The sequence below is a fragment of the Acomys russatus genome, chromosome 7 (genome assembly GCF_903995435.1).
Source record: "Acomys russatus chromosome 7, mAcoRus1.1, whole genome shotgun sequence".
Lineage (NCBI taxonomy): Eukaryota > Metazoa > Chordata > Mammalia > Rodentia > Muridae > Acomys > Acomys russatus.
In genome coordinates, this window is record NC_067143.1 from 28,836,144 (window position 1) to 28,907,834 (window position 71,691).

Consider the following 71,691-nt stretch of genomic DNA (forward strand, 5'->3'; position numbering starts at 1 on the left):
CAGAGTCTTCACCCCTACAGACTAATGTTTTTGGTATTGGAAGCCATTCTGTATCCTACTGAAGGAGAAAGGTAAACACCAACCCAGCTGTAAACTCTTCAATCTACAATGGTGTCCTGGTATAATATACACAAGTGCAGTGGTGGCGCAAACCTTTTGGAAGTAAGCAATCAATATCTGATTTGATTTAAGACACATCCCATAAGATGGAACACATATCTGATGCTGCTTGTGTGACCAAGAACCTGGGACTAGAAAGCCGAGGGACCTAGGGGAAAACCAAATGCTACTGTTCTACTAAAGGAACATTGCAATAAAATGACTCCTAATGACACTCTGTTATACTTGTAGATTAGTGCCTTGCTTAGCCATCATCAAAGAAGCTTCCTCCTGCAGCAAATGGGAACAAATAAAAAAGACCCACTCAGCTAGATAATATGCAGAGAGCGAAAGACCCCAGGACACTCAGCCCTTAATGGGATGACCCAGTCAAATACCTCTCCTCAGGGCTTAGGGAACTAAGGTTGTAAGAGCCAGAGCAGGGGAGAGGGATGGAGAACACCAAGGAAACAAAGCTTTGTAAACACAGAATAACTGGACCATTGTACGTATTACCTCACAGAGGCTGTGGCAGCATGCACAGGGCCTACTAGGGTCTGCATCAGATGGGGTCCTAGAACTGAAAGGAGAAGTGGATACATGCCCCCATTCCTACCCCAGACTTTATCTCCAACTGATAACCACTTGCAAATGAAAATTTAGTTTTCTCCAAGGGAGTCTGATGGGGGAAAGAAACTACTATTAGGTGTGGGCTGCCTGCCCAGCAGCAGATGGCCAAAACGAACCCAGTGGCATCTTTGGAGGTTTCTTCTCTTATAATATCGTGCCAGGGCCAGTTTTTACTTTTATTTCTATTTTTACCATATAGGTCCTCTGTGTATATATTATGGCATCTTGTTTTGTGTTTTTATGGGGTTCCTGTGTGTGTGAACAAATAACTCTGCATTTATATCTGTTTCTTGTGCTATTTCTTGGGCTCTTTTTTTCCTGTTTTGTTTGTTTGTTTGTTTGTTTGTTTTTTGGTTTGGTTTTTTTGGTCCTATTCTGATTAGTTAGTTTTTGTTTTGTATTATGATATGATATTATACTATATTATATTATTATGTTATAGGCCTGTTTGTTTTTTAATCAGAAACAGACACTCTGCCTCTTTCTAAGGAGAGGCAGAAAGGAGGTGGGTCGGGAGGAGGTGAGGTCGGGAGGAACTGAGAGGAGTAGAGCAAGGACAAACCATCATCAGAATATATTATATGGAAAAATATATCTTCTTTAAAATTAAAAATTTAAATTTTCTTTTCGTTTCTTTCCCATAAAGGCAGTGTTTTTATTTATACAGAGTCCTAACCACTTACATGGCAGGCATGGGAGAAGTTCCATCTTCAATCCAGGGGCCTCTATGATGTTATTTTGTTGTTACAAAACACACAGGCAAGTGGCATCATGGCCTTGGTAAACTGAGGACAACGTTCAGTCTCTCTCTGCTAGAGCAATAAGGTGAGCGTCAATATCAGCTTCTGTAAGAATCCTGAATTTAGGATTTTCAACTATAACTACTCCAACTTCTATTTCTGAAGGTTTGAAATCAATCGACAGAATAGTAGACAGGCATGTAATTGCAGTTTCCAGTGTTTGTTCAAATGTCCAATCAAATTGCTTCTTCATTTTTTTTCCCCCAAGGAAGTTGGTTGACTCTGTTTGCTTAACTCCTGCTGCTGTGGCTTATCCATATCACCTCCTCCAAGGCTCGTGGAACTGTGAGAAGATTGTGTGGAATAGAAGAGCCAGGAGAAAGGGAGGAGTGGTGTGTGGCTGTACCTTCTGAGTTGAAGTATTTTCTCTTCAAGGAGGGAGGCTCAGAAGCCTTAGGAAGCTCATGAAACTTAGGAACCACAGAAAGCCCAGGTTGCAAGACTCTCCCACAGCTCGCCGCAGCTATAAAAGCAACAAGCAGCTTCCTGGAGAGAAGACCCTTATGAGAACCTGCTTACAAACTGGGCTGGGAACACCAAGGATGCAACTTTTCTGAGTTATTGCCCATGCTGCTGTAGACCATTCAGCCGCCTTTACCTGTGCTCCAAGAAACTGATGTGCTCCGAAAGTACGGTGAGTCTATCAATTATCAACTTCACAGGATGTAGAATCACCTAGGGAGCCAGCTTCTGAGGTATCCATGAGGAGTTTCTAGATAGGACTAAATGAGGTGGGAACACTGATCCTAAATGTGGGTGGCCCCGTTCAACTGCTTTGGTGAAAGTGTGCAGAGGACCAGAAGTCATGGCTCTGTTCTCTGACTAGATGCAATGTAGCCAGCTTCCTTAGACTCCTGCCACCATGCTTTCCCCAATACAACCAAAGGGTAACTCTGGGCTCTGAGCCAAAGGAAACTCCCCCTCCCTTAAGCTGTCAGGTATCTAGACACACTGACTCAAAAGTAACTGATGCTCAGGTTTGGCAATAGGGGTGGGAGGGGCTCCACATAACAGCACAGCTGAGAGATCAAGCCCCGACTGTGAGCAGTGGGGGATGGTTGGAACCAGCTTATCACCATCGACTCATCCAGGTGTCAGGGTAGCAGTGAGCTCTTGACTGAGAGAGACATAGGAGAACCCTAGCTAGATAGGAACACATGAAGAGCTGCAAGTGCAACTGGGGTTGCTAACAGGCTTCGGTCCAGGACAAAGATCAAAGATCTGATTGTCTTATCAATAGCTGACGCTCGCTCGTCCATAGAAGCTGGCCATGAGAGCAGCAGGAAGAGCTCCAGACAGGGATCACGGCAGGAGCTTTGGGTACAAGGGTGATTGGAAATGTCACCGAAGCAGCCAGGTTCAGACTGTCCTGCGGAGCTCTTTTGGCAGCTGAGTGAGCACCTCATTCCTTACCACCTCTGAGTTGGGAAGGGAAGACCCACTGGCCCGATGGGGTGCCATTTTGGCAAGCTCAGCTTTCTTCTTCTCCACCTCCAGGTTTCATAGCTCTTTCCAGACTGGTCCCTTTTTACATCTCATTTGCATGCACATGCATTCAGTAATTAGGATCCACATGGCTTTGTATAGCAGGGCGTGAAGGCTCTGCCAAAGAGACTCGTTAGGTAGATAGTTCATCAGAAGGAAATGAGAAGGCAGGCTGCCCTCGAGACTGGTGGGAATCGGACTCACTGAGCTTCTCTCATGTGGGGAGCATACAGAGCTCCCACTAATGCAGCCTCTAAGACTCAACCTGCAACCAAAGACAGGGGACTCATTCCCTCCTTAGCCTCCAAGACTCTATGTTTCTGCTGCAGATGGGAATTCATTCCTAGGGCTGTTTCTTGGCCTTCATGATCCACAGCTTTTGGAACCCATGCCTCCAGCCTTGTAGACCTGTCACTCCAGAGATTTATAGGAATCATTAACACTTAACATCCCAATACTTATTGGCAAGCTCTCAGCTAGCATCCTGCTACCACTAAGAGTTCAAATTTCTCACTGTTGCATTCATCACTCCCATGTGTGGTGACTTGTTTTATCAAATGTTTAATCCAGCGTTTAATAAGGTTCTCCTTGTTAGTTGCTCTTTATTGTCTGTCCACTTCATCCTTGGCGAGGACAAGACAAAGACTCTTGCTGGAGCCAGCAAATCCACTGTCACATTGATGGCCAAGAAGTGAGGTCACTGGTGTGACTAAACCTATGGTTCTTGGGCCTTTGGAAATGGTTTATGGGAGGATTTTGGAAGAGCCTGGTGTTGTGACTCTGGGAGAAGTCTAGAAGACACGAATCGAAAAGCAGGCAGTGGAGGCTGTACCTGTGAGATTTCAACTGGAAATGTGGACTCTAGTGGGAACTGGACTATATAATATTTATATCACATTCTGACAAGGATTCCTCCACATTTTGCTCATGTTCAGAGAACCTGAGTGAGAGTGAATTCAGATGCAGTAGAATAATTAAATTGTAGTAGTAGTAATAGTAATAGCAGTAGTAGTAATAGACTTGTTAAATTGGTGGAGAGAATTTCAAGATGGTGGCCTTCTGGGTGTAGCGTGGTTGTTGCTGGCTGCTGTGAGTCAGGTGTACAGTGAGAAGCCGGAAAAGCAGTGTGGAAGGATTAAAAAACCATGCAGTTTTCATGGACATAAGTGGAGTCAACTGAAGTTTGCTGATGGGACAGTGAGGGTATTAAAGAGGTCAGCACCATTAAAGAAACACCACCATCATGCCAGGCGGTGGTGGCTCATGGTTTTAATCCCAGCACTTGGGAGGCAGAGGCAGGTGGGCATCTGAGTTTGAGAACAGCCTGGTCTACAGAGCTAGTTTCAGGACAGCCAGGGCTACACACACACACACACACACACACACACACACACACACACACACACATACACACACACACACACATACACATACACACACACAAACCACAACTGTCTCAAAAACAAAACAAAACAACCAATAAAACAAAACAAAAAATTAACCAACCAACCAAAACAAACAAAAAACCCCCAAACAACAACAAAACAAACAAAAGAAATACCGGCACCCCAAGCTCCCATTTCCATGATCTCTGAGCCAGCACCCTCAGCTTTCCTTCTAGAGTGGGCTGTAGCTTCTAAATCAGAAACCAAGATAAATCTTCCTTCCTTTAAGTTGTCAGGTAATTGGTCACAGTGACAAGAAAAGTAACCAATCCACTAGCCCAGCCTACTTTTAAACTATGTAGATCAGGCTGTCCTGCCTTTGTCTTCCAAGTGCTAGATTACAAGCATGTGCCAGTGTACTCTGCCTTCCCTTGTTCAGCCTGAGTTACACAGCAAGACTCAAAACCACCACCACCACCACCATCAACAACAACAACAACAACAATAACAACAACAAACCCAAAACCCAGTAAGAATATTTAGGCCTGCTAAGAGTTTTTGTTTATGTGGTTTTACATATTAATATTGACTGTATTCTAGCCAGTATCTATCATTTTTCCATGTGGGAAATTGAGCCAAGAGAATTGCCATGAGTATGAGTGCAGCCTAGGCTACACAAATCTTGTCTCTAGAACAAAGGAACAGCATCAAACCAAAAGGGGAAAATAGAAAAAGAAATTAAAACACAGAATGTCATGACCCCTCCAGTGGAGTGTGTGTGACAGATGATACTACACAACTCAAGGCTATGACCCCTACTCAAGGGAGAGCCTCCTGGAATGGGTCTGACGTTCCTGCCAGGAGTAACTGATTATAGTTTTCTTGTTTTGGAACATTCTGACTGTTTTCTCTTTCTGACCTGCTTCCTTATCAGAACTTTTCAAATGTAACTGTGTTGCTAGGAGACCCCTAACTTGGGACTGCAGCTAAGGGTCATTCAGAGTTTTACCACCAAGTTCTGTTCCACTTGTTAATAAAAACATGGCTAAGACTTAGTCATAGTTTATATTATGACTTATAAATAAAATGTTTAAGAAAGCTCCAGATAGTGACAGAAGAGCTAAGAAAAAACTGTCTTGACTCACAGATGTTGGACATGAGAGGACATTGACCTTTGATAAAGAGGACACATGCACTGATACCAATCTAAAGACTTAAGAATGATGGTTCAAGATTGATGACAACATTATTACTCTGCATCCTGTATTTTGAATTGTATATGCCTGACTAACTTCCTTGAATGAAAAATAATGTAACCACAAAAACACTCCGTTTCCAAAAAATGTGTATAAAAACCTAACTTGCTTGCCTACAAAACCCACTCAGATTCAAACACCACCCCTGGTTTGTCTCTGCTTGTCACTCGCCTATCTTTGTCCACCGATGCTTTGAGAACTCTTGTTACCAAGGACCTATACCCGACTGAGACAGTCCATGGCAACATAAGTCCTTAAAATGTTTATTAACTCATTAAAATAGGTCACTGTACTAATAGGTCACTGTACTAGTACAGCATTATGGTAGTTTGAATCTGAGAATGTCCCCCATTGGCTCATATGTTTGAATACTTGATCACCAGTTGGTGGAACTGTTTGGGAAGGAGGAAGTGTGTCACTGGGAACGGGAACTTTCAAATCCACACAATCCCAGCTCTCTCTCTGCCTTAGGCTTGTGGATCACATGTAAGGAAGATCTCAGCTCCAGCTCCAGAGTCATGTCTGCTTACCTGCTGCTGTGCTCCCATGATGGTCATCGATGCACACTCTGGAACTGTAAGCAAGTCCCCAGCTAAATGATTTTTTCCCCTAAATTATCCTGGGTATGTTGTCTCTTCATAGCAGTAGAAAAATAACTAAGACAAGCATTAGCATCAATAACAAATTTTGTAAAAAAAATAATTACTTTCCCAAACAAAAAACTACAGACAAGCATGGCTTAGCTTGACATGTTTTCCTGCAAAGATCTTTATTGCTTGGCTTCATGGAAAACATTTGGATTCTCATATTTGCTTTTGCATTTAACCTGTTGTGATTTGTTGTTTTGAAACAAGAATAAAAAGAAATCTAGCCTTGTTGAGATACATAGTCAGAAGAGGGACAAAGATTTTTATAGTCTTCTTAGACAGTTGTGGGCATTCTTCTTGGATACCAGACAAAAAAGCACAAGTAGTTTCTTGGAGGTTAGTTACAATGTAAAATATCAAAACGCAGCGTAAGTGTTTTATATTTTGACTCATCACAATCAATCCATGTTAGGCTGGATGTTGTGTCACATGTCTTTAATTTCAGCACTTGAGAGGGAGAAACATATGGAACTCTGTGTGTTTGAGGCCAGCCTGGTCTACATAGTAAGTTCCAGGCCAGGAGAGCTACATAGTGAGACCATTAAAAACAACAACGACAACAACAACCACCACCACCATCACCACCTCCCAAAATTAAACACCACCACTGAACAAAAAGCAAAAATAAAAATCTGTCTTATGCAATAGAAAAATCAGAAATAAACTTTCATGGTTATCCTACAGCTACCCAGGTTTTGACAAATGGGTCAAAATCTTACCCTGAACAATAAGATAGATTCAGAAATGAATGATGCTGGGAAAACTGGGTATCCATCTGCAAAAGAATGAAATTAAATCTGTATCTTTCAGCCTGCATACCAACCACCTCCAGGGGCTAGGGAGATGGCCCAATAGTTCAGAGCTCTTAGTGTTCTCACAAAGGACCTAATTTGATTCCCAGGACCCACATAGTGGCTCACAGCCACCTATAGGCCCAGCTCCATGGGAATCCAACAGGTACACACATGGTACACATACATGAAAGCAGGAAAGACATTCATAAATAAAAAAGTAAAATAAATAAATCTAAAAATTAATTATTTAAAGGGTCCTGGAAAGATGGTGCAGCAGTCATCAGCATTTGCCCTTGCAGAGGACCTGGGTTCAATGTGCAGCTCCTACAAGGCATGGTCCACAGCCATCCATGTTCTAGAGCATCGGATGCCTTCTTCTGACCTTTGCAGATACCAACCCCTTCACATGGTGGACATACATACACACAAGAAAAATGCTCACATATAAATAAAATGAATAGATCTAATAAAAAAATGTAAAAATTCAACTCAAGATGGATCAAGGACTTTCACACAAAGGCTTAAACACTGAATGTGCTAGGAGAAATCATGCAGAAAACACTTCTTGATAAAGACAAAGGAAAAAGCTTTCTGCGAATAGCTCTAATAGTACATAACCCCCCAAAAATTGACAAGTGGCATCACATGAAATTAAAGGGCTTTTGCACAGCAAAGGGAAAAACTGGTAGAGTGAAGAAAGAGCCTGCAGAATGGGAGAAAATATTTGCTAGTTACACATCAGACAAGGGGCTAATGGTTAGGATGTAGAAAGCAAAACCAAAACCACCATCAAATCTTTTAAATCAATAAGCATGGAATAAAGTGAATGGATATTTCTCAAAAAAGAAGAAACAAAAATGGTCAGTAAATATATAAATGGTCTTGAACATCACTTGCTATCAGAGAAGTGCAAATGTAAACTACTCTGAGACTCCATCTCACCCCAGTGACAATGATGATATGAAGGAAGCAAGTGACAAGAGGAAGATGTTGGGAAAAGAAGAGCTCCTGTTCTTAGCTGGTGGGAGTGTATTCTTGTGTATTCACTATGGAAATCAGTACAGAGGTTTCACAAACAACAACAAACCAAACCCCCCAGACCGAAAACAACCACCACTACAACCAAACCTAAAAACAGAGCTACCATATGACCCAGCTATCCCACTAGTGGGCACCGACCCAAAGGGCTCTAGTTCTATTGCACCCCAACATCCACATTCATTGCTACACTATTCACAAAAGATGGAATCGGGACCAGCTTGAATATCACTTGATGAATGGAGAAGGAAAATATGGTTCATATATGCAACAGATTTTGTTTAAGAGATTTAAAATTTTATTAATCTTCCCCCTTGTGCGCCCCCCCCTTTCCTTTCACTGTAGGATTTGAATTTTTGGTGGTTTGAATGAAAATGGCCCCTATAGGCTCGTATATTTGAATGTTTGGTTGGAAGACTGTTTAGGAAGGATTAGGAGGTGTGGTCTTCTTGGAGTAGGTGTGGCCTTGTTGGAGGTATATCACTGGGGCTTTGCAGTTTCAAAAGCCCAGGCCAGGCCCAGTCTCTGTCTTTCTGCCTCCATCTTGTGGATCAGATGTAAGCACTCAGCTGCTGCTCCAGTGCCATGCTGACCTGCCACACTGCTCCCTATCTACCATGCTCATGAACTAACACTCTGAAACCGTAACCAAGCCCCCACTTATACGCTTTCTTCCATAAGTTGGTTTGTGCGTGCTGCCTCTTGACAGCAATAGAACGGTAACTAAGAGACCATTGGTCTGGGCTGGGACTGATCCAAGCACATACGTACCTGCTGGTCTGGTTTTCACTTCTGATGGGCCTTCTTCCCTCACAAATAATTCCTAACTACCTCTGCCACTCAGAGAAAAATAATTTGCTGATGTAGGCAGATCTTCCAAATTTTGACGTTATTTCGTTACAAAACGACCGTGACTTCACAGCCCCAGAGGCATAAATTTTGGAGGCCATGGTCTTGTAATTTGGTACTCAGGAGCTGTTCTTGAATGATAGAGTTATAAACTATAAACTGTCCAAAGCAGCTGGAGAGATGGCTCAGCAGTTAAGAGCTCTTGTTGCTCTTGCAGAGGATCTGGGTTCATTCCCCAGGATGCACGTGGTGCTTTACTCCTCCGGTTCCATCTTCTGTCCTTCATGAGTACCAACCATGTACATGGTACGTACACATACGTGCATCTAAAGCACTAACACAGAAAAATAAAGTAAATAAATACATAAAATACACAAGAATTCAGGCATGGCGGTACACATCTGAAATCCTTTCCGAGACAGAGGTGGGAAGATTGGAGAATTGAAGCCAGTCCATGCTACACAGAGATTTGTCTGAAAGAGAGGAGGGATGGTGAGGGAGAGCGAAGGGAGTAAGGAGCGGGGCTTTTACTTTTGAAGACTTTCACAGTCCTCAGGAAAGTTTTGAGGCACTGCACAACTGTTAAACCCGTGACATGAAGCATCGTAATTGACAAGCTGTCTGACATTTCTAGTGTTCCACTTGAAGTCTTGGATTTTATCATTGGCTACCATGCTGTCAGCTGGCATGCTTAAAAGCAAGAGGCCCGTTTTGTTCATTTTTAAGACACTGCCTGCCAAAGACCCACTCTGAAGTCTGTCAGTCACTCTTTGGTGACAAATGCTGTTCCAAGAAAAAAAAATGGCCATTTGGTTTGCAGCTCCAAGAATGGCATGCTTGTTTTTTCTCAAGTCCGGTGCCAGCTCTCAGCGTGAAAAAGAAGTGGTTTTTAATTCTTCCTGTCTTATTGCATACGATGATGCCCTGCTCTCCAGAGTCAAGGGGATTCTGCAGTGACGTTGGCTCTGTGTCAGTGTCTCCGCAGAGCACAGCTCTGGAGATGACACCTGGTGCAAGTAGGGCTTTCCCTGAGTCTTGCTGTCACCTTTGTTGACAGCAGCACAATTGTCAACTCAAGAAAAAGGCAACTCCCATCTCAGCATCATTCTAGAATTATTTCTTACTCTGAAGTTTCCCTGAAAGGATGCCAGGGACCCAGTGGCTCACAGACCATGCTTCAGGTGGTTGGTTGTCCTGGAGGCAGCCAAACCCTTGCTCTAATATCAACTAAAGTTGGTCACTGCTACCTATTACCAATTTCCCTTGTTAAAAAGCTCATTGTTCACAGCTGTTTGAATCAAAGTGCTTTAGGGACTGTAATATGGGGCAATTTATAACTGAGCTTTAATTAGGAAGAATGAAAGATCCTAAAGTTTCACCTTACTAAAATAGTTTAACATTTATACCTTCTATATTCTTGGTGTTTGTTAAGTCAATGTCAAATAACCACATCTATAGCTCATCATTTGTGGCAAAAGGAAAGAATGCTAATTATTATTATTATTATTATTATTTTTCCAGACAGGGTCTCTCTGTGTAGCCTTGGCTGTCCTGGACTCACTTTGTAGACTAGGCTGGCCTTGAACTCACAGTGATCCACTAGCCTCTACCTCCTAAGTGCTGGGATTAAAGGCGTGTGCCACCACGCCTGGCTTATTATTATTATTTATGTGTATGTTTGTATGCCTGCTTCTCGGTATGTGTACCACCTATGTGCAGTGCCTGGGGAGGCCGTAAGAGGGCACTGGAACACCTGGAACTACAGTTAGTTGTGAGCCACCTGATGTGGGTGCTAGAAACTGGACCAAGATCCTTTGCAGCTCCCTTTCTCTAGCCCCCTTCTTATGGATGCTTTAAGTGACCTTGGCTTGGCACTGTTACTCTTACTTTAGATGTTAAAGCCTGCTAGTCACCAGTTAAATCTTTACTGGCCAAGGTCACTCAGTGGTCAACTTCCATCCTGGTAGAGAGTTTTTTTTTTTTTTTTTTTTTTTTCAAGATAGGGTTTCTCTGTGTAGCCTTGACTGTCCTGGACTTGCTCTGTAGACCAGGCGGGCCTTGAACTCACAGAGATCCACCTGCCTCTGCCTCCCAAATGCTGGGATTAAAGGTGTGCGCCACCACTGCTCGGTAGAGAGGTTTTAACTTGGGAACACCTTTGCTCTACTACACAGGACTTTTCTCTAATTAACAAATTACAAGGCTGTGGCATCTGAATCTTGTTTTAGAGAAGCAGGCTGGGGAATTATGGACCTCACAGCCAGATCTTTAAGGAATTCTCTGTGTATATTCTGATATAAAAAAAAAACAAAACAAAACAAGAAAACAAAAACTCTCCATAAGCTGGAAAACCTTAACTGTATGATTTTAAATTTTTTTCCTTTGGGGTGTGTACCTTGGGCTGTCTGGGAACTCACTATGTTGAGCGTGATGGCACTGTACTCATCAACATCTGCTTGCCTCTGTCTCCTCAGTGCTGGCATTAAAGGTGTGTGCTATCACGGCTTGCAAACACCAGTTACACACAGTTCTTGGTGGGCAATGACTTCTGGGAATCTGAATGTTGTTCACCCTTCCCCCCAATAAAAATTCATCACACAGTATGTGGCACACAGCTGTTAGGTGGCCCCAGTGCTCCCAGCTTCCTGTTGTTTACATCGCTGTGCAGTCACGAGTGTTAACGAGAGCTGAGGCATGCTTCTTACGAACTGGTTCAGGAAAAAGTGTGGGGATGTCACATCTGCGATTAAGTTTTATAGAACTGTCTTCTGCCTTGCTCACTGACTTTACTGCTAATTGGGCCTGAATACTTTGAAGATGCAAAAAGCTCTGTTAGAAAGTCTCCCGTGAGAGAACTCAGGACAGCTTCCGACAGACAGAATGGCGGCTCTGGTCTCACAGCTGAATCAGCCAGGAAAAGCCAATTTAGCCCAGAAACGGCTCCTCTCCCCCATGTGAACTTTTGGAGGCGATCTGGAGGGGGGTGTCAGTTTCAGCTTAGATTTAAAAAGAATACAGTGAAACCACAGAACCCAGATAGGCTGAGTCTGAGATAACATATGTGGGTTGTTGTGACCCACTAAGTTTTGGGTAATTTATTATGGAAGTTTGGTTATGCAGCTATACACGATGAACGCGCCGTTTGTCTGTCTCTGTAGCAGGACCAGAAATAAGTGGTTCAAAGTCTCTTGGTCCTTGTTCTCTATGTTTAGCTATTTACCAATCCTTAGGGAGTGCCTTCCAGATCACCCTGGGGTCTGTAACTGTTGCTCCAGGATCTCGCTCAGCGCTGCATCAATTCCAAGGCTCCTAGCAGAATGTCCACAGCTGTCTTTTTCCCCCCACCCCAGCATCATTTAGTTTATATACCAGAGACGCAGTACAATCAATTACTCCTAGGAGTTTGAAACTTCAGGGTGGTCTGGAGAACCTGTTAATACTTCCAAAGGTGGGAACGCGGAAAACTAGTTTACCGGCAGCAGAGCAAAGTGCTTACAAGCTCCAGGTGGGAAATCCGGATTGCAGTGAGCTGACTCTCTGCATGCTAAATCAACAAACGAGGGCAAGTAGAATACCTGTTTCCAGAGGGGGCTGGTGGATTGATTGAATGAGATAAGTCACTCAGCACACTGCCTGCCAGAATTAGCCAAGCAGTTAGGATTCTTCTGTGGGGGTCTCAGGTCCTGATCTGCCTGGGGCCACCCAGGGGCGGAGCGCAGCGGGGACCCATGCGAGGTCTGCCCCGCCCACGCGGGGCCGAAGCCCGTCGAATGACTCGGTGCAACGTGTTGGTGGCTGCCGCGGCGGCGCGGGTTCTTCCGGGCTCTGCAGCTTCCTGCCGAGCACCGCGCAGCCGCCTCGACCGCAGGAACCCCCGGCGCAGGCCTCTGGGGTGCAAGCCTCCGGGGCTCAGGCCTCCGCACCGTGCGCGTAGCGCACCATGAGCGCCCTGCCTTCGCCTCCGCCACTGCTGCTGCTGCTTGCCCTCCTGGCCGCGCCCTCTGTCCTCGCTCGCAGAGCTGAGTCCGCCTCGGCTTCACAGCCCGAAGCAGACCACCAGCTTCCGCTCGATCCTGGGAATGGCACCCGGCTGGGTTCTGGCGTGGCGGGCGGGAGAGGCTCTAACAGCAGCAGCAACGCAGTGGTGACACGCATCTCCAGCCTGCTTCGCGACCTGCCCACCCTGAAGGCGACAGTGATCGTGGCGTGCGCCTTCAGCGCATTGCTCATCGCCTGCCTTCTGCTGCGGGTCTTCAGGTGGGTCGTGTCCCACGGCTTCTTGCTCAGTTGGCTCCGCGGGTGGCGTCGCCATGCTGCTGTCCCCCTCCCCCGGCGCACGGACCCCACCTGTGCGCACAGGTGCTTGGTCCCGCCTGACGTGTACCCTTCTGCCTTCTCTGCCTGGGTGGGATCCGAAGGGTGGGCGCGTGCATTTGGTTCTTCCAGGGGCACATTTCAGGAACCCTTTCCCCCTTTAAGGCTGTTTGGTGTGTTCCAAGTCCTAGGTTCTACTGTTTTACTCTACTCACAGTTAACACCAATGTTAGCACTGGCCACCTTCTCCGGAATTTATTTTTATGTCCACTCCACAGATGGAAACATTCAAAGAGAAGTGGCTTACTCAGGTACTCAGCCATGGAGAGACAATTTGGGCTAGAGTTCTCCTAACAGGAACATTGCTCAAGCTCTCTTACCTGCAGCTCTCCTGTGCCCCACCTGCTCTTCCTCCTGTTCACTTACAGAAAGCCGGGGGTGGGGTGGTGGGGTTGTGGGGTGGGCGGGGGGGGGAGGCGCGAAGAAGGAGAGGCAGACAGACACTGAGAGAGGAACCTGGGGACACTTGGTTTTTGGTTATAGGCTTCAGATTTTGTGACATTCCATTGCTGAGACTAGGCTGTCCCAGTGTACATTTACAGGGACCTGAGAGGGATCTCAGGGAGGTTTAATAGGTTGTTAAGGCCAAAGAGGAAGTGTCCAGGAAATTTAGACCATCCCTAAAATACCGAGGTGGACAGGTTCACAGGGAGGCCAGCTGGACATTTCTGTAGAATGCTGGGGGAAAGTACTGGTTTGTAGAAAAAAGCTAAATATGTCTGTCACGTTATTCACACTAGCCAGCCAGGGTGTGTGTGTATGTGTGTGTGTGTGTGTGTGTGTGTGTGTGTGTGTGTGTGTGTGTGTGTGTTTGATGTTTGAGGGCTATTGAAGACAGGGCCAGGGACTTGTTCCTCTGGAGAGCTTTTACAGGGCAAGAGCAGATGGGGAAAGTGAGGGTTGGGAGCTATGTGTAGAGGGGTGGTCTCAGTTTTGTATGATGTTAAGTCTAGGTATTACCTTTGGGGCCGTAAGATGAAATGCCAGTTCTCTGAGAACATAGGAGAGGGATTGTGGTCTTGCGTCCACCGCCCCCCCCCCTTCCTGCTTTGGCTCACCCCAGCCTTCCCACTTCCCTCACTCCTGCGGATGAACTTCAGTGGCTCTGTGTAGCCACAGCTCCAGTCCCTCTTGCCTTCCTCAGCCAGCCCCTCTGAGGCTTGTTTTTTTTTTTTTTTTTTCCTTTTCTCTTGCTCTTTTCTTTACATCCATGGCCCTGGCTTGTTCTTTTCTTTCTCAAGTTGGATTTGTTCTCTACATCTTCCAAGACTGGCATGACCGTGAGTGCTTTTTTTTTTTTTTTTTTTTTTTTAGACAACCGAACGGGGTCATTGCTTTCTTCTCTGGCGTTTTCAGCTCTAAGCTGTGTATCCTTCAGTACACATTATCTCCCACCAAGTGGGGTCACCAAGTTCCTGTTGTCAGCAAAGAGCCCCAGAGGGTGAGATGCCCAGTGTGTCTTAGTGTTTCTATGCGGAATGGGACTCCGGCATCCAGCAGAGGCAGTGTTGTCCTTTACTGAGTACCTCATTGTTCACTTGGAGTCAGCAGACGCCACAGAGCAGCTCCGAGCCTGGAGGTTTGAAGCATTTAGCTCAAAATAGTCCTAGCCCACACAGCTGTGCACTTTTAAAAGCAGGCATTTGAACTATTTTGCCAGTCTGTTCCTTATTACCCAAGAGTTGGGGAGAAGACAAGGCATCATGTGGCCAGATGTGAGGGGACAGGGTTGTGTGTTTAAGTAGGACATGTGGCACTCAGGGCCTGGAAGGGAGAGTCTCTGGCTTGGGTGTGGGAGGAAGGAGACTAACTTCATAAGATAAACTGCTTCCGGCCATGATCTGTGTCTTCTTCCTGGGAAGTGGTGCTTGTTAGTTGAGTCTCTAAGGTGGACAGCTGCCAACCTTGATTCTGATTTAGATAGGATTTGGAGCATTCTCTGGCCGGGAAGGGCTTTGCTGGTACCCATTCCGCTAGTGTTCCTTTGGAGATGTTGTTCCTCAGAGTGTGGAGCAGAGTGTAGAACATCTGGCAGGTCTGTGTAGCTAACGGCGAAGGCTGCCCTTTGACTCTGTCCCCTGGTTCTGTGGCTGCTGCCCTAGTCATGTTCCTCTGTGGACTTAACTAGGCTTCCAGAGCATCTTGGCTGCCAGCCAGTGGTCTTTTGTACCTGCTTGCTTTCCATCTTCTTAGCTTGTAGACCCTGAGCCCTGGTCATCTAATCACCCAGGGCTCCCGAGATCATTTGGCTCCTGCTTATACTTTCCCTGGTGAAGTGCTCCCACCCACTACCACATTTGAAGGGTCGCACCTTCCTCATCTGTCCTGGGTCACAGTGATGGTCTTTAGACTGGGGCTCCTGGCTGACCTCGTCCCTCTGCTCGCCGTTCTCCCTCCTCTGCTGGAGTGCCGGTCTCAATCTTCCATCAAATTCCACATCAAATTCTTGGACCTGGGGGCAAGGCCGGCTCTTCATGGTTGGCATTCTGCCTTGTTCTTGTCCCGTCGTCCAGTGCTCCTCTGCCCTTAGCTGTGGCAGACTCCAGGGGCTCTCCAGCAGCACTGTGTGGTCCTTTATGCGTTTATTTATTTTTGCTTTGGCTTTTCCAATCCCACACGGCCTCTGTTCCTCCTGTGCTGTGCAGTCTGGTAGCCATTAGCCACCCGTGGCTATGGAGCACTGGAAGCACAACTTGCTGAGCTGGGAGGTGCTGTAACCATGAGATACACGTGGGATTTATTAAGGGATATTTGACTCTCTTTTTTTTCTTTTGCTAAGTCTTTGAAGTGACATTATTTTTTCAAATTATGCAATTTTGATGTATTGGGTTAAATATATTAAAATTAGGGCTGCGGATGCCACTCGACAATCTCAATCTGAGACTAGTAATGATTCAATTTCATCTTGTCATGTCTGTGACTGATTCCCAATTCAAAACACAGAAAAGGAATAAATAACTATGATCTCTCTCTCTCCAAGCCCTCTACACACACACACACACACACACACACACACACACACACACACACTCACACACTCTTACACGTATTTACTCACCCACACATTCACTAACACATACACACCCACACTCACTCACACACTCACATACACACTCACACAGTCACTCATACACATTCATACACACTCACACACAAGTACAAACAAGCATACATACATGCACAAGTGCCTGGCAGGCATCACCATGTCTTCAGGTCTCTGTTTCTCTTGTTGAGCCTAGCAGGCTGTTCTCAAGATCAAACAATCTTCCTGTCTCAGCCTCCCAAGGGCTGAGAATACAGGCATGAGCCACCGTGTCTGGCTCTAGGGCTTCAAATCTTTATGAAAGTTCTGGTGTCATGAGACACATACCACAGGCTCAAGAAGTTAGAGGAAAAGATACCGTGTTGGTTTTCCTGCTGCTGTGACAAAAAAAATCTCTGATAAAAACAGGACTGAGCATGATGGGTTGATCTGAGCTCATGGTTTCAGAGGTTTCTGGGCCCCAGTGCTGTGGTCCTGTGGTGAGGCAGGATGCCATGGCCAGGAGGTTGGGATGGAACAAAGCTGCTCGCTTACTGGTCACAGGGAAGGAGAGAGAGAGAGGGCACCCAAAGTTGACCCAGCAAGTCGTTGCTGACCTTCTTGTGTCGATACATGGAAAAACTGCTTGTTCAGCACCCTGCACCACCAACACACAGCACACTCAAGCCTTGGTTTTCCTGTCCCTCTGCATTACTAGGCTAGGGGCTGTGAAGGGTGGGGCTTCTGTGTCTCTCTAGCACCTAGTGTCATTCCAGGAATAGGCTGGCATTTAATAAAGATATTTTTAGCAAAAGAATGTTGAACTCCTGAGTGGTTTACATTGTTGATGACTCTCCAAGTGTCGCCTGTGACTAGATGTGTGGTCATTGTGGGATGCCTTGGGAGGGAATTTGGGTGGTACCTGTTCGTTGTCTTAGCAATGCAGACAAACTGGGGAGAGAGTGTGGTATTGTTCCTTTTCAGTTTACACTCCAGCTGATTGTTTTTGCTGAAGGAGTCACCTTCCAGACAACAGAAGAAACACGGATCCAACGAAAGAGTTTAAAAAAGGGAAGATCCATGTAGTGAAAACCAGGAACTTTTAATTAGGCAGCCACGTTGCTAAGGCTCCCATACTTTTCCCTTTGACATTCTGAAGTTAATGACTAGACAAGGGAGGAAGAGGAACTGTGTGCGTGTTGGGATATTCAGAGCAGTTCTATTTTATAGAGAAAAATTTAAATACCTTATGTAGAGCCGAGTATGTTGGTGCACTCCTGTAATCTCAGTACTGAGGAGGCTGAGAGAGGAGGATCACGAGTTGGGAGCTAGCTGGTCCACAGCATCATCATATTAAGACAAAACACGAACCCCCAAGCACATCCGGAAATTGACACTGTGTACATAAATGATGACCATCTGTGGTGGGTTAATACTGTCAACTGGACAGACCTAGAATCATCTAGAGGATGGACCTCTAGGCCTGTCTATGGCCAGGTCCATAGATTAGGTTTCTCAAGGGGAGTGGATATGTCTTAAATGTGGTCAGCACCATGACAGGGACTGGGGTCTCAGTGAAAAGGGGAGGGTGAGCTGAGTGGTAGTGCTCATATCTCTCTTGTTTCCACATGGCCTCATACCCCTCCTGCCGTGACAGCCTCGCCAGGTTGGGTTGTACCTTCAGCATGTGAGCTGTAAGAAACCCTTCCTCCGTCAAGTTGCTATTTCAGGTCTTTGGTAACAGCAAGAAGACAAGTACAGGATGTGTAACCCTCAAACGCTGTTCAAAGTAATGACATGGGTGTTGTGAATTAAGTAAGACTCAGACTGTGGGAAAAAATAATGGCAGTGACATTGGCCTTGTATTGTGGAATGCCGCAGATTATAAAATGGCATGACAGTGTGTGTTCATTTCACTCAGTTATAAATATATGCTTATATTAATGTGCAAAGAAACATACTGGTATGTGCACATACTTGTAAATGTAGGCGATTCTTCCTTTAAGTATTTATAATCATGGCATGATTCTGTGTCATCTGGACTCCTTTACAGCTCTGAGTCATGTAGTCATGCATGCACACTGTATCTTAGGATATGTCTGAAGATCAGTGGGAAAACATCTAGGGGATCCCTAGCTATGGGATTCCTATATCCCTCATACTTGGTGTTTGTAGTTGGGTACCAGAGTATGCTCTGTGCAGCCCTGCCTGTGAGGGCCTCTACTTGTACCTGACACTTAGGACTACATGGATTTTTGATGCTCTTTCCCATGTGTTGGGTATACTGTAGCATCTCCTTGCTTTGTTCTCCATTTCTTTTTTAATTAATTGGTTAAAAAAATCTCAGGGAAGGGGGCTGGAGAGATGGCTCAGTGGTTAAGAGCGCCTTCAAGAGGTCCTGAGTTCAATTCCCAGCAACCACATGGTGGCTCACAACCATCTATAATGAGATTTTCTGCCCTCTTCTGTAAAGCACTCATATGCAATAAATAAAATAAATAAATCTTAAAAAAATCTCAGAGGAAAGGGTCCCAAAGGCAAGCAACAGAGTCAGAGACATCCCTGCTTCTGCTGTCAGGAGCCCCACATGAAGACCAATTCACACAACCATTACACAGGTAGAGAGGGCCTGGGTCAGCTCATTGCATGCTGTCTCGTTGGTGGTTCAGTCTCTGTGAGTCCCTGTGGGCCCACATGAGTTGATTATGTGGGCTTTCTTGTGGTGTCCTTGACCCCTCTGGCTCCTACAATCCTTCTTTCCTCTCTTCTGCAGGATTCCCTAAGTTCTGCCTAATGTTTGGCTGTGGGTCTCTGCATCTGTTTTCAGCAGTTGCTGGGTGAAGTCTCTCTGATGACATACTAGGCTCCTGTGTGCAAGCATAGCAGCATATCATTAATAGTATCAGGAGTAGGCTTTCTCTCATGGCATAGGTCTCATGCTGGACCAGTTATGGTTGGCCATTCTCTCAATTTCTGCTCCATCTTTATCCCTGCACATCTTGTAGGCAGGACAAATTGTATAGGTAGAATGTTTTGTGGCTGGGTTGGTGTCCCAGTCCCTCTATTGGAAGTCTTGTCTGGTTGTAGGAGATGGCTGGTTGAGGCTCCATATTCCCAATTGCAAGGAGTCTTAGCTAGGCTCACACCCTCATAGATTCCTGGGATTTTCTATTGCCCTATGCTTCTAGCTTGTCCCAGAGATTTCCCCCTCCCCACCCCCAATGCAGTTGTCTCTCCCAGTACTCTCTTTCTCTATCCTCACCTGACCTTGTCCCTCTTGTTCCTATCTCCCCTCCCCTTTCTAGTCCTATCCCCCTTCCATCCATGATGTCTGTTCTATTTCACCTTCTTAGAGAGATTCCAGCGTTCCCCCCTTGAGCCCTCCTTGTTACTTAGCCTCATTGGGCCTGTAGATTATCCTTTAGTCTACTGGGCCTGAATGGCTCTCTCTTGCTCTTTCCATGCTGCTTTTGGGTGTGTGTGTGCCAATGTGCACATGCACATGGAGGCCCAAGGATGATTTTGGGTGTCCTCCTCTACGGCTCTCCACTCTATTCCCTTGAGACAGGATCTCTCACTGTACTTGGAGCTCACCATGTGTTCAATTAGGGATGGTGGTCAGCAAACCCCATTGACCCTCCTGTCTCCACCCACCAAGTATTAGCTACTAGACACCCCCAGACATGCACAGCTTTTTAGTGGGTTCTGGGAATCTGAACTCTGGCTCTCATGCTTCTGCAACAAATGCTTTTGCCTACCCACTGAGCCCCAGGACCCATATTTAACCTGACTTCCCCATCTGTTTTAGTTGCTTTTCTATACCTGTGATAAAATGCTGCAGCCACGACAACTTATAAAAGTTTAATTGGGCTTTGATTTTAGAGGGTTAGAGTCCAAGATGCTTCTATGTTAATTTATATCTTGAATTTTACTTTGTATTACATTTTCATTATTTATTTATTTATTTGGCTAGAGAACAAATTGTTGGAGTCGTTCTCTCCTTCCATCATATGTCACCCAGGAATTGAACTCAAGTCCTCGGGATGGGTGGCAGGAGTCGTTATTCACAGAGGTGCCTTACCTGCCCTATGTATTAGTACTTTGCCATTAAGGAAGACTTTTTAGATAGGGGGTTTGAAGCACCCCTGCCACAAATTGTGCCCCATATTTGACCACGTTCCCTTGTTGGGGAGGCCCGGTGGCACTCAGAGGAAGGATATCAGGCTACCAAGAAGAGACTTGATACCCTATGAGCATATACAGGAGGTGGAGGTCCCCCTTAGTCACAGTCATAGGGAAGAAGAATAGGGTAAAAGTGGGAGGGAGGGAGGAATGGGAGGATACAAGGGATGAAATAACAATTGAGATGTAATATATTATCAATAAAAAATCAGAAAAAGAAAAAAAAAAAAGGATCAAGGACTTTAATCCCAGCACTTGGGAGGCAGAAACAGGCAGATCACTGTGAGTTCAGGGCTAGCAGTCTACAAATCGAGTCTAGGCTACACAGAAAAACCCTGTCTCAAAAAACCAAAAACCAAACCAAACCAAAACAAAATACCACAGGATCAATGTGTGGGAGTACAAAATGGACTTTCCTACTTATTTTGACCTTGGGAGATTCTGATGGTCTTGTGTAGACTCAGGGACAACACTCAGGACAGACTGCTCCATCAGCACTCGTTACCTGAGGGGCTCCCTTACCTCATGTCTCTCTTTGAGCTTCGGGAGCTGGACTCTCCTCTCTTGTGATGGCTGCAAGTCTGAGAAACTTTACACCTTGAAACCACAGCTTCCCCGCTCTGGCTTGGCTGGTGTCCCACTTCTTACCATGCAGGCACCCTTTCCATCCCATCTCTGGTGGCTGCATGCTCAACCACTGTTTATTTCAAAATCTCTGTGAAATCCTCTTATCTGAAAGGATTTGTTTCCCTGCTTCCCCAGGGATTGGAAAGGCAAAGGCTAGGTTAGGTGGTTTAGTGTTCCTGATATGGCGGTAAAGGAGTAGCCACCATGTCCTGAAGACGGTGACACCTCATGTACCCAGTCCACTCACTAGGTCTTTGAAAAGGGGATAACATTTCCGACTTACCCCACATTTCCCGATGTTCTATTATTATTATTATTTTTTTTTATTATTATTATTATTATTATTATTATTATTATTATTATTATTACTACTGCTGCTACTACTACTACTATTATTAATGATAAGGAGAAAAGTTAAATATAAAATATAAGCAGTAACTCCAGAGCTGGGCTGCAGCATGTCTGGGGCATCCCTCCAGCCAGCCTAGTTGAATTGATGAACTCTAGCCTCTCAGAGAACCTGTTTCCAAAATGAAGATTGAGAGTAACTGAGGAAGACACCCTTGTCAACACACACACACACACACGCACACACGCACACACACACACATGCACACGCGCGCTTGGACACGCATATGCAACACATACAATCATCATCACCATCATGCAATCACAAACATCAAGGTACTGCTGGGACCAAACGACTCTCAATCTTTCTTTCTGGTCTGCTGGTTTGCAATGCGAGCAGTGTTCTGAACTGTGCCAGGTAGTCATTCCCGATTATTAGTTACAGTACGTGCTTCTAAGGGCTGGCAGGATATTTAGAATAACTTAGTGTCAAACATGTCTCGGTTTCTCCTTCAAGTGGCCTGTGGAATTGAAAAATATGATTCTGAAGACGGAGGTAGTTTCTACTCGACCCTTTGGTCTTGCTCCTGCTTGTGAGCAGGGCAGCCATCTGGTCAAACTAATCTGGCAGGGGCATGCATCTTCGAGCATGTTTCCAACTAAATTGGTAATTGTCTCAGCTGAGTCCCTTTGACTACTCACCTTCCAGCCAGGGAGGTATCTTGTGGCTACCCTTATGAATAGGCCTTTTAGGCATGGGCACCTGCCATGGCTTCTTTCTGTCAAATTGAAAAGGGAAGAACAAATCCCCCTTTAATTTAACCCTGAGCCGCTGGCTTACATGGTGCTACCATAGACTCCCAGGCACACATACTTTGGCTCACTGTAGGTTCTCGTGCTACCAGACATGTGTAAGGCTAAGCGGAGGTAGGGATGGCTGGGGGGTGTGGTGGGGGTGGGTTTGTCCCACCAGAAAGGAAACTCTCCTGGATTTGAGCAGAAGCTTCTTGAATTGTGTGTTTCGTTTCTGGTGCATGCCTGAGTCTAAATGTTTGCAAGGGGACGTTCCGGCAGCAGGCATTTAAAGCCACACAATCTTAAGGTTTCACCTGTCTTCTGACCTGAGGGCGATCTGCTGGGAATCCAGACTTCGTGTTTATTTTCTGGGGTGCAGGGAGGAGGAAGCCCATTCTGGCTGGGCGTGGCTTTGACATACAGAACTCTGGTAGGGTTCTCTCAGATCTGTGAGGCCTTGGGCCCTGTAATCTCTCAGGCATGAGTTTTTGTCACATTCTGGGCTCTGCTGACCTTCCTCTCCCTACCTTCTGCTCTGTTCACTGGAATCCAAGGCCTGTAGCTGGGAGGAATGTAACCCCAGGTGCTTGTATGCTCAGCTGGGCCCTTTCTGGGCCTCCAGGATGTGGCAGGCTGCTCTTCAGCCTCGTTAAGTGGTTCTCTGTAACACTCAGCCCCGCAGCTAGGAGAAAGCGCATTCTTCCCAGTGTTTCAGGAGTGCCTCCGTGAACACAGGGTGCTGTGCTGAGTGGGGAGCACCTCCAAGCGCCAGGATAACACCCTCCCATGCAGTTCAACAGGGGAGCCACAAATCCTAAGTGGCTTTGGCTGGAGATAGAGTGGCCTGGGGAAGGCATTGTAAGAGAGGAGTAGGATTATGACTTAGCAGTGGGGAAGAGAAGGGCTTCTTCCAGGGTTTGATAGACAAAACAAATGTGATAGTTAGTTCTAATTGTCAGCACTATGCTGAATCACCCGGGAAGAGAGTCTCAAGGAGTCATTGTCTAGGTGAGACTGGCCCGTTGGCGTGTCTGTAAGGGACTGCCCTGATCGCGTTAGCTGATGTGGGAACATCCAGCCTGCTGTGGGTCCTGCACTGTGTATGGATCGAAAAGGTGAGCTGAGCAGGAGGAGGCATGTGTGCACTCCCTCTTTGCTCTTGACTACGGGTGTGAGCAGCTGCTTCCGATTCCTGCCTTCACTTTCCCAAGTCAGTGATGGATTGTAACCTGGAGTTGTGAACTAAAGTAAGCCTTTCTCCTTTGAATTTTGTACACAGTTCTGTGATGACTAGTTTATGTTACCTGCTCCGGCAAGGGGCACTTCCCAGTCTACAGATGAGCAAATTAAGTTACTGACTGTGCATCTTCCTGAAAGGCCTATTGTTGAATGGGGAAGATGAAGGGTCCAACTCGTGCTTCTTCTGTTGAGATATATTTGGAAGACACCCTCTTCTTCCCAGAGGATTTGATGTGCTGGAGGAAGCTGAGGGAAAAATTGAGTATAGAGTTAAAAATTAAAGGGCTGCTTTCAAAAGGCTGATCCAAATGAGGTCTTCCTAGGTGCCGAATGAGTGATTGAATGATTGGTTGCAGTAGGGGTGCGTGGTGGGTAGGGAGGACCCGGAAAAGGTGCTGGAAGAACCAGTTGGCAGGGCTGGAGGTCTGACTGATGATGATGATGATGAAGGAGAAGGAGGAGGAGAAAGAGAAGAGGAAATGAAAGTCTCTGAAGGGAGTGGGCGATAAGGAAGGTAGGAGGGAGGTTAGGTAGGGAGAAGGCTTGATGAGGATAGAGATGAAACATAGGGGAGAACAGTCAGTAAGCCCTGCCCCTTCCTGTGCCATGGACCACAGATGCCGTACTACCAGCTATCTCTGTATCTCAGGTGTCCCCATCTGTTGAAAGTTAAGAGGACGCGCCCCACCCCTGCATCTTCACATGAAGACTCCTAACTCTTAAGTGTTCTCAACTCTCTTAGTACTTAAGATCAATTTACAGGCAAAAGTAAATAGAAAAATTTCCAATTCCTGGGCCTGTGGTTGACCAGCTCTGACTTGGGATGAAACACAAGCAACATTTGTGACTGGAGATGCTTGTAAGCATCTGGATACCTGGCCTGGAGCTCAGGGCTTTTCTCCTGCAGAGGAGACTTGGGTTCTTGAAATACGGGGTAGTGAAGACTGACATTGCCACACCTCCCCTTACCCTGGCCAAGGATGTGTGGACACTGACAGGGCCAATTACTATGTGTCCTAAAGCATGCTGACTCCAGGCTTTCAGGCTCCCTTGGGCCACCAAATGATCCCTCCTAGTCACTTGTCACTGTTCTCAAAACAGTGAAGTCTAGAGGTTACTTCCTTTTCTTTCTGCTTGTCTCCCCTGCCTCCAGCCTCCTCTACAAACAAAATAGACCCAGCCCTTTGCAAACACACCTGGCGGCTGCACGAACAGGACTGGGACATTGGCTGTGGTTATGTTTCATATGGGTCCCTGTGACAGGTCAAACCCAGGGTGTGCTTTATTTGTCTCGGAGGACAAGTGAGATCACCCTTCAGAGTATGAGGGTGACAGGTGAAGGGGACAGCCGGATCTAGAGCTCCTTGATCTGTGGTTGAGCTCTTAGGCATTGTGTGGTTCATGTTATCTAACCCTGTGGCCTCGGCCCTGGGTGCCAGTGTTGGGTTCTATCTATAGTTGGTACCATTTGGCCAACCCCTAGGGAGTGGAGACAGGAAGCAGATTGGTTTGTTGATCATGGCAGCATTGCCAGGGAAGAGGGAGAAGGAGCGGATCCTGGTTGAAGTGTATATCATTACATCTTTCCGGGCTCAGAGGCTTTTAGTAGAATTATTAAATATCACTCATGCTTGCCACTCATGACCATGTAAACCCTGCCGAGAAACTGAGACAAATTTTGCCAACAGGCCTGGGGGTTGGAAATTTAGACTACGGACAGGCATGCTATTCTGCCTGGTTTTGATCTGGTACTGGTTTTGAAGACTGGGAGAGTTGAGAACACTTGATGTAAAGATTTGGGCCTCTTATCTCTTGCCAGGTCAGGACACCTGGTGGTACAGTGCCCATGGGCCTCAGCTCAGGAAGGAACAGGAGCTAGCTGCTGCTGCCCCCTTTAGACTAAGAATGGCAATGCTCCTTTTATTTTTATTGTTTACATTTATGTATTTATTGCATGGGGGGCACAGATATGTATTTTTATATATTTTTGGTGTGTTTGTTTGCGCATGTATGGGAGCATACGCTGCAGTGTGTGTATAGGAAATTTATGGGAGTTGATATTTACTGTCTACCATGTGAGTCCTAGAGATCAAACTCAGGTGATCAGGCATTTCAGCAAGCACCTGTATGCACTGAGCTGTTCCAACACCTCCAGGCACCACTCTTTGTGTCTTCAATGTGAAGGCAGTGCTTGTTTACTATCTGCATTCATGTTTGTTATATTTATGTCATACCAAGGGTTCCTTGTATCTACAGGGCACTGTAGCATTTGAGTCATTGCCCTATTGCCTTGAGTCACTGGGCTGGGTCAATGCTGGTACACTGGGGTAGCAACATGGGGCGGGGCAGCACCATGACTGTGTGAGGAGTGGGTGTCTGTGAAGAATCTCAACACAGCATCAGGAGGTCCGGGCAGACCAACTGAGGCAGAGCCCACTGGCTGGAGAGCTAATGTTCCTGCTGTCCTAAAGGGACACACCCTTGTTACAGGTGATTCTGTTTAATTGAAGTTGCCCATTCGTAGTGGAGCAAGATGAGATTCAAATCATACTGGCTCATTGAGACTGCCATACAGGGCACTTGAAGATGGAGCTCAGTGGGCTGTGCTCAGGGCAGGTTGCTGGGGGAAGGAGGCATTGGTAACAGGCTGTGGTTGCTTTTCTGTAGTGATCCCGGCTAAGGTGGGATTCAGGCACCTCTTCTTCTGTATGGTGTATGGCAGAGGCCAGGACTGGAAAGGATGGTATGTGGTCACGATCTACCATTCTTTGAGTTTAATTGCTTTTCTAGAGGAGGCCCAGTTATTTATTGCTCATGTTCTGAGGAGAAGGTGCAGAAGGGAGTTCAGACATGATGATGATGATGATGATGGTGATGATGATGATGATGGTGGTGATGGTGGTGGTGATGATGATGATGATGATGATGATGATGATGGTGATGATGATGGTGATGGTGATGATGATGATGGTGATGGTGATGATGGTGATGATGGTGATGGTGATGATGATGATGATGGTGATGATGATGATGATGATGATGATGATGATACATGTCTTCAGAACCCTGGAACCAACCTTCAGGCTCACCTGCAGGGTGCGTTCTCATCTGTGCTCAGCAGCTGCTTGCCGGGTCTTCCCAATTCCCACATTCTGTTTTTGTTTCCTCTGCTGAGGTATCCTTGAGTCAGAGGTGATGCCGTACTTAGCCTTAAGCTGCAGTAGGGCTTTAAGGGCTTGACACGAGAGACAGTTGAGTTGCTGCGTGTGAGTCCTAAAGCTACTAGGTCAGGGGAACACTCAGCCACTTGGAGCGGGCATGGCAGCTCCAGGGTGGGCTCTGGGAGGGGCAACCTGGTCCATTTCAAATTTAATGATCTACTTGGAATTTTTGAAATTTATTTACTTTAAAACACAGAACTTAGTCTGGGGCATGTACGTATCTCAGTTGGTAGAATGCTTGCTTGGCATGCACGAATGCCCAGGTTCATAAAATTGGTCAGGGTGGCCTGTGCCTATTATATCAGCACTCAAGACACGGAAACAGGAGACAGAAGTTCTGGGTCATCCTCGGCTATATAGCAAGTTGGAGGTCTGTCTGAGCCCCTGTTTCAAAACAACAACGACGACGACGACGACGACAACAACAACAACAACAACATCCAAAACAATTTATCTCTGTGCACAAGGAGTAGGAGTAGATAGTAAACAAAGGTCACATGTGTCCCTCAGCTGTTTCCTTCACTAGATGCTGTCAATTTCTTGTGACTATTTTCAGAGAAATTGTAAGTATAGAGATGAGTTAATGTAATAATCACATGCACATAACTTTACTGAGATTTACTTCACATGCTACACAGTTTACCTCTTTTTTTTTTTTTTTTTTTTGTTGTTTTTTGAGACAGGGTCTCTCTGTGTTAGCTTTGGACTCGCTTTATACACCAGGCTGGCCTTGAACTCACAGCGATCCACCTGCCTCTGCCTCCTGAGTGCTCAGTTCACCTCTTTAAAGCATCCAACATTATGTTTTTTTAAAAAAGGTTATTCATAGACTATAAATCCATCACAAAGATCAATTTTAGAACATGTTCGTCACTCCAGGCTGAAACCCTGCATCCGTTATGGCTCCCTCTCCATATGCCTTTCCCCAGCGCTAGGCGAGCACTAATTTACTTCTGCATCGATTTTGGACTATCATATGACTAGGATCACACAGCATGTGGTCTGTTTTACTTAACATTGTTTTCTCAGGATTTATCTGTATTGAAGCACGAACCATTGCTTCAGTTCTGCCCCCTCTCCCCAAACAGTAGCATCCTATTTAGTTAATGTATAATTTTATTTTTTCCAAGATTAATCTTCATTTAAAAATCATGGGTATGTGGGGGTGCCTATGTGTGGATATTTACACGTGAGTGCAGAGGTCAGAGGTGTTGGGTTTCCCCCTACAGCTGGAGTTACAGGTGATTTTAAGCTGCCCAATGTGTGTGCTGGAGACCAAACCTGGGTCCTCTGCAAGAACCTTAGATGCACTTAACTGCTGAGCCGTCTCTCCAGCTCTGTATTTCACCTGTCATTGATCCATACGTAGCGGTCTGAATGAGAGTGGCTCCCATAGGCCTGTCTATTCGAGTGCTTCGTCTCCAGTTGCTGGAACTGTTTGGGAAGGATTGGGAGGCGTGGCCTTGTTAGAGGAGGTGTGTCATGGCATGGGCCTTGAGGGTTCAGAAGTCCACACCATTCCCAGGTAGCTCTCTCTCCGCCTCATGCTTGTACACCAGGATGTAAGCTCGTAGTTACTGCCTGCTTCCTGCTGTGCTTCTTGCCACGATGGTCACGGACTCACCTCCTGACACTGTAAGCCCCCAATAATCCTTCTCTTCTATTAGTTGCCTTGGTTATGGGTGTCTTACCGTAGCAACAGAAAAGTAACTAAGACTATATTCTCAGTGGATACACAGACACACAGACACACAGACACACACACACACACACACACACACACACACACACACACGTATATATCACACATCTACTCAACCACGCTGTGCTGGTGGGTTGTGTCAAGTTGACATAAACTAGAGTTACCTGGTTAGAGGGGACCTCAGCTGAGGAACTGCCTCCTATAGCCTGGCCTGTGGGACATTTTCTTTTTTTTTTTTTTTTAATTAATTTTATTAATTTATTCATATTACATCTCGATTGTTAGCCCTTCCCCTGTTTCCTCCCACGGGACATTTTCTTGATTAATGATTGGTGTAGGAGGATCCAGCCCCTTCTGGGTAGTGCTAGGCCTGGGAAGATGGCCCTGGGTTGTATCAATAAAGCTAGCTGAGTTAGCCACAGAGAGAAAGCCAGCCAGCAGCACTCCCCGATGGCGCCCTTCTCCACCCCTGCTTGAGGGCCTGCCCTGACTGTCCTCAGCAATGGACTGCAATCAGGATGCAAAAGCCAAAGACATCTTTTCATCCCTACGTTGCTTTTGGTCAGCGTTTTAGCACAACATTAGAAAAACTAGTAGAACACACACACAATAAACCCTTTGCTTATTTTTAAATGGTATCACCATTTCGTTATTGAGATGCAAGACTATTTCTATATTGTAAACACAGTCTCATCCCACTCTGCTTTACTTTCTGAATGGGGTTCTTTGAAGCACAATATTTTTTGTTTAATGAAGTTCAATTTATCCTTTTTTTTTTTTTCTGCCTTAGCTTCTGATGTTCTGCTTAAAGATCAGTGCCTAATCCAAGGCCACAAAGGCTTATCCTACGCTTGCTTCTGTGAACTCTGTAGCTTTAGCTCTTCTCCAGAAATATTTTATGAGGTAGTTGTTGTGTATGACGGCTTAATGTTTTACATTTTCTGTGGGGGACCTGACTTCCAAATTTGTTTTTGCATGTGGGGTATCTTCTCTCCCTTTTACACACATACTGTGTGTCTCATATTGAATATTAATATGTCTGTAATTAATGTCTGTATATACATATTAGTCTTGCATGTATGAGAGGTGTTCCTTGTCCATGTAGGGACAGCAGTTCTGTGTCGATGGTGTAGAGGCTTCATGCATTGTGTGGTTTGTGTCTTACAAATGGGCACTTGTGTGTCATACTGTGTAAGTTGAAGCATATGATTAAGACAAAACCCCCAAAAGGAAATTCTTTTTTAAAAAAATTAATTTATTCAGATTACATCTCAATTGCTATCCCCTCACTTGTATCCTTCCATTCCTCCCTCTCTCCCTCTTTCACCCTATTCCCCTCCCATAGGTCTGTGACAAAAGGGGACCTCCTCCCCCCACCATATGGTCACAGCCTATCAAGTCTCATTCTTTCTCTGAGTGCCACCAGGCCACCCAACCAAGGGGAAGTGGTCAAATATGGGGCATCAGAGTTCATGTCAGAGTCAGTCCCCGCTTTCCACACAACTGTGGAGAATGTCCTGTCCATTGGCTAGATCTGAGTAGGGTTTCAGTGTTTACTGATTGGGGTAGATGCGGGGACCCCCTATTGGCACTCTAGGTGAGAGAAGTATGGAAGAATGGGGAAATAGAAGGATCCAGAGGGCCCTAGAAACCTACAAGAAGAACATCATGATGAGTGGATTTGGACCCAGGGGGGTCTGCTCAAACTACTGCACCAACAAAAAAAGGAAATTCTTGATGAGGTTTGTACCATTGTAACTGACAGACAGTGCTGGACTGCTTCCTGTGCGTGTGTGACAGTGTGTGCATCCAGCAGGATAATGAGAGAACTCGTGTCCCCCGTCCATTGTGCATCGTTAGTCATTTTGATGTTTGTTAAACTTACAAGTGGATGATAGGATCTCTTTAAAGGCCGAATTTGCATTTACCTTACTGTGGGGCTGCAGAATGCAAAGCCATTCATTTGCTTTTTCTCTGTTTGTGACCTGCCTGTTTTTATACCCTTTGACAAATTTTTTCAATTATATGATTGGTCTTTTTTTTTTTTATTGATTTGTAGATACTCCTTACATCTATTAACGAGGCTAGTTTACACCTGTACTGCAAATTGGGTAATTTTCCCAAGCTTATCATTATTGTGACTTAAAAATTATTATTATTATTTTTCCTCATGCTCCCCACTGGCTTAAATTATTTTTCTATGTTTGAATACACCATTCTTTTCTTTTTATGGCTTTTGGATCTCTTCCATGTTTTCAACTAATAGTGTTATTTCCTACCTTTAAGTCTATCTATCGCATTTATTGCGGTAGAAAGTGGGTGGTTACAGACAAAACACTGGATAGGGAGCCTTTCCCCAAGTCATTTAAAGGCCACTTTTATTCTGTGTTGGATTTTGGGATGCTGTGGGGTCTGTCTTTGGGTGCTCTAGTCCACTACGGTGCCTGGTGCCTCTTTGTTGATGAGGAAGCATAGCTCAGTATTGTGATTGTGGCTTTACTGTCTGGAGAAACCAGCTCCCTTCATTTCTCCTTCTTTGCAGAAGACTCCTGGCTCTGGGCCCACTTCTCTGTTTCATTTTGTGTTCTTTGGAGGCGATGTCTCCCTGGGTAGCCCAGGCTAGCCTTTACAACTGTAATTAGGCAACTGTTATGGATCATAATATAAATATCTTCTCTGCAGGATGTCTGATATATGACTCCCGAAAGGGTAGTGGCCCACAGGTTGAGAACCACTGGTGTAGAGGGTAAGGCGTGCGTGCTTAAAATCACAGGGGGACTGTGTCCCACAGCAGAGCTATTGGCAGGAGTCAGAACACGGATTGGGTGTCCTTAATGACCTCAGGAAAAAAAAAATGAGGAAAACGTAAGGTCCTGTGGAGTAGGTTGGCAGGGAGATCGACCACTGGAACCCTCGAATCACCTGGAAAGAAGCAGACATGAATGAAGACGTTTGCATTTAGGGTGAGCGGCGTACTTACTCGCAGGCACCAGGGCAAGGGCCAGGATTCGCACCTCCATCTCTGGACTCCTTGGTCTGTCTCTGACTGATGTACTCCAAACTGAGCCCACTCACTGGGCCTCTGTGTTGCTTTGCTCTGTGTCTCATCAGGGAGGGCAAGTCTGGACAGCTTTCTTTCCCAGTTGCTCTCCCAGCTTCCCTGTTTATCTCAGTGGGGCCTGAATCCTCACTGGAAATGTGCTTCTGGTCAGCTGTTAGGGAGCCCTCTGAGTAAATAAACCCTTAACCTGGGCATGACATTCCAAGTGGAAAGAAATAAAAATCAAATATTTATTTTGTGATACCCCCTCTTGCCTTTTCATTTTTTTTCTTTATTCTTGCAAATTTCATATATGTATACAATTATGTGATCATATATGCTCCCTATTTCTTCTCTCCAACTCTCCTCATATTTCTAGCATGTCTCCCTACCATCTTTATGTCTTTTTTTTTTTTTTATTAATTTATTCTTGTTACATCTCAATGTTTATCCCATCCCTTGTATCCTCCCATTCCTCCCCCCCCCATTCTCCCATTATTCCCCTCCCCTATGACTGTTCCTGAGGGGGATTACCTCCCCCTATATATTCTCATAGGGTATCAAGTCTCTTCTTGGCTACTTGCTGTCCATCCTCTGAGTGCCACCAGGTCTCCCCCTCCAGGGGGCATGGTCAAATGTGAGGCACCAGAGTACGTGAGAAAGTCGTGTCACACTCTCCACTCAACTGTGGAGAATATTCTGACCATTGGCTAGATCTGGGAAGGGGTTTAAAGTTTACCTCCTGTATTGTCCTTGGCTGGAGCCTTAGTTTGAGCGGGACCCCTGGGCACAAATCTGCCTATCATATTGTTCTACTTGTAGATTTCTAGGACCCTCTGGATCCTTTTATTTTGCTGTTCTCCCATGCGTCTCTCATTTAGAGTCCCAATAGGATGCCTTCCCCTCTGTCCCAGTTTCCTGGTAAGTGAAGGCTTTCGTGGGACATGCCCCTTGGGCTAGTATGCAGATATAAGTGAGTATATACCATTTGATTCTTTCTGCTTCTGGGTTAACTCACTCATTATGATCATTTCTAGCTCAATCCATTTATCCACAAATTTCGGGAATTCCTTGTTTTTAATAGCTGAGTAGTATTCCATAGTGTATATGTACCACAGTTTCTTTATCCACTCTTCTACTGAGGGACACTTAGGCTGTTTCCATGTTCTGGCTATTATGAATAAGGCTGCTATGAACATGGTTGAGCAAATTTTCTTGTTGTGTGCTGGAGCATCTTCTGGGTCTATTCCAAGGAGTGGAATAGCTGGGTCTTGAGGAAGCCCTATTCCCATTTTTCTGAGATAGCACCAGATAGATTTCCAAAGTGGCTGTACTAGTTTGCATTCCCACCAGCAATGAAGGAGTGTTCCTCTCTCCCCACATCCTCGCCAGCATGTGGTGTCGCTTGAATTTTTGATCTTAGCCATTCTGATGGTGTAAGATGGAATCTCAGAGTTGTTTTGATTTGCATTTCCCTGATGACTAAGGAGGTTGAGCATTTCTTTAAGTGTTTCTCAGCCATTTGATACTCCTCTGTTGAGAATTCTCTGTTTAGTTCCAAGCCCCATTTCTCAATTGGGTTATTTGGTTTGGTGGTGTTTAATTTCTTGAGTTCTTTATATATTTTGGATATTAGACCTTTGTCAGATGTAGGGTTGGTGAAGATTTTTTCCCAGTCTGTAGGCTGTCGCTTTGTTCTCTTGACAGTGTCTCCTGCCTTACAGAAGCTTCTCAGCCTCATGAGGTCCCATTTATTAATGGTTGACATTAAGGCCTGGGCCGTTGGTGTTCTGTTCAGGAAGTTGTCTCCTGTGCCAATATGTTCCAGGCTCTTTCCCACTTTTTCTTCTAAGTGGCTTAGTGTCTCTGTTTTATGTTGAGGTCTTTAATCCACTTGGATTTGAGTTTTGTGCAAGGTGACAAATATGGGTCCAGTTTCATTTTTTTACACATAGCCCTCCAGTTAGACCAGCACCATTTGTTGAAGATGCTATCCTTTTTCCATTGAATGGATTTGGCTTCTTTGTCAAAAATCAAGTGACCATATGTGTGTGGATTCATATCTGGGTCTTCGATTCGATTCCACTGATCAACCAGCCTGTTGCTGTGCCAGTACCATGCTGTTTTAAGTACTATTGCTTTATAGTACAGTTTGAGATCAGGTATGGAGATTCCTCCGGAGCATCTTTTATTGTACAAGATTGTTTTAGCTATTCTGGGTTTTTTGTTTTTCCATATGAAGTTCAGAATTGAACTTTCAATGTCTTTAAAAAATTGTGTAGTTATTTTGATAGGGATTGCATTGAATCTGTAGATTGCTTTTGGTAGGATGGCCATTTTTACTATGTTAATTCTCCCGATCCATGAGCAAGGAAGATCACGCCATCTTCTCAGGTCATCTTCAATCTCTTTCTTCAGAGTTTTGAAATTTTTTTCATACAAGTCCTTCACTTGCTTAGTTAGGGTAACTCCTAGATATTTTATATTGCTTGTGGCTAATGTGAAGGTGTGGTTTTCCTAATTTCTTCCTCTGCAAGCTTGTCATTTGTGTATAGGAAGGCTACAGACTTTTTTGAGTTAATTTTGTATCCAGCCAATTTGCTGAAGGTGTTTATCAGCTTTAGGAGTTCTCTGGTGGAGTTTTGAGGGTCACTTATGTACACTATCATATCATCTGCAAAGAGGGATAATTTGACTTCCTCCTTTCCCATTTGGATACCCTTGATCTCCTTTTGTTGTCTTATTGCTCTGGCTAGAACTTCGAGTACTATATTGAAGAGATATGGAGAGAGTGGGCAGCCTTGCCTTGTTCCCGATTTGAGAGGAATTTCCTTGAGTATCTCACCATTTACTTTGATTTTGGCTATTGGCTTGCTGTATATAGCCTTTATTATGTTGAGGAAAGTGCCTTGTATCCCCGATCTCTCTAAAACTTTAAACATGAATGGGTGTTGAATTTTATCAAATGCTTTCTCTGCATCCAAGGAGATGATCATGTGGTTTTTTATTTTCAGTTTGTTTATATGGTGGATTACATTGATGGATTTCCGTATATTAAACCATCCCTGCATGCCTGGAATGAAGCCTACTTGGTCATGATGAATGATATCTTTGATGTGCTCCTGTATTCGTTTTGCAAGTATTTTATTTAGTATTTTTGCATCTATGTTCATAAGAGAAATTGGTCTGAAATTCTCTTTCTTTGTTGAGTCTTTGTGAGGTTTAGGTATCAATGAGACTATGGCCTCATAGAATGAATTTGGTAATTTTCCATCCATTTCTATCTTTTGGAGTAGCTTGAAGAGTATTGGTATTAGCTCGCCCTTAAAGGTCTGGTAGAATTCTGCACTGAAACCATCTGGCCCTGGGCTTTTTTTGGTTGGGAGACCATCGATGATTGCTTCTATTTCTGTAGGGGAAATGGGACTATTTAACTTGTTTATCTGTTCTTCATTCAACTTTGGCAAGTGAACTTGATCAAGAAAATCATCCATTTCCCTTAGATTTCAAATTTTGTGGCGTATATGCCTTCAAAGTAGGATCTTATGATTCTTTGAATTTCTTCAGTGTCTGTTGTTATGTCTCCCTTTTCATTTCTGATTTTGTTGATTTCAATACTGTCTCTCTGCCTTTTAGTTAGTTTGGCTAATGGTCTGTCTATCTTGTTGATTTTCTCAAAGAACCAGCTTTTGGTTTTGTTGATTCTTTGGACTGTTTTCTTAGTTTCTAATTTGTTAATTTCAGCCCTGAGTTTGATTATTTCCAGGCGTCTACTCCTCTTGGGTGTTTCTGCTTCTTTTTTTTCTAGGGCTTCCAGTTGTGTTGTTAAGATGCTTATGTGCGATGTTTCCAATTTCTTTTTAAAGGCACTTAGTGCTATGAATTTTCCTCTTAGCACTGCTTTCAATGTATCCCACAAATTTGGGTATGTTGTTTCTTCATTTTCATTGAATTTCAGAAACTCCTTGATTTCTTTCTTTATTTCTTCCCTGACCCAGGTGTCATTTAGCAGAGAGTTGTTTAGTTTCCACAAACGTGTAGGCTTTTTGTTATTTCTGTTGTTGTTGAATTGCAGCCTAAGAGCATGGTGATCTGATAGGATACAAGGTATTATTTCAATCCTCTTGTATCTGTTGAGGCTTGCTTTGTGACCTACGATGTGATCAATTTTGGAGAAGGTTCCATGGGGTGCAGAGAAGAAGGTGTATTCTTTCTTGTTTGGGTGAAAGGTTCTATAGATATCTGTTAGATCCATTTGACCCATGGCATTGGTTAATGATGTTATTTCTCGGCTTAGTTTCTGTTTCAATGACTTATCCTTCAGTGAGAGTGGGGTGTTGAAGTCTCCCACTATTATTGTGTGGGGATCGATGTGTGGTTTAAGCTTTTTTTGGAGATCTTTTACATATGTGGGTGCCCTTGCATTGGGAGCATAGATGTTCAGAATTGTGATGTCATCTTGGTTGACTTTACCTTTGATGAGTATGAAGTGTCCTTCCTCATCCCTTTTGATTAATTTTGGTTGAAAGTCTATTTTGTTCGATACTAAAATGGCTACACCTGCTTGCTTCTTGTGACCATTTGCTTGGAATATTTTTTTCCAACCTTTTACCCTGAGGTAATGCCTTTCATTATGGGTGAGATGTGTTTCTTGGATGCAGAAGAATGTTGGGTCTTGTTTATGTACCCATTCAGTTAGTCTGTGTCTTTTTATTGGAGAATTGATGCCATTGATGTTGAGAGATATTAATGACCAGTGACTGTTAAGAGTCTTAATTTTGATGTTGTTTCCAGTCGAGCGTTTGTGTAGTTGTGTTTTTGCCATGGGATAGTTATCTATTTCCTGGGTAGTTTTGGTTGTAGCTTGACCCTTTGGGATGGAGTTTTCCTTCTAGTACCTTCTGTAAAGCTGGGTTTGTGGATAGGTACTGTTTGAATTTGTTTTTGTCATGGAATATTTTGTTTTCTCCATCAATGGTTATTGATAATTTTGCTGGGTAAAGTAGTCTGGCCTGGCATCTGTGTTCTCTTAGGGTTTGCAGGATCTCTGTCCAGGCCCTTCTGGCTTTTATGGTCTCTGCTGAGAAGTCAGGTGTAATTCTGATAGGTTTACCATTAAATGTTATTTGGCCCTTTTCCCTTGCAGCTTTTAATATTTTTTCTTTGTTCTGCATGTTTTGTGTTTTGATTATTATGTGGCGGGCAGTTTTTCTTTTCTGGTCAATTCTATTTGGTGTTCTGTAGGCCTCTTGTATGTTTATAGGCATCTCTTTCTTTAGATTGGGGAAATTTTCTTCTATGATTTTGTTGAGAATAGTTTCTGGGCCCTGGAGTCTGATGTCTTCTCTTTCTTCAATGCCTATTATCCTCAGATTTCTTCTTTTCATGGTGTCCTTAATTTCTTGGATGTTTTGTGTCAGGAGTTTTCCAGATTTGGCATTTTCTTTAATGGTTGATTCAATATCTGTGATTGTATCTTCTAGCCCTGAGATTCGTTCTTCCATCTCTTGGATTCTGTTAGAAAAGCTCACCTCTGTGTTGCTCGCCTTCTTCTCTGAGGTCTCACGTTCTCGTTTTTCTTCTGTCTGTGTGTTTATCATTGAATCCATTTTCATTTTCAGATCTTGAACTGATTTTTTGATTTCTTTCATCTGATTTTTTGTATATTCCTGAGTTTCTTCCATTGCCTCTTTATAGGTCTTCAGAGCTTGAACAGTTTTAGTTATTTCTTTCATCTGGTTGTTTGCATTTTCCTGCAATTTTTCCAGTTCCACTCTATGTGCTTCTTTTATGTCTCTCACCTGTTTGTCTGCGTCTTCCTGCATTTGATTACGAATTTTATTTGTTTCCTCCATTATCATCCTCATTACTAAGGATTTGAGGTCATTTTCTTGTATTTCCGTTGTATTTGACTTCTCTGGGTGGTTTTCTTTGGGATAGCTGGAAACTGGAGACGCCATGTTGTTTTGGGGTTTTTTGCGTATGCTTTTTCGTTGTCCTTTAGACATCTTGCCGTCTTTGTTTTTGTTGGGTAGCTTCCAGAGTTGAATGGAGGGTGTCTGATGATAGATTCACTTGTTTTCTTACGATTTCCCTAGGCTGCGAGCTCAAAGCTTCACTGGTGTGGATGTTAGGAGGTTAGCCCTGTTGTTCTGGTCTCTCACAGCCAGTGATCCTCAGTCCCCCTCTGCTGTGGATCCTGCAATTGTTCTGGGTCTCTGAATGAGCGTTGGGTCAGGCCAAGGTATCCACAGCCTTCTGTGTTCCCTGCCAAGTCCAGCCAGGAGCACTGGGACCGAACCACGGGCAGAACTCAGCTAGATTCTCAGGGCCTGAACCGTCTGCCAAGCTCAGCTAGGGATTTTGGGCCCAAAATGCACACAGGGTCCAGCCAGAATTTTTGGGCTGGGACTACGCACCAAGCTCCACTAGGGCCTTTTGGCCCAAAGTGCGTGCTGTGGTCAGTTATTGACTCAGGGCCCGAACTGACCACCAATCTCAGCCAGGAATTCTGGATTCAAACTGCTCACTGTGTCCAACCAGAGTCTTAGAGCTGGTGGAACCGAGAGCTCTGTCCAGCCTGTGCCACAGCAGGAGAACTGCGGCTGCTCTGAGTTAGCGCCAGTGGTGGAACAAGTGCTCCGCCCAGACTGTGTCACCGCAGGGGAGCTGCCGCTGAGCTGAGGTGGTGCCTAGGATGGAACCGAGCACGTCACCAAGCCTGCGCCACAGCAGGAGAACTGCGGCTGCTCTGAGTTAGCGCCAGTGGTGGAACAAGTGCTCCGCCCGGACTGTGTCACCGCAGGGGAGCTGCCGCTGAGCTGAGGTGCTGCCTAGTGTGGAGCAGCGAGCTCAACTAAGCCTGCGCCACAGCAGGGGAGCTATGGCCACGCTGAGTTGGTGCCTCAGGCAGAATTGTTTGCTGGGCCGGGCCAATACCCGGGACTCTGGGGCCGAACTGTCCGCCGAGTCCAGTCTGGGTCCAAAGGCTCCACGCGACCCAAATCCTGCCCCGAGTCCCCTCTCCCGCAGAAATTCCCACCAGCCACCACACCAATCGCCTCCACCGGAAGGCTATGAGCTGCAAACCTCAGCCGCCGCTGCTGGTGCCGCTGGTGCTGCTGCCTCTGCCGCTGCCGCTCCGATCAGAGAAAAACCACGCTCCTCCCGTGTGCAGGGGCACGCAGGTCCTCCGCACCCTGGTCCCTCCGAACCGTGGAGCACTCCTGCTGCCGTGATGTTTGGACCTCGGTGTTCCTGGCTCAGAAATCTGTGCAATTCCCTGAATTGTTCACTGGAGCTTCCAAACGCGGTCCACACTGCTCGCCGCCATCTTGGATCCTCTTCATCTTTATGTCTTAAAACATGTTTTCTTTTTTCTTTTTTTTTTCTAGACAGGGTCTATCTGTGTAGCCTTGACTATCCTGGACTCGCTTTGTATACCAGGCTGACTTTGAACTCACATTGATCTGCTTGCCTCTGCCTCCTGAGTGCTGAGATTAAAGATGTGTACCACCACGCCCTGCTAAAAATATATTTTAAAAATAACCTACTAAGCCCAGCTAGTGCTGCCCCATGTGTGCATATGTGTGGAGCCATCCACTGGTGGATGGGAATCCTGTCAATGCCCACATTCTCAAAAAGAATCATTTCCTGCCAGCAACTACCTACTGCTGGGAGTGCCTCAGCAAGGGGTGGGGTCTGGAAGTCACCTGTCACATCTGTACTGGACTTTTGGCTCTCGGTCTTGTGTTAGTTTTTGTGCAGGCAGTTGCAGCTGCTGTAAGTCCATGAATGAGATGGTCACCTATGTCCAGAAGACAGGGTTTTATAGCACTCCCCCGCATCCTCTAGCCACTTATATTCTCGTTGCTTCCTCTTCCATGGTGTTAAGTAGGGTTTATAGAGATGCCCCATTTAGGCCTGAGTACTCAGTCTCTTATTCTTAGTACTTTGACCAGTTATGTATCTCTCTGTTGACTGCTGCCCACTGCAAAAAGAACATTTCTCTGACCAAGACTGAGAGCAGCCCAGGTCTATGGATATAAGTGACAACAGATGCCAAAGGGCCTGTAGCAAAAGGGGAGCTTTTGCCTACTGTTGGCGAGAATGAAGTCCAGTTTAACTGTTCTGGAAGTCGGCCTGGAAGTTTCTCAAAACACTAGAAACACTGCTGCCACATGACCCAGAAACACTGCTTCTGGGCATATGCCCAGTGGACTTAATGTCCTACCACAGAGGCACTTACACATAAATGTTCATTGCTGTGATAGTCACAATAGCTGTGAAATGGGATCAGCCTAGGTGTCCATCACCAGATGAGTGCATAAAAAGAATTTGGAGTTTATATACAATGGGCTAATGCTCATTTAGATCCTGTCTAAAAGAATACAATGGAGAGTGATTGAGGAAGACAATGATGTAGACCTCTGGTCCCCATGGATGCACACACATGCACCACACAACAGATACACACAAACACGCATAAAACAAGCATTGGGCTTTGGTTTGAATGGAAGAGTGATGTGTCTTCTCTGGCCCTCACACTCTCACAGGGATATGCTCTTTGCTTTTCTCTCAGGCTACTGAGCTTGTTAACATCCCTGTGAAGAGTCAGTGTGTGCTTACCTTCTGGAAAACCTGCACTCGGGTAATACCCGAGCAGAAAGTGTCAAGTTATTGTCACTGAGTGGTTCTCTCCCTGTCCCTGTCCCTCCTTTCCCCTTCTCTCTGGTTTTTTGAGACAGAGTTTCTCTGTGTAATAGCCCTGGCTGTCCTGGAGGAACTCTCTTTGTACACCTTGAACTCACAGAGATCCACTTGCCTCTGCCTCCCGAGTGCTGGGATTAATGGCGCGCACCACCACGCCTGGCCACTGAGTGGTTCTTTAGGATTTAAAAGGGTTATAGCAAACAGGAAAATTACACAGCTTGTGGAACCCTTACTATTAAAATATCTCAAGGTAGCATTTATTATGATATTAGTTTCAGTTCATGCTGTGCCTTCCTTTTGAGGCCTTCTGGCATTAGGACTATAGGTCATGTGGTACAGAAAACCCAGGCTGAGCCAGCTCTGTTGAGAGAGCAGCGCTGTAGTGTTCCTGGAGAGCTGGCTTCAAAGCAGATTTAAGACTTGATCTCTTTCCCTCTGGAATCTTCCTCTCTCCTTTCAGCCCCTTTCTGTCAGGTAGTAAGACAGCGTATACCATCCTGGCCTCTCCGATCAGTGAGCAGGGCCCCTATTGTTCAGCTCTGCTTGGGCGTGCCCTCCTCCTCTCTGCCCTGCTATTGGTGGGCTAGAGGATTGCTACGTATTGATTGGCTCACACCTAATCTTGTATCCACGCTTAGAGCTGGAGGTGTGGCCAGGTGTGGAAGATAAAGAAGCCAAAAAGAGGTCAGTGGTGGATGCTGGCCTGCCTCAAAGCAGCACGTCCTAAGGGAGTCTCACTTCAGAAAAGAGTTAGTTAGAGGCTTGTTTGGATCCCTGTGAAGTAGGAATGTGTGAGTTGTATTCCAGAAAGTGAAGGGAACAATGAGGCTTTTGTTTGGGGTATTGAAGTTAAGGGGAGGTAAAGGCCTCTCCCTCTCCACCCCCTCCCCTAACCTTATGCCATTCCCCGCCCCCCCCGCCCCGTGTGTGTGTGTGTGTGTGTGTGTGTGTGTGTGTGTGTGTGTGTGTGTGTGTGTGTATAGTAGGACTCTTTGTTGGGAGTGGAAGGCACTGATATGTGGAGTGGCGATTCAAGGTGGCTTTCTGGGGATATCAGCATCAAGGTAGCCTTCGCCCCTCTGGGGAAGGTAGGTGCTCACTGTGCTCTGAGACCTTCCTGAGCTATCCATGTTCTTGAGAGCCCCCCCTTCTTTCTTTGTTGCATATTTCAAACTCTAAGTATCATGTGGGGAGGAGGCAGCAGTGTAGTTCTGAGGTCTTTGGTCACTTGACCTTCAAACCCAACCCTACTTCTAACTAGCCACATGACTCTGGGCCAAGTGACCTCTTGGACTTCAGTCTCTGGAAGACAGAATTATCGGTGACATTGCTTTATAGACTGTTTAGATGCTGTACCCATGGGAGCTGGGGAGATGGTTTGGTCAACAAAGTGCCTCCCACGAAAGCATGAGAACCTGAGTTTGCATCCCCAGCAGCTAAATACAAAGCTAGGTGTGGGACTGGAGAGATGGCTCAAAGAGTTAAGAACACTGGGTGCTCTTCCAGAGGACTGTGGTTAGTTCCCAGCCCTCACATGGCAGCTCAAAGCTGTATGTAACTCTACTTCCAGGGGACCCAACACCCTCTTCGGGCCCCCACTGGCACCAGGCACACACAAGGTACTCAGACATACATACAGGCGAATTTACCCATACATGTGAAATGATGATGATGATGATGATAATAATAATAATAATAATTAATAATAAAGCTAGTTGAGCAGTGTAGAGCCAACTGGATCCTTGGCCAACCAATCTAGCCAATCAGTGAGCTCTAGGGTGTATGAGAAACCCCATCTCAAAACATAAGGTAGAGGGAGGTAGAGGAAGATACACAGTGCATACACAGCCTACTTACCCACACACATGTGAATGCATACCATACACACAAGTGAAATTGCATGTGTGAACACACTTGTGAGTTCTCTAAGATCATCACATACAAGTGCAGCATCTGGGACTGCTACTTTCCAAGTTTCTCACGGTCCCTCTTGCTGATACAGGATGCTCTTGTTCTCTGCACCCAGGGCAGTTAGACTCTAGAATGTGAAGGCCTGTGAGAAACAGTCATCTGTTCTATTTCTAAAATCTCCTGCTTCTGCCTGGTGCATAGCTGGTAAAGGACAGGTCCTTTGGAAGAAGTGTGAGACTCCCACTCTCTGCCCACTCTGTCCCCACACTGCACAGTGTCCCTCCAGCAGTGGATGTCCTTTCCGATGCATGATGTGATGTGAGCTCTGCCTAGAGTGGACCCAAGTGTATAAACTTCTCTGCGGTCTCAGCCCTGTCTGATTAACATGCCTGACAATGACACAGTGGGCTTGTGCTTCCCTGGCAAAGGGTATTCTGTGTCAGAGGGTTGATTGTTTGAAACGCAGTTTCTCCAACTCTTAATGTCAGAGCTGGTGTTTGAAGTACACACGAGGACCCTTACTGATGGCCTTCTGTATTTGTGAGGGCTCTCCACAGAAACAGCGGAGCTCACTTGCTCTCTTTATCTGGTGTGTGTGTGTGTGGGGGGGGGAGGGCAGGAGAGGTGGGTCATTTATTTATAGGAAGTTGCTGCTCATGAAGGTCTGATGGTATAGGTAGGTTCTGGTCTTTTTTTTTTTTTTTTTTTTAAACTTTTTATTCTTTGTCAATTTCACACCATACACCTCAATCCCACTCACCTTCCAGTCCTTCCATATCTATTTTCCAGCCTTGCCACCTCCGTCCACCAAACCAAATCAACTCAAAAACATCTAGCCGTGGAAGCTGCGGTGTGTCACACAGTATACCCTTTGTTTGAACAGCTTTACTTGCAAATGTTCATTGCAATGACTGGTCTGGTTCTAGGCCTCTGGTTCCTGCTACACTGTCGGCACCGGATCTTTACCAGGACTCCTCTCAGATATCCTGCTGTTGCCCGCATCATATGATCCTGCAGCTTTGGTTCTGCGGGATTGGCCCTTCACGTGTTCCAGCAGCTCATAGATGGTAGATGTTGGGATGGGCCAACTTAAAACTCTGGGTTTGGGCTTGGGTGGTAGCTGACTTGGTCAGCACACCAGCTCTCCTATGCCCAAGCTAGCTCTCCTGCATCCCTCAGCTGGTGAGGGGTAGGGCCAGATCAGCTTAGCCCTTGGACCTCAACATGGCTCCCAGGCAGCCCAGACTACTGGACATCTGCATGGTTTTGGTGGTAACATGGGACACAGACTCCTGCAGTATGGGCCCGGATCTCACCATGGCCTCTGGTGTCGGTGCAGGCTACTCACATCAAGCTGTTCTTTACTATTTAGCATCTCCAGTTCCACCTCCCTTCATAGTGCAGAAAGGGCTCCACTTCTTTCTCTCTCATCTCTTCACCACATACTTGCTCATTGTAGGGGTACCTGCCTGCCAACCCCATGAGGTGGCAGGTATTTATGCTTGTGTGAGGGTGTTGGATCTTCTGGAATTGAAGTTACAGACGGTTGTGAGCTGCCTTGTGGGTGCTTGGGAACTGAACCCAGGTCCTCTGTGGGAGCAATTGGTGCTCTTAACCACTGAGCCATCTCTCTAGCCCCTAGGTTCTGGTCTGAAGGCAGATGTGCTTAAGCTCAAGAAGCAGCCATTGTTTCAGCAGGAGTCCAGAGAGCGTGTATGGGGCTGGTGGAGTAGTACACATGCGTGAAGTGGATGTAAGTCTTGAGGCAGGTCTGGGATACACAGCAAGATTGCCTCAAAAAACCCAAACTAACAAAACAAATGAAGAAACAACCCCTGTCCCTAAGCTGATGTCCAGTGGATAGGAAGACGGCTCTCTATTCCTGAAGGGAAAGCCAGCCCTTTGTTCCACTCAGGTGAGAGTGGACGAGGCCCACCCATGCTGGGGAGGATAGTGGGCTCTACTTACTCTACCTACTTCAGATGTTAAGTCCATTCAGAAACGGCCAGGCTAATGTGTGGCCATGTGTCTCCGGGTCCATAGCCCCTTCATTTTACACACAATGTTCCCCGTTACATCCTCGGTGTCATCTTGGGATTCCTGATCCTTTTCTGAGTTAGTGTAGCTGAGGAGGCTGGCATTAAAAGCATCCCAGACCATGGGAGGTCTCGAGGTTGGTGCTGCTTTTCTGAATCGTCCTTGGATACATAGAAGGCCTTAATTTTAGCCTAGCGGGCTAATTTTGTCAACATGAACAATCAGGAAGATGGAGAGGAAGTTAACAGGTGTGTTGGAGACGTCCGAATACGGGGTCAGGTCGGAGCCTCCCCGGACTCAGGGGTCGATAACTGATGGGTGCACCACATGCACTTGGATGTTTGTACATTAGATTTTGCACTTTATACAGAGTTTATGATACCTGAGAAAGACAGACAGAACTGTGACCCCTCAGCCCAAAGCCATCTGGGTGTGGCCATTTTGCGGGTATACAGGTGGCTTTCTCAAGTCCTTGGGTTCAGTGACATTTCCTGTTCTTAAACATTTCAGATGCTTCTTCAGCTAAGGCCCATGTGATGTGAGGAGAGCAGGGAGCTTCACTGACTGTCACAGCCAGATGTACCCCCCCAAACAGCAGTGGATTTGCTAGGGGGAGATGTTGGGTTGGCTTCCTGAGAAAGGTGTGTGGGTCTGCATGGACTGCCTTCGACCTTCATCCTAAGGGCTTGGGGGGGTGGGGGTTGGGGGATGGGAGGATGGGGGATTGGGGTGTGAGGCCCGGCAGGCAAGGGTAGCCTTCCCTGTGAGTTGTTCTTGGGTGGCTTGTGGCCTTTGAGCCATGGCTGAGCTTAAGTTTCCCCATCCGGTACTGGAGCTGGAGCTGGCACGGACGAGGAAGCATGAAAACACAATGGAAAGATTGTCTTCTGTCTGGGTAGGAGGGTGGAGAGAGGAGGTTCCTTTTGCTGGAGAGAATGTGGGGCTAGCAGTGTTGATATGATTAGTGCTTTTGTTTCTGAGCAGAGTCTGCTTCCAGTCACTGCAGAGATTGGGGCAGATAGGAGGACACAGCGCTCCCCAAGGGTATTTGGCTGGGAGTTAGCAGGGTTACATACTGTTAAGACTGTTCATGTGGTTATATAAAGCACCCTTTGGTGTTTACTTTTTCTTCAAAATGAACTAAACTACTGAGGAACGGCCCCGTGGTACCCTTAGAGCAGTGGCTTTCAGCCTGTGGGTCGTGACTCCTTTGGGGAGTGTTGAGTGACCCTTTCACAGGGGCTGGGCCTCATGTCAGATATTTATATTATGATTCATAACATTAGCAAAATTACATTTATGAAGTAGCAATGAAAGTTTTACGTGTGGAACTGTATTGAAGGACCACAGCATTAGGTGGGTTGAGAACCACTGCCTTAGAGGGATTTCTGTCAGAATCTTCCCTTGTGCCTGAATGCTTTGGTCAAGAAGGAACCACCTATGGAGTAGGCCCCTCCTACCTCCACCCACTTTGAGTTAGGGTCTTAGGCTAACCTTTAACTTGTACAGCCAAGGCTGGCCTTGAAATCCTGGTCCATCTGCCCCTGTCTCGTCATACGCCACTGTGCCTGGCTGGAGCAGCGTTTCTGTGTACTGTCATCATGGTATCCCAGCTGTGTTGAGTAACTTGAAGCCACAGAGCTCTGGTTCAGGAAGTCTCCCTCCAGCCGAGACCGTTCTGGGCCATGTGCATCATGTTTGGAAGACTCCACCCCAGGCACAGCTATCAAGGGTGGACTCTGGAAGCCGCTGCCCACCTTGCAGCCATTCTCACTCAGGGTAGGATGGGAAAGTGCCCTCCCAACCGTTCAGCCTGAAGTCTACAAGTGGGCTTATAATCTGCACAAGCATGCCATCCTTTTCCTCTGGCTATATGAGCAGGCTGTTTTCCACTGCTTTTTGGGCTGTGTTTTTCTCCTGGATGCCCCTATCACATTACAACCTTAGTTAGGTCCAATACGGCTTCTCTCAGATGGCCTTTTATTGCCTAGCTGTGACATATGTCACAGCTGGAGTGGGCCAGGCTGGTTAACCTACCTACCCAGAGGCAGCAAGAAGGCAGTTGTGGAACTCCAGGGTGGTGGCCTGGGGCAGACACTGTAGAAAGCCAAGGCTACTGAAGGTGAGAAGATAAGAAGGCTGAAACCCTTACTTTCCCTGAGACCTATGCAGGGTTAAAAGCTGAAGGTCCCAACACCTGGTACTCAGGAGCGGTAACATCAGCTGCTGGAAACTAGGCTGCTGCCAATCAAAGCTCAGAGCACCTGCATCTATACCCTGTGGCTTTGAATGCCTGGGAGCCATACTCTATAGGTTCTAGGGGGCTGGAGCTATAAGTTAATGAGCTTGCAAGCCCAGCTTATAAACCTCTGGTACTCAAGATGCACAGGGTGGCTAGCTGTGTCTCTGGATAAATGTCTTGTCCCTAGGCTTGGCATTTCCATCATTCTTCATCCTAATTTTGGAATCCAGGTGGACTGACACCTGTGCCTGTGCGCATACCCGTAAGGAGAAATTACTCTGTAATGAGGTGTTAGGTTTTGTTACTGGGTTCTTATTTGCCATGGTCTTCCCTCTGTCTGGGCTGTTGCATGACTTCTTAGGAAGAGGAGACATGGACAGCTGCCAGCTGTTCAGCCCAGATAGGGCCCCAGCAACAGACCAAAGGTATTATGGGTGACTTAGAGGCAGTGTGCCTTTTTTTTTTTTTAAAGATTTTATTTATTATGTATACTATGTTGTGTCTGCATGTACACCTGAACACCAGAAGAGGGCATCAGATCTCATAATAGATGGTTGTGAGCCACCATGTGGTTGCTGGGAATTGAACGCAGGACCTCTTGAAGAGCAGCCAGTGCTCTTAACCGCTGAGCCATCTCTCCAGCCCGAGGCAGTGTGTCTTACTTAGGGTTTCCATTACCGTGAGGAGACACCATGACCGCAGCGACGCTTATAAGGGACAACATTTAGTTGAGGCTGGCTTACAGTGTCGGAGGTTTAGTCCATTATCATCATGGTGGGAAGCATGGTGACGTGCAAGCAGATGTGGTGCTGGAGGAGCCGAGAGTTCTCCATCTTGATCCACAGGCAGCAGAAGGGAATTGTGTGCCAGGCTAGAAGTAGCTTGAGCCTGCCCCCCCCCCCCCCCCCACAATGACACGCTTCCTGTACCAAGACCACACCTACTCCGACAAGGCCATGCCTCCTAATAGTGCTACTCCCTTTGGGCCAGGCATTCAAACACATGAGTCTGCGGGGGATCATTACCTGTTCAGATCGCTACACAGCGGCACGGTGGAAGAGCCCATTCCACTCTGCACATCTGGTGCAGCCTGTAGGCATCGGCACCACAGAAGTGTCTCCTACCTCCAACAACTTTTCACTGCTCGCGTACTTTTGGGGAGGAACCTCAGGAGTCTTTTACCTCTCCTGTGTCTGTAAGTGCTGAGTCTAGAGAAAACAAGCTTCATACCTGAGAGGCCTGGAAGAGCATAGAGGTGCTTAAATTTGCAATGTAAATGGTGTGGCTGTTTGGCGAGTCCTATTTTCGGCAGTTGAGAGTTTGTAAGCCAAGAGCATGTTGCTGTTCCCAAGACATTTTTAGAGGACCTAAAAGTGAGGTTCTGTTTTGATGCCTCTTGAGAACTTGAGAGTTTCTTTTGGTAAGAGGAAAAAAAGATCTGCCAGTGTCTTTGACAAGTGGTCTGGGGGAGAGGTTGGTGCGGCCGGGGGTGGGGTGGGGTGGGGGGATGGGGGTATGGGGGGGGGGGTGTGGGGGGAGGGCAGCTTGCCATCTGCAGGAAGCCTCCTCACCACCCCACTTAGTGGGGTTTGGATTGGCTGCTTTATCGTAGAGGGCATCCAGTCTTCTTAAGAGGAGGCTGGCAGAGAATACAAAGCAATTGGGAATAGATCTCAGACCACAGAGGGACAAGCTATTAGGGTGCTCACAGCGAAAGTCAGTGGTCATCAGAAGATTCCTTTCCCTGGGTGGCATTGTGTGTTTTCCAGACGCCCCCCGCCCCTGAAAAACATTGCAGTCTCCATGCAGGGAGTCATATGCTATGGGCTTGTGTCAGCTTTCTTCCTGTGTCCCAAACTATCCCTCTGCCAGGTCATAGGTTACAGTGTAGTATTGTAACCCTCACCATGGAAACAATACCGACTCATTTTCACACAGGAGAGGCTGGAGCACATGTGATTGCTGTATTTGCTATTGTCAATTCAGAATGACTACTTCTGAGAGCCTCCTGTGTGCAGGCTTCAGCATTATCCCTCACCTTTAAGGAAGACTGCTCCTATCCCACTGTATTTATGAGGAAACTGAGGGAACCTCACTTAAGTAGAACTTTGTTGGACTTTGACCCAGATCCTTCAAGGTGGCACCTCCAACCAGGCTGTCCTTGTCCACAGAGGACAATTTGGTCTTTTGTTCATGTGCATTATTTCACATGCATTTTACCTTACTGAACTGCTGTGTTTGACTATTATCTCTGTCAGGTATTGAGTTGTTGGTGCTCAGGTGGCTTTGCTTTGGGAAGATAGAAAAGATTAGGAAGTTGGTAACTCAGTCCTGTGGCTGCCTGGGCCCCGCTCCCCCATATTCATGTATGTATGTATCTGTGTGTGGGGGTGTGAGTGTGTGTGTATGCATGTGTCTGGGATGTGTAAGTGTGTGTGTGTGTGTGTGCATATGTCTGTGGAGTGTGTATGTGTATGCATATGTCTGTGGGGTGTGTGTGAGTGTGTGTGTATGCATGTGTCTGGGGTGTGTGATTATGTGTGTGTGTGTGCATGTGTCTGTGGGGTGTGTGTGTATGCATGCCTGTGTCTGTGGGGGGTTGTGAGTGTGTGTGTGTGTATGCATGTGTGTGTGTGGTGTATGTGAGTGTGTATGCATCTGTGGGGTGTGAGTGTGTGTGTGTGTGTGTGTGTGTGTATGCATGTCTCTGTGGGGTGTGTGTGAATGTGTCTGTGTGTGTGTATGCATAGAGTGTCTATTGTGGGTTCTAGTTCGATTGATTTCTACTTTATGCTGAACTGGAAGCTTACCTATTGGCCTAGTTTAGCTAGCCATCTTGCTCCATGGACTCCCTGTCTCTGTTTTGGGAGTGCCAAGATTACAAAAGGACCATCATAGCCATCTTACATTTGTTCTTTCTCTTGGAGATTCATACTCCAGTCTTTGTGATTACAGCATTCTGGCTGGAGGTGGTAGCAAACTTTGCCTAAAGATGTCAGGACGTGAACTAAACTTGGCACAGGCTGCTCCATCTGTGTGGAGGCTTGGCCTCATCGCTCCCTCAGGCATGGGCTCATGAGTGTGCTTTTCCTCCTCTAGGTCAGGAAAAAGGTTGAAGAAGACCCGCAAGTATGACATCATCACCACTCCTGCTGAGCGTGTGGAAATGGCCCCCCTGAATGAAGAGGATGATGAGGATGAGGATGCCACAGTATTTGACATCAAATATAGGTATGGGCTGGGGCAGAGGTTTCCTCCTGGGCTGAGTAGGATGGTTCTTGTTCTCTTGTTCGTATCATGGTGGAGCCTGTTTCTATCAGTACTGGTAACAGTACTCAGGGATCCAGGAGAGCGGGGCTGGCAGGTATATGCTTATTTGGGGTTTGGGGAAAGAAAAAAAATCTGCATTATCTTGGTTGTTTTCTGCCATATTAGCTTTAGAAACTTAATCACTTTTAAATTTTATTTACGTGTGTGTGTGTTTTCTGGATCTTACTTTGTAGACTAGGATGGTCTTGAACTTAGGTCCACCTGCCTCTGCCTCCTGAGTGCTGGGATTTCAAGGCATGTGCCACCACACCTGGCACATTTAAATTTTATGAGGAACAGCCACACACTGAAACTGGCAGATTCTAGATACCAGAGGTGGTAGGAAACCCATGACTTGTATTTTGTCAGAGAAGAGTGAAATCAACTAGCAATATTCAGTTATACCACAAAATAATACACACATAGCATTATTAGTAATTTTATTGGTTTCATTGTTAAGGCATTTTGTCTATCTCACATTCAGTGCATAGAAACAAAATATGGCATGAAGAGAATCATGTCACTTTAAAAGACAGTCCCATTTCGATTTCAAAATGTGTATGGATGTGTGTGTGTGTGTGTGTGTGTGTGTGTGTGTGTGTGTGTGTGTGTATGCATACATGCGTGCGGAGGACAACTTTGTAGCGTTTGTTATGGGTCAAACTCAGGTCATTGGGCTTGCTTAGCAAGCTCCTCTACATCTACTAGGCTGTTTTACCAGTCCTCACTTTAATTAATTCATTATTATTTTGTTTGAGACAAGTCTCATAACCTGGGCTGGCCTGGAGCTTTCTGTGTAGAACTCGTGGCAGTTCTCTTGCCTCAGTCTTCTGAGTGTTGGGATTACATACATGTACCACACCATACTGTGCTTGCAAGGTTTCATTATTATTCACAATAAAAAGGGTCTCTGTTCTTCTGTAGGCCTGTGGCACATTGTGCAGCATAGAACCATAATGGAGTGGATCACTTGTACTACGTATGTATGTATGTATGTATGTTTGTATGTATGTATAGAAATTGTGGTCACTTCCTTTGTGACCTTATCTCTGATAGCCTTACTGTATTTAAAAATTATTTGTGTATGTGTGTGTGCACATGCACGTGTACATATGAGCATGTATACATACATGCTGTGGTATGTATGTGGAGGTTGGTATGGCAACTGGCAGGAGTCAGTTCTTTCATTCTACTATGTGGGTCAGCTTGGTTTGAATGAGAGTGGCCCTCCATAGGCTCACATGTGCGAATACTTAGTTCCCACGTGGTGGAACTGTTTGGGAACGATGAGACGGTGTGGCCTGGCTGGAGGAGGTTTTTCACTGGGGATCAGCTTTGAGGTTTCAAAAGCCTACACCAGGCCCAGTCAGATCTCTTCCTGCCTCTGTTTGTGGACCAGAAGCAATGGTGGCAGGTTGTTGTCTTACCCTCTGGTTTTAAAGGATGTGCATTCAATATCTGACCATTGAGTGGAGTTTGCTGTTGGCTTTTGCCACATGGGGTTTATATAGGAACCTGGTTTAAAGGCTGTTCCCAAAAGTGACAACAGAGAGAGTCAGGCTGTCCAAAAGCAGGTACTCACCATGGAGAACGAGCTCACTATGGCTGACAGCCTAGAGTACAGGATTAATACAAGTGGATTTGCTGGGTCCTGGGTTCCTGCCTAGAAGAGAAGAGATGAAGAGCACTAAGGGCCTGGAGGGAACAAACCCAGACCCTATGTCAGGCATCACCAGAGGCAAAGGGGCTCCATGCTGCTGCTGTGCCAGACGGGGAGTGCCTGTGAAGTGCCAGGACCTGTGGCTACCTGGTCTCTCTCGTCCTTGGTTCTCACTCTTGCATCAGGCCATGGAGGGGAACTTGGCCTTTCAAAACACACTTCAGAGCCTGCAGCCCTGCCAGTCCAATCCAGCCCAGAAAGGGAACTAATTTCAGCTTGAAGAACTATGACAGGCCTGGAAATCTGTTAGGCTCTGTCAACACTGGCACCCAGGCCTTCAGGGAACAGACCCCTTTCCTCATCCCATGTTCGAGACAGCATGCCTAAGAAGACCAATGTCTTAGACATGGAGTTTTCCTCCATCTCTGTGTGGAACCTTTGGATTTGACTTCTTTCTCTAGCTCTGTTGAGCAGGTCATACCTTCTCCTTTACCCTATTAGTGGCGAATCTCTGTTTAGTCAATTTCTTTTTTTAATACTTTAATTTATTTAGATCACAACTAAATTGTTATCCTATCACTTGTATCTTCCCGTTCCTCCCTCCCTCCCGCTTTCACCCTATTCCCCTCCCCTAGGTCTATGATAGAGGGGGATCTCCTTCCCAACTATATGATCACAGGCTATCAAGTCGCCTATTCTTTCTCTGAATGCCACTAGGCCTCCCCATCAAGGGGAAGTGGTCAAATATGAGGCACCAGAGTTCATGTCCGAGTCAGTCCCCGCTCTCCACACAACTGTGGAGAATGTCCTGTCCATTGGCTAGATCTGGGTAGGGGTTCAATGTTTACTGCTTGTATTGTCCTTGGTTGGTGCAGTAGTTTGAGCAGAACCCCCTGGACCCAGATCCACCCATCGTGATGTTTTTCTTGTAGGTTTCTAAGGACCCTCTGGATCCTTCTATTTCCCCATCTCCTACATTTCTCTCACCTAGAGTCCCAGTAGGATGTTCTCACATCTATCCCAATCTCTAATATTACAGTCAGTTCAGGATTCTGGGGCTAAGAGAGCCTGCTCACATGTTATCTTTCTACATGCAGTGTATTGTACAGGCTTTCTTTGTCTCTAGGGAGTGGTGACTGCTCTGTTGTTTTTCTGATTTGTTATTCGTCTCTTCATCAGGCTCTGGTAAAAGTTACACTGGCCTCATAAAACGAGTAGGGCGCGGCTCCTTATTTTCCTTCTCTGGACTCATTTGAATCAAGATTGGAATTCCTTGTTTTCTGAGTGTTTAGTAGAGCATATAAAAAACTGGCTGTACCGGAGGCAGTCTGTGTGCAGTTTTTAGGATCAGTGACATTCATTTCCTTGAATAGTTCTAAGAATATTCAGTCTTTATTTCTTCCCAGGTCAGTTTTGATCAGAAGTAGTTTTGAGGCATTTTGTTGATTTCCTGTAAGTTTCCAAACATGTTGTTCTATAGTTGTCCCCGGCGATCTTTAATTCTGTAAACGTTTGTACTATGTGTAGCTATGGTCTGTCGGCTGACCTTTGAGCTCACAGAGATCCACCTGCCTCTGCCTCCCAAACGCTGGGATTAAATGTGTGTGCTGCCACGCCTTGATATTTTGCATTCTTACTTAATTTTTTTTTTTCCTTCCCCCCCTTGCTCAGTCTTGCAGGAAGTTTCACTTTATCACTCTGCGTTTAAGAGTCGCCCTTGGGCTTCTTTGGTACCCTCTGTGATGATCAGTTCTCAGCTGGTGTCTGTATCCCATCCCTCAGCTCCCTTTGCTCACATGCTGTTTCTGCCGCTTCTCAGCCCCTTAGTCACTGTCTAGCGGCCTTCCCAGCTGGAATGGGCATTTGTTTTGTGGCAGCCTGTGTCAGAGCCTCCCCGCAGACATTCAGGACTGTTGCCAGGCCCTGCCCTGCCTCCCCTGGTGACTTGAAGAACTGAACTTCAGGTAGCCCCCCCCCCCCACCTCCACCCTGCGCGCGGTGGTGGCTCCTGCTGTTTGTGGTTGAAATAAAAGCGAGGATGTGAATGAACTTGTAGGCGAGCCAGCCAGACAGCAGGCCACTCTGGTCCAGAGAAGACTGACCGGTGGGAGGCTAAGTGGCTTCATCTCATGTGCAGGTGTGTAGGAGCTGCAGGTGAGAGGTGAAGGGGGTGGGGGCTGTCATCTTACTTAGCAGTAGCCACTAGAGAGTGTGTGACAGAGTACACGTCTGTGGGGTCTGCTTTTCCCTTTTGAAGTAGGCTCCTTTGTTACAAAGGCTGATCTGTGGCACTTTCCCCCCTGGATGGTATATTGTGAACTGCTTTTTGTGTCAATAGGGATGAAAGAATGGAGGTTTTCAAGGTCACCTTTCTGCCCTATGGAATGTGTATGAGGACTTGCACACTGATAACCTGTCCATAGAGACTTGCTTTTCCTGTCCACCAAATGTTCCTGGTTCTCTGCAGGAAGCATGCACAGTGAAATCGGATGCAGATGGCTTACGGCTTTGGGTTACTTACTTTATGATGGGAAGAGAGGAGCATTGTGCTTGGTACCAGGGTAGTGAGGTGGGTCGGGTGCCTCTCACTGGATGTGTGACTTTCTGATCAAGTTGGAGCCCATGTGCTGCAGGCTTGTTTCCCCCACGTTTCCAGTCAGGTAGGGGCCACAGGCCAGGGAGGCTTCTGTGGACAGCATCCCCAACCTCAGTGCTGGGTAGCAAAGCTAGGACCCCACACACGCTAGCACTAGCGGAGCTACACCCTAGCTCAGCAGTCTTCATGTGTTTCATACAGCTGGGGATGCTGTGGTTTGGGGAAAAGAACTAAATGGAGCACAGAGGGCCCTGGGGTTTTGGAATGGTTCCATAATTCAGGAGGCATTTGGATTTGACTTGTGTTTTGAGCTTGGTTGGCCTGGAACACAGTTGCAGCCGGTTTTGGGTCTCTGCAAATCCCTAGTTTGTCTCAGGAGATGCTTGTTACACCATCTAGGCATCCCTGGAGGACAAGTGTGTGTGAGATCTTCTGCTTGTATTGTGGGCAGCTGTGTTGAGTGCAGTCCAAGGTACGCAGCTGCTGGAAAAAGCAACCAAGATACCAGGCTGCCGGTGCCCCTGCCAGCCCTGCTTCCTGCTGAGGTGGGCTCCCTGTGTGTGGAAACAGTGTGGCTTTTCAGGGATCTATCTATCTATCTATCTATCTATCTATCTATCTATCTATCTATCTATATACATATATATATATAGACAGACTTATGGAGGGTATGTCTGAAGTGGAAGCAGAGCTCACCCCCTCATCCAAGGCTGAGGTCTGCACTCTGAGTGATTAATTGGAGGTGTTAAATACTGCTTCTCCTTCTTAAGGTTTGCTTTGGCTCACAGAATTGGAGGTTTCAGTCCGTGGTCATTTTGCCCCATGGTAGGGTAACTCAGCAGGTGTGGTAGAGCCAAGCCTCTTACCACATCATGAGCCACAGAACAAAAGGAGAGATTGGAGTCCCATAACTCTTGATCATGGTGCGTCTGCAGTGACCTGGAGGCCTTCCATTGCACCTGGCTTCTGAAGGTTCTGTAACCCCACAACAGTGCCAATCCTTCTAATTCAGTGGGCTGAGCAGATGCAATATGGATCCCAGGCTGTCACAATAGCTCAAGAACCGATGATGACTTTGAGCTTTTGTTTTATTTGTGCCCAGGTCTCCTCTGTGCGGCCCAGGCTTTTCTCAGACTTATCTTCTTGCCTGCACCTCCCAACTGCTGGGATAACAGGTCTATGCCAACATGCCCAGCTCTGATTTCTACATTTTAATGTTTAAAAAAAGACCCGAAAGCAGAGTAACGTTTCAAGAGTTATCAAAGCTGATGGAAATTCAGATTTCAGTGCCCATAAATAAAGTTTTATCGGAACACAGCCATCCTCATGCATTCTGTACTGTCTCTGCTATTTTGTTTTGTTTTTTTTTTTTTTTTTTTTTTTTTTTTTGTGTGTGTGTGTGTGTGTGTGTGTGTGTCATAGTTGACAAAGAGACAGCAGGATCTCCAAGGTTTAAAATAGTTACCCTTCGGTTCTTTGGCCTAAAAATCTGTAGGAAAGAGGGATTTGAGAAGAGAGGAGCTTGTGTTCCAAGGGTGTGTGTGTGGGGGGTGGTGGCGGCTGTGTGTGGAGGGAGGGACCCTGGGAGTCCTGGGTGGGAGCCGAAGGACAGAGTGACATGGGAGAGTGGAATGTACCTTTCGGACAGCACATTCAGATGCCCCATGGTTGAGGAGCACGTCACAGGCTGTAGAAGGCAGTGATGACAATGATGAAGAACACTGCTCCCATGGGAGGAATAGGAAAAGGGATGGAGAATGTGACGGTGTGGTCCAAGGGGTGGAAACTGCCAGGGAGGAGTCAGATGGCCTTAGTGATCTCCCAGAAGTGACCATTCTCCTCCTTCCTTTTCTTACAGGTAAAAACTTTTCTGGCATGTCAGCATCCTGTGGGAAGCTGGTCAGCTGCAGCCTGGGACGTGAAGGTCTGGGCACCGTCTCTCATTGGCATTGGACCCAAGCCCATGCTGTTTATGAAGCTCTGGTTCGATTTTACGTGTCCAGCTTAGAATGCCACCATCAAACATGTTCCCAGTCGCCAGCTGAGAGTCACCTTGGTTACTTTTGGATGCTCCATTTGAAGTGCGCTTTCCATTCCTTTCTTTTGGGGTTTTCTACCTTCCTAAGAGATGAAGAGGGAAACATCGATTTCAAAGAATTTCCCAGAACATCTGTACATAACAGTAAAGCTACAATTAGGAGGACCAGGAGTTTTAAAAAGCAGGGCTGGGCAGATAGCTTAGCTTATAACCTGGCTACAAGCAGGGGACATGAGTTTGATCCCTGGCGCTCATATTAAAACAAAACTAGCGTGGTGGCCCATACCTCTAAATTCTAGCCCCAAGAGACAGGTGAAGACAGCTCGCCACAGAAAAGTTGGTTGGCTCCAGAGGAACAACGCCCCAAGGTTCATCTCTGGCCTCTCCATACAAGCTGGTTTACCAACACACACACAAACACACACACCTCAAAAGCCCTAAGGGGCCTTCAGATGTACTTGGAAAAATCCTGCCATTTTGTTCTCTCCCATCTTTCCACCTTCATCATGTCTGGTTTTATAAGGGGGGGCGGGGGGAGCTGTATGGTATTTCAGAACGGACATCTACGTTCTGTCCCCTCCCAACCCCTCTAAGAGGTTTAAGCACAATACGCACGGCCACTCCACAAAAGAATTTCAAATCATCAGGGATCAGACCATATGGATGAGTGTGCGGATGGCTGTGTCCACCTGTCAAGTAATTTCTCTTCTCGTGGGAATGCCAAGTGCCAGGCAGCCTTCACTGATTTTTCTTGTGTGTGCTGTCAAAACGTTTCTCTGCCCTGCCTCAGTGCTGTGTTGTCCTTGAAATATAATGCTAAGAAGTCACTGTGGTAATTTAAACGAATGGTAGTTTGTTTGGATGAAAAAGATTAAGGAGGGGTAAAAAAAAAAAGGACACGGGTAGGGATGATGTTGGAAGTCAGTCCAGGCTAGGTTGGACTGGACTGGACTGGACTGGACTGGACTGGAAACTCTTCCTGGGCTCACTGCTGTCTGTGAGGTACTCAAGTGGGCACCGAGCCTGGGAGCTGGGTACCCAGGGATGCCCTGGAAACAGGCCCTGGACTATCTGCTCAGGTTAATTGATGCAGGCCTCTGAGTTGGCCTTCTCCAATATTGCTGTAGCTGGTATGCTTCGGTGCAAATCTTTTCGCAGTGCCTTTGGGACCCCGGGAGTGTACTGAGTCTGGAAAGGTGGCTCTTTTCCTTCACTGTCTTTGTTCTAGGGTTTGGTGTATTTGTCTATTTAATGCCCTGCTCCATTGCTTTGGATGAACGCTCCCACCTGGGCCAGCTCCGCTCATCGCCAGGCTCTCCAGTTCCTGCCTGGGGCTGTGGCGGTGGCCGTTGGTAGGAACGGCTGCCCTTGCTTTGCAGCCCTCACTCACCATGGGGTGTGCTGTTCTTCTGGGCTCCCTTTATTTTGCCTTCTCAGTTGACTTCTCTTGTCCTTCGGCCCTGTTAGCTACAGGGGTGGGGCTGGAAGCAGAGCAGGTGGCTCCCCCACCCCACTGTCACCATGTACTCATAGCTCAGTGGTGACTCTCGGAAGCTGGCCACCTCTCCGCTTTGGAGCCGAGGCTGCCGCCTTCCATTCAAGGGTCCCAGGACTGCAGCTGAACCGTCTGGAAAAGCTGGATTCTCCTGCCTTATGTATGAACACCATGGATCCAGCTGCTAGCCACTCATTATTGACTGGCAAGAATGGTGGGACAGTGACTTTCCAAGTCCTTGATGATACTTCAACACCACAGGCACTTAAATAAAGATCCTTAAAACAACCTTTAAATTGAGTCATACATGTCTGTGGTTAGGAATGCGAACAGAGGTTGCAGGGGGTGGGGTGAACTGGGACTTCTTGGGGTATGTGTGTCTGTGTCCTAGTGATTTAGAAAGGGGTGTATGAATGAAATAGGGCTGGAGTATCGTGCCCCCCAGCACATTATGTTTGTTCATGTTCTAGATGTTGTTTCAGGTTGGGAGAAGTATTGATCCCTCATTTATTTGGAGACTCTTGAGGGGTCCAGAGGCTGTAGACTCCACCATTCAAGTCTGCTGTCTGATCCTTGACTCATACCTGGTTCGGCATAAGATTTCTATGACAGCTAGGTGTGATGGCACACACTTGTCACCCCAGCGCCAGAGAGGCCAGCCTGGGATACAGAGCAAGACTTTGTCTCAGTAAACAGAAAACCACCCCCAAATTTGTATAAAATGTGTGAGTTAAACATGTCCAGGCTGGATCAGTCCCTTAGTGGGTAAAAGCCCGAGAGAATGGCTCAGTTAATATTCTCTTGGACATGCAGCATTGGACATCAAGCCAGGAGCTTGATGGGTGTGGCCTACTTGACTCTCACAGTGGTTTATTTGGGCCAAGCACTTTCCTGCCACTCTTGTTCATCTCTGATAGCCAGCGATGAGCCAACCCTAGAAGGAAGAGGTACTCTCAACCCAGCAGTGCCCCCTTTTGGGGGAGGACTGGCTGCAAGTGCTGCCTGTTCTTTAGTTTTAGGGGTTCATTTGTGTGTATGGGGCATCTAAATCTTGGCCCCTTCTTTATGAAAAAGGTCTCCCCCCCACCCCGTAACTGCATTTCCTACCAAATGTCCCGACCCTGAGTGAGGAAGAAGCATAGGGCTGGGGAATTACTCAAAATGGTACTTTGTAAGGTTGTGAGACCGACCCCCCGCCCCCACTGCAGTCTCAAGTCCACTGTGGATGCCTTGCCTGCCTTTTTCAGCAAGATGCTGGCTTGGAGGACTTTTTGAATAGAATTGGGAAATAAGCAGAAGAGAAATGCCCAGCGTGTGGGTACACAGGTGTCTTGTGCTTGCTGATGAGACTTTGACTACCAAAGTTATTTCAGGAGATTGATGGACTCCTTGGTACTGCTAGCTCTGGGGGCAGGGGCGGGCTACACTACAAGCATCAGCAAAGAAGAGTCTGGCTCAACCTAGAGGAAGACTGTGGGGCGGGGATGGAAGGGGGCGGTGTGTGTGTGTGTGTGTGTGTGTGTGTAGTCAGGCGACTACTCCATCCACTTTGCAGGAGCACAGGATCTGTTCCACAAAGCCTGCAAATTGCTCCCCATCACAGGTGGGAACTCTGCCTCTAGCTCAGCTGTGGTAGAATTCTTGTGATTTTTATCTGAGGATTCAGGAAGCCTTCGTGTGGACTCAGAGTGAAATACACAGCAAACAACTCGTGAGATCACTGTTCTCTGTCCATGTTGGGAACCAGATACTGGTAAGCATGTCAGGCAGTTGGTGTGAACTGCTACCTGCACTGCAGCCTATTTGGTCTGCAGACTATCTTTTCCCATGGGAATTGCCTCAGAATTTCTTGCTGTTGTTAGGCTCAGTGGGCTAGACTATACCTGAGCACGCTCCACCTTCCTGGAGATGGGATGCTTTTTGATGATGTGGAGGGGCCACAGTGAGTTTACATGTATCTGTTGGCAAAGCAGATGTCCCACCCATCTCTATTTTAAATGTATGAATGGCCCGTCTGACCCCAGGCTTAGGTAAGACCATTGTGAAAAACAGTTTGCAGGATGCCAGCGGGTTGGTGCTGGGTGTGGTGGGAAGAGGTGAAAGATGGAACACTGGTGTGACTCCTGCTTTGCTGATCATAGCGTCTTCCACTAGCCATGGGGGGAGGGAGGGGGCAGCAAGCTTCTTCTACCAGTCTCTGCTCATATTAACGGTGGCGGGTGTGTGTGTGTGTGAAGCTTCCTGTGCCAGCCTCTGCTCGTATTAATGGTGTGTATGTGTGTGTGTGTGTGTGGGGGGGCAAGCTTCCTGTACCAGCCTCTGCTCATATTAACAGGAGACAAGTTTCCTTTACTAGCCATTGCATGATTTAAAGGCTAAATCTAGATTAGTGTCGCTCAGTGAGGAGAATCTGACAGACACCAAACCACAGAACTTCCCTGTTAAGACCCTGTAGCTTCCACCTGAAAGTCATTTTCCGCTACCGGAACCAGAACCACTTGTCCCTAGGCTCCTCCTTCAGCTTGCAAAAGCTTTAGGCGCCAGATAGAGAGTACTTACAGCTTCCATAGTCCCAGGCACCTCACCGGACACAAAGTCATCGGAAAGATCAACAAAACTCCATGCATGGGTGACGTTGCCAAAGTTCAGCATAGGCTTCTGTTTGGTCATAACAGAAGTGACAGGTAATTGGGCCTGGGAGCAAAGGCCTAGAGATGACTGGGTAGGGGTATGGGGTGTGGGAGAAGGCCATATGCCTGGACTCAGACCAGGCAGGGAGAAAAAAAAAAGGGAGGGGATACTTGGAGTATGGGCTACAGGTGTCTGGGGATAATTTTTGGGGTCCTTCCATGTGTCTGGAGCCTTGGCATACAATTTCTTGCTAAGTTTCGCAGCTGGCCTTTTCCAGGGGTCTCACTCCTGGTATAGGCTCTGTGGTCATTTCCACAGACAGGATTTGTTTCTTCTCAGCCATGTCTCTCCCCCCCCCCCAACCCCATCTCCCCATAGCTCTCCATCAGAAAACCAACTTACTCCTTGCCTGGCATTTTCACGTTCTCTGAGTCCCAGCACCACATGATAGAGTTGGCAATTGTCTGTGCTTTGTCTGCGTGGGAACTGGCCTAGGAAAGTCAGTTACCACACAGGCTCACAGGTTTGTAAGCGACAGGTCTTGGGCTGTGAGCCTCTTGCCCCTCTCCAACGTGCTTCCTTGGAAGGGAGAGATGGGAGACACCTTTTTAAGACCCTAAAAGCTTATATTTGGGGTGGCAAAGGATGTCTGAGCTCTGGGACAATGGGAATTAAGGTCACATATCCCAAGAGGCACCCTATTTAGGTGGTAGCCCCCATGATGGGCAAAAGGGTCTGTTTGCAGGACTAGGAGTTTGTATGCTCAGGAGCCCTTGGCCTTTTACTTTTAAAGTTATACCAGTGCACCTGGGGCTTTGGAGTACCCTGTCCAGATACACCAAGCTGGGTTCAGGGCTATGCTGGGCTTGCCTTCCCTAGGAACACTTGCGTGTCTATGTTGTTGGGGGAACTCTGTCCTTTGAGCATATAGCATGGCTGTTACCATGGAAATCAGAATAGCTCTGACTACCCACAGGAGAGGTGCATAAGACTGGGCCTATGGCTTGTCCCTTGTTGAAAAGCGGTATTGGCAAAATCATTAGACCTTTACCTTAGATTCTAGTCACTTTCTTCTGCATCTCTTTCCCCAAACTGTGTGCAGTTGTGTCATTTCTCTGTAACTCTGCCCCAGCTGTGTGCGTGTGGTATATAGGAGATAGAAGGTTAACTGAATGCTGTGCTCCATCTGTGGTGTGAGGCTGGGCCCGGCCCTGCGCACAGCAAATACTAGGAGTGACTGGGTGGACCAGGACCTCACCTGGGCTGTGCTCTGGGAAGACAGTTCCCTTTCATTTCTCATCTCGTCATCCTGTCAATGACTAAGCAAGACAAGCTTCTTTAGGGGCAGGATCCTGGTTAATGCCTTCAGAGAATCATCTGTCTCGAACTGTGGGGTGACAGGGCTTCTCCCCGAATCCACAGACTGGCAAGCTCCAACAGTATGCATGAGAACCCCCCCCTTTTGAGTTTTTTGTCTGGGCTCCCCAAGAGACTCCCCCCAAAACATTGTTGTTTTCCTTGCTTGTCCCTCAGAGGTAGAAGGTAAGCCCCCATTGCTGAAGATGCCGTGAGCTTCAGACAGGACCCAGAGGACCTGGCCTCAGGGTCTGACACAAAAGCACCAAGCATACCATTTTCCAAGGAAAGGGAAGCAGTCAGTAGTCTACCTAGCCATCATGCACACAAACAACAACAGTGACCAGTGTGGCACGGTAACCTTAAAGATGCAAGAGGGACACACATACCTTGGTGGTAATTCAAAGTTCTCTACTTGGACTTACAGCTCACTCAGCAAGAGGGAAAAACGTGCCTGGTAAGGGAAGCCTAGCCAACTCTCTGGGGCTAGGAAAGTCACGGATCTTGGAGGAGAAGCAACAACCACTGCTAAACCATCAGAACCCCTAGTCACATTCTAAGTATTTTTACTTGCGCCCACGGATAAGTATAGTTCTCATTGCTTATCAAGGAAATGTCTCTTTTCAATAGACCACTACAAAAAAAACAAAACAAAAAAAAAATCGCAACTGGTCAAAATGCAGAGAAGAGACGGTGTGGAGCCCAGCTCCAACTGATAGATCCGTGATGACTCCTGCACCAAAGGCACAGGTATCCTCATGGACCAGAGGTGGAAAGACTGGAAGAGCCAGAGGGTCAAGGAGTTATCAGGAGACCATGTCTCCTAGAAATGTCAGCAAAGCAATGCTCATGAAGTTTCATCAACATGGCTGCCCACACAGGACTCGGACAAGGACCACAACAACAGACATGCTGACATCTTATGGGGCCCCGCCCCTAGGCAAAAAAACTACATGTAACCAAGGAAGGCTGTGATTGGAAGGAACTCTGCCAATTGTTCATTCACCTCAGCCCTGAAATCATATACATACAAGTAACATTATATGGACTGATCAGATTATATTTATATGGTTAGGTATATATATATGTGTGTGTGTATCTATATCACATATACATACACACAAGAAGAGGCTATGAATTTTGAGGATGGGGGATAGATGGAAGGGGTTGGAAGAAGGAAAGAGATATAATTTTAAAAAGAAAAGTGATAGAAATTAAAAAGGTAAGTCAGTTGAAACTCTTGTAGGCTATCTACCAGTGAAGACTGCTTGGATGTGGGTTTAAACCAATGCAGGGTCTTTATTAGCTAGTCAGTGGCTATCCTGAGTGTTCAGGATCCCAGCGTAGCCCTCAGCCCTTCTCCGGGTAAAATTTTATTTTATTTTTTTGTTTTTTTTTTAATCTTAGAAGGAATAAAGATTTCTTGACATATTCCTGTAAGAACAATATAAAGTAAGAAGCATTATCATTACAGATGAGAATACTGGGACACAGAAAGGTAAAACCATTTTCTAGGACTGTGCAGATGAGCAGCCATGGGGCTGGCATGTGAACACAGAGGGACCGAGCTCACCAGTCATGTTTTTCATCCTGTGACATCCTAGTACTTGGCCCAGGGAGCAGGCCTATATTTGAAGCCCTCTGAGAAACATTCATTTGATCCCCTTTTAATTTTCTTAACAATTCATTTTTGTAGGTTTGATGAGCTACCAGAGATGTTTCTAAGTATCTCAGGGTAAAAATTTTAAAGCACAAAACTATATCGTGGGTTGACACCCCTCAGTTAGCAAGAACAGTTAGCCAGAAGTGGAACCACAGAAGCCAAAAAGCAAGTTTAGTACATTTAGAGACTTTCCCAGAACTATGGGCCTCTTTGATAGATGGCTTTTTTTTTTTTTGTTCTCGTTTTGGCAGGTACCTATGTGTTAGGTTCCGTGGTTTGAACAGTACTTCCTTCATGTCGTCAGTTGTTGTTAAGGTCTGGGACCTAGTGAAAAACAACAACAAAACTTTATTGTGCAAGCTGAGTATGGCCAGAGACATCCCTGTTTCTCTCTCTCTCTCTCTCTCTCTCTCTCTCTCTCTCTCTCTCTCTCTTTTACATATGTACTATATGCACTCCATGGCTTTGGCCTAAGCATGCCTCCAAATGTTTGCCTACTTTTATTGTACAAATTTGATTTTAAACTGAGCACATTCAGGAATGGGCTGACCCCTATGTGATTATATATTGCCCCTCCATAATAAAATCCTATGCATCCTCTGGGGAAGGCATGCCTCTCGAAATCATTGCTGTGCTCTTCTCTTTCATGTCTTGTATGTGCTTATTTTGGCTTTGCACTCACCAAGATGCAAACCCATTGTGTTGGCTTGAAATAGTAAGCCCACTTGGTGCTTGTGATGTGACCCAAGGCCTTTTGTCCAATCAGTTAGTCTGGCTCATGGGGCCTATCTGTATCTCCCTGTTCCGCAATGGAGGAGGACGTACGGGTGGGTGTCGGATTGCCGCTGCTTCAAAATCGCATGCTTTCCTTCCTAATGATCATTTCTCCATGTTATAAGAGCTCGAGAGTGTTACTGGTTCCGCCGGCCTTGACATCCATGCCATTATCTGATGGTCTTGCCCTCCCCTCCTGATCCCGTCCTCCACCCTTCCCCCCTCCCCGCCCCAAGGCCTTGCTAAGCACCCGGGTCCCCTTCTCGCCTTACTGTAGCTGGAATCATTTACACATGGAAAATAATTATTGGAAATGCTGTGGAATCGAAAAGTGAAGAACAGCCGACCTGTAGAAGCACCGCATAAAGCAGCTAATGGAACGGAATAATCTCCTTTTCACTTGGAAGCTGAAGCCAGGGGCTGGGAATACTGTTGGGAATTATGTCTCCCTCCAAACTGTCTGCCTGACACTCTACTGAGATACTGAAATTCTCAGCTCTCACAAGGCAGGGAGTGACTGGACCACATCATGGGGGAGGTCAGGGCAATTAGCGTACCCTACAGGTGTCCCCAGGGCTGCAGGGACCATGTGGGGGCCTCCTGGGCTCTCCATTCATTCATATCTGGATTGAAGGGTATTGGAGGTGGAGGGGGGTGAGCACCACGCAAGTGTCCTGCCACTCCTGGGTCTGCTTTACTCAGGCATCTGCCTCCTGGCATGTGCCAGCCTCTGTTTATTGAGCGTCTGTGTCTCATTCAGGCAATGCAGGAAGAACTTTACTCAGATTATAGAGAGACTTACTTGCACTGTGAAGGGACTGTGAAGCCAGACTCCCTGGGTAAGATTTATATAGTCTCTAAGGCTTGCTGCCACCTTGTGTGATCTTAGATGCACCCCTTGAGCTCTGTGAGCCTCCCACTTTGTCTGTAACAGACGCAAGAATTTGTGTTGCCCAGGCATTTTGAACTCGTATGGGTTAATCACTTTTAAGGTACTTCGCTCATGACTTTGCCAGGCACTTAATGCATCATTGGGTATGGCATCCAGTGCAAAGTAACATCTGTATCATCATTTCCGCTTCCAAGTGAGAAAGCCTAGACTTTGGTCCTGAGTTTGCCCAGATCTCCTGCAAGCAGAGTTAGATGCCTGAATGCTAGGCATAGTTTTGTGTCCCTACCCAGGATGAGATTCTGTCCAAGGCAGGATCCAGACATGCAGAGCGGTGGCTGATGATCTCAGCCAGGCCCATGGAGCAATGCCAGATATGCAGAGAGTGCTGCGTAAGTAGGGGGGTGGCCTGGGGTTCTTCTCGGGCACTTCTCTTTCTGTGGAGCAAGAAGTTTCAAATTGGTGGTCAATGTTGCTTGGGAGAATGGTGGCCCTGGGCAAAGAGAAAGCGGGGAGCTAGAGGTAGAGCTGATGCTGCACTTTATATCCTGCTTCTAGAAGGAGCAGAGAGGGCCCAGCCCCAGAGGAGCAAAGCTGGGTTGGAAGGAACATTGCACAGGTCAAGTGTCTTTCTCTCGTACACGCTGCCTGTCTTCCTTATTGTAGGCACGCTCAGAATACTGCCTTTGCAGGGAAACAGCTCGTGCCACCAGGAGGGAATTGGATGTGGGAATCTTGTCTAGATTTGAGAGGCACAGCATTTTAAACACTAAGGCTCATTTTTAAAGAAAATGAGCCTTTAAAGACTTACTGGTCAGCATGCCCTACCCAGCATTATGCTGGGCACCATTGCAGACACCATCGAGTCATGCTGTTCTTGGGATTAGTAACATAGAGGTCAGCTTGAAGTTAGAAGAAAAAAAAAAACCTGAGGCTAATTTATATAGAAATTTTTGGTGAAGCCATTCTGATAAAAGTAATTTTTGGGCAATGGATAATTATAAAGATGGTAAACAAAAAAAAGTTATCCAGACAGTAACAATGCTCAGTGGTATGTGGGTGTCTCCCGCTCTGATGGCATGCCTTCATCTTCCTCCAATCCACCATTTTAAAACACCAGGCGATGCCATTCTAGTGGGCAGGCTCAAGGAACTGATTTGGCCCGGGGAAGTAGTGGAGAAGACACACCAAATATTTCTCTGCCAGAGACAGCAGAGAATAAAGTGCTAGGATAGAAAGAGATAAAAGGGCTTCAGGGCCTGCCCAGTGAGTGATCAGCTCTGCCTGGGCAAGCCATCTTCTGGCTTTTTTTATTTTTGCCTTGGCATTGTTTTCTCTTGAGAATTAGATCATACGACCTGTTTTTTGTTTTTTGTTTTTGTTTTCTTTTCCCTCCCCACCCCACACAGCGTGCATTCTTCTGTGTCCATACATATTTAAGGGGGAGCCTTTCAACTTGTACTTTGAAGGCTGGGCCTAACCTGTGTCCCCAAAAGCTAAGGATGAGGGAGAACTCCTGTAGAAGTAAGAGGGGTGAGGACCTCGGGTGTGGCTCTCAAGAAGAGTACCTGCTGAGTAGCCCCCTTTCACCCCGCACCCACCCCTTACCATTTCCGGTCTGAAAAATGAAGGAGGTATGATAATTACAGGGTAGTGATCCATCTTTCAGTTCATACAACCGGGGACCATGGACTTCCTCCCAAGCCCAACTGTCAGGGTGCACAGTGCGCCACCTCTGATGAATCTGTCCACTCTCCACCCCTGGCAGAGAGCAGCTCTGTACTTTGACCTTGGGAAAGGACCCCCCCCCCCCCCACCCCAGAGGCAGCTGCTGTCCATGTGGAACCTGTCAGATGAGGACTCCAAGAGGAGAGTGAGCTGGAGACCTGTCTTGCTCATGCCCCACCTATCAACCCCACCACCTGCTTTTCTCTCCTCCATAACAATCCCCTCCTCGGCAACCCTGTGCTCCTTAGCCTGTCTCCAAAACAGGAGAGTTCTGAACCCAATTTGGTTTGTGCTCAGGTGTCTGGCTATCTACTATTCATGGCCACAGACCACGCTATATCAGAGGTCTGTGTTTAAGGATGCTGTATCTTTTCTCTAACATGTTAATAGTTATCCCGGGGATGAGGTCCTAGAACGCAGAAAGGTCCACCTTGCAGTGTCTGCCTGCAGGCTGCACCCCACTGGGCAGAATAACATCCTGGAAATTTGTAGTGTAGGGGTTTGAGATGTAAGCGCTACGGAGACTTCAGAGTCCTGTGTACTCATTCTGCCCCAGTGGACACTGGGACTTGGAGAGTTTATATGAATTCCAACTGTTCCTACCACAGGAAAGAAAACCTTCTCTGCACCTGGGCCATCTGGACTGCTGAGCAAGCCTCACCTGGGGATCTGTGCTCCTCTTCACTCTCCCTGGGGTAGCTGGGTCTTAGGGCTCCCCCTCTGATACAGAGGAGGATATGAGGTGGATTTGCAGCCACTCATCTGTGTACTGACTGAAAGAGTGTGTAATGAACCTCATGTATCAGGAAGGAAAACGGGTTTCACAGGTAATACAAACCTTTTAAGTTCACAGCACACTGAACTTTGAAATGAATGAATGCATCTTTAGCTCAGTGAGGAAGAGTTGGCAGAGTCTGAAAGCCTTGAACTTCACCCTTAATGGGGCTAGGGAACACTGTTTGTGGTGGGGCAGCTGACCCAACTAGATGGTCAGGCCAGATGCAGCTTCTGCTGACGTTAAGGGTGGGAGATTTCTGTGGCACGTTTCTCAGTCTAGGGAGCCTGGGAAGGCACTCTGGAGCTAGGAGAAGAGGCCACTGTGTCATATGTCCAATGAGTGGGTATAAGAGGCCATTGGGAGAGGAGCCAGGTCCATGGACACCAGCATTCAGCTTAGCGTGGCTTCTAGGAGCCGCCCCCTTCACCCTGGCCAGAGCAAGGCCACACAGCATAGGAAGATTCCTCAACACCAGCCACAGGAGCCTTCCCTGTCATGCGGTATGCTGTTTCAGCGTGTGTGCTGTCCCAAAGAGTATTCTATCAAACTCCCAGGAGGCCCTGGTGGGTTCGAGGCCCCATCTTGAAAGGGGATATTTTTTAGGTGGAGTTTTTCCCAGGACTGTGCTTCAATTGCCTTCTTGCCTTTCTGTGCTCTGTACTGGGAAGCCTGGGCTATACCCTGCTATCACCAATGCCTTCCCCACTTCCCCCTTCCTCCTTCCTCCCACCCCGCCCCCCACCGCCCATGACCCCACACACAGTGAATTCCTGGCACTCTCAGATACCATGACACTTTCTGAAATCAAAATCATGGGACCAGACAAAAGATGTCATGGCTGGAGAGTCACACATGTGACTCCAAATACCATCCCAGAAGACCTGAGGCCAGAAGGTCTTGTTGGAGTGTATCTTCCACATTGGAGAGCAGTAGGCGCTTGAGTGAAGAGCAGATGCCACGCCTGCCTCAGGAGACCTACTTTGTCTTGAGAATCTACATTTTTTTTTTTTTCAGAATATAGTCCTGACATCTGAGGAAGGGTTAACTAACCTGGTAGGATGACAGTTAACCCCCTCCCCTGCCAGGCAGATGTTTGGCTGGGCTTTTCTGAGGAGTAGAAAAGACTTCAAAAAGTACTACAGGCTTTCCTTTCCTTCGCCCCCAATCTATAGTCAGGGAGGGTGTGTGTGTGTGTGGAGAGGAATTGATTAAAAAAAAAGGGAGTAAATCTCTAGACCTTGGAGAAGGCCATGTACTCCGCTGCAGGGCCCACTTGCCTTGGCAGGTGGGACCTGTGAAAAGGAGCCTTGCCTTAGAGTCCTTCCCACTAAGTGTGACCTAGGCCGGGAGCAAGTCACAAGAAAAGCAGCTCCCCGTTGGTTCTGGGCTGAACAGACCAGGCTTGGCACAGAAGGCATGTCTGAAAGCTCTGTGGCTGGTGCCCCAGGAGGAGAGGTCAGCTGGTGTTAAGAGAAAGTGGGGACCCAGGGTCAGTCACTATCTAGAGAAAATGAATACAGCCAAGCATTTGGAAACTAGCCAAGCGGCGACACGTGGAGTTGGCCCCAGGAAGAAATAGATGCAGAGGAGAGACAGAGAAGCATTCAACTGCAATATCAGAAAGCAGCAGGTTCAAACTTTACAAGTTGAGGAGAAGAATTAGGAGGCCTGACCAAAAGGGTGGTGATAGACTTGTGTGCATGCATTGAGAAATTAAAATGTGCCTGGAGCTTCACACTGTTGCACTCGGGGATAGTGACTAAACTGCCAAAGGGCTGCTATTGTAGGTGAGAGACTAACTTGTACAAGTACAAAGGAAAATAGTAGTCAGGAAGCTGGTAGACTCTGAACAGAATCACGACAGCAGGATGGTGAACCTGGAAGAGCTAGTGGGCGTGGCTAGGCAGAGGCTCCCTCTTGGAAGGGGATGGGGCTTAAAATCCTGACTCCTGAATGTCACACTTCTGTGTCCAAACCAGACAAGATTCTTCCGTTAGCCCAAGCCCAGGGAGAGGGAGGAAGCTAGCATTTCAGAAGAGCACTGCAAAGGTCAAGAAAGCCACCACTGATGCCCATTGCTGAATGCAGCCCCCGTATTTGTGCCCCTGCGATGGCCGTCAAGCCCACTGCTGCTCTGCAGCTGCTCAGAGGCTGTGTACTGCCTTCCAGTCTGGTACCCGCCACTTACTGAGGCAAGGACAGACTAGACATACTCCAACATCTGGATGACACAGCTCTGAAGCAGTTACAGTGGCCACCATAGGCCCGAGAGAGCTGGGGGGAAAAGCCACCACAGGCCCGAGAGAGCTGGGGGGAAAAAAAAAAAAAGAAAAGAGTTTACACTACTGACTGTGCTGAGGTTTTTCTTTTGGAGCTGCGAAAACACCTGCCCAAATACTACTGCGCCTGGTCTGGTTTCCTCTGACTCCACTGAACAGCAGGTAACTAAAATTGAAAGACGTGACCCACGCGTTAAATGAGGCCTGCATAACAGATAAGGCAGAAGAGCTAGGATCCCCCCTTTTTTTTCTCCTCAGAGACAACTCAGCAGCCGCTCAGCAAGCATGCCCGCGGACCTGGTTTCCTGGTGCTGCGCTTACTCTAGTTGCTATGAGATACAAACCCAGAACTATGGAAGAAACGAAAGAAACTCTGAAGAAGGCCAGTGTCTCCCAAGCTTTTCCATAATGGATCTGGCTTAAGAAAAGATGCAATTGCCTCCGGGATTCCAAAGATTGAGAAGATTCTCCAGTGGTTTACAAATTAGAAGCACCCTCACTCTGAGGCAAATTCATCAGTCTTTGGTTAGGAAAGTCCATCTCTGCCAACTACTAAAAAGGCAAGTGATATGCCCGGGAGTGGGGTGGGATAGGGTGGGGTGGGGTGGTGGTGGTGATGGTGTGGCGGCCTATGCCTTTCAGCCCAGTACGAGGGAGGCAGAGGCAGGCAGATCTCTTGAGTTCAAGGCCAGCCTGGTATACAGAGGAAGTCCTAGGACAGCCAGAGCTACACAGAGAAACTCTGTCTCAACCTGCCCTGTAGGCACCTGTCCGGCGTAGCGTAGCGTAGAGGTTATTGACAACCTTAACTTCCTCAGCTCCCCAGCAAGCCTGCTAGGCCGATCCGCTGGCAAAAGCTTATCCGCTATGTGAGTGTCGCACAACACATTGAACTTTTAAATAAGTACCACACTCAGACTTCATTGAAAGTTGAAACTCCGCAGCAATACAATGGGTGGAAAAAAACACGCTCTAGGAACATTTAAAATGGAAATGTACTTTCCTAGCTGGAAAAAAAAAAGCATTGTACTACCTTCCTGCCAGTGGGCAGGAGCTCGTGAAATAGTAGAAGTGCGGTGATAGCCTTAGCTCAGTGTTCCCTAGCCACACAGCAGATGAGGGATATGTTTAGGGTCCGAAGCGTTTAACTGCAGTTCTTAGACAAATCTTGCTGTAGTCTGGCCAATCACCACGGAGCTGCAGGCATCAGCTGTGCTCCTGCGATGCTACGTAAAACATTTGTATCATGAGTCTGTGTTTTGTCTTTATGCTTTTGGTAGAAGGTTACTTTTTTTCTTTTTTAAAATATTCTTACTCAGGGATATATATATATATATATCTGGTCTTTAGAAAACTGTAAAGCCGCAGGACTGTCCAGCAGGGAAGGCATGGGGGCAGGGAGTAGAACAGCTGCAATGCTTTCGCAAATCGAAAACCATTACTCAGTTATTGACGGATTTCGGTTCTCAGTTCCCAGGAAATCCCTGTCCACCGAACCTTGCCAGTAGGGAGTATTGAAAGTGTTACATCTCAGACCAACTCAAGATCTGGAAGGCACATGTGGACCTCCGCAGTGCTACTCTGTAGGAGCTCTCTAAGACTGGAGAAAGTTCTAGACAGAAATGAGGCTGTAGGCTCTGTATGAAGACGGACACTAGTGCATGAAAAGGTTCTTTCTAGAGCCGCCCTCCATGAACAACTCTGGCCTCCCCCCCCCCCCTGGCCCCCCTCTCCCCTGTCCCCAGGCCCCCCAATTCCTTCCCTATACACTCCTCCTGTGCTTCATGGGAAGGGCCGTCCCTCAGCAGCAACGAAAGCCTTGAGATTAAGGGCACAAGGGTTTTTTTTTTGGTTTTTTTTGTTTGTTTGTTTTTTTTGTTTTTTGTTTTTTGTTTTTCTTTCCCTGGGTTCAGGAGAAGAGAGATTATTTGTCTCTCAAAAATTTCAGCTGTAGAAAAGGTCTTCATTTATTATGCTAGGAAAACTATTACAAACGGATACTTCTTAATTCTCAAACTGGTACTTTAGAAAGGCCTAAACTTTGTTTTATTTCTTTAAGT

At 46.6% G+C, this 71,691-nt stretch overlaps 1 protein-coding gene across 1 annotated transcript; it reads left to right on the top strand.

Moving 5' to 3' along the window:
• The first annotated feature begins 12,889 nt into the window (after nt 1-12,889).
• Nucleotides 12,890-56,008, top strand: Fam174b (family with sequence similarity 174 member B). Its single transcript, XM_051149303.1, has 3 exons — nt 12,890-13,240; nt 49,535-49,799; nt 55,859-56,008. The coding sequence occupies exons 1-3, from the start codon at nt 12,924-12,926 to the stop codon at nt 56,006-56,008; spliced, it is 732 nt and encodes a 243-aa protein (XP_051005260.1). The 5' UTR covers nt 12,890-12,923.
• Nucleotides 56,009-71,691: the final 15,683 nt, after the last annotated feature.

Coding starts and splice junctions, on each gene's coding strand:
- Fam174b (XM_051149303.1), top strand. CDS start 12,924: ATGAGCGCCCTGCCTTCGCCTCCGCCACTGCTGCTGCTGCTTGCCCTC. Junction 13,241..49,534: donor CTTCTGCTGCGGGTCTTCAG/GTGGGTCGTGTC, acceptor TTCCTCCTCTAG/GTCAGGAAAAAGGTTGAAGA. Junction 49,800..55,858: donor CAGGAGAGCGGGGCTGGCAG/GTATATGCTTAT, acceptor CTTTTCTTACAG/GTAAAAACTTTTCTGGCATG.